The 72,089-nt window shown below is 36.4% G+C and overlaps 5 non-coding genes across 5 annotated transcripts; 2 read left to right on the forward strand and 3 right to left on the reverse strand.

Moving 5' to 3' along the window:
- Nucleotides 1-48,368: 48,368 nt before the first annotated feature.
- TRNAS-GGA (transfer RNA serine (anticodon GGA)) lies at nt 48,369-48,440 on the reverse strand. The gene has a single exon. It is a non-coding gene; the product is annotated as a tRNA-Ser (tRNA).
- Nucleotides 48,441-48,750: 310 nt separating this feature from the next.
- On the reverse strand, nt 48,751-48,822 carry TRNAS-GGA (transfer RNA serine (anticodon GGA)). Its single transcript has one exon. It is a non-coding gene; the product is annotated as a tRNA-Ser (tRNA).
- A 310-nt stretch (nt 48,823-49,132) lies between these two features.
- On the reverse strand, nt 49,133-49,204 carry TRNAS-GGA (transfer RNA serine (anticodon GGA)). The gene has a single exon. It is a non-coding gene; the product is annotated as a tRNA-Ser (tRNA).
- Nucleotides 49,205-50,012: 808 nt separating this feature from the next.
- Nucleotides 50,013-50,084, forward strand: TRNAS-GGA (transfer RNA serine (anticodon GGA)). The gene has a single exon. It is a non-coding gene; the product is annotated as a tRNA-Ser (tRNA).
- Nucleotides 50,085-50,776: 692 nt separating this feature from the next.
- On the forward strand, nt 50,777-50,848 carry TRNAS-GGA (transfer RNA serine (anticodon GGA)). Its single transcript has one exon. It is a non-coding gene; the product is annotated as a tRNA-Ser (tRNA).
- The last annotated feature ends 21,241 nt before the right edge of the window (nt 50,849-72,089 follow it).

Here is a 72,089-nt window from a genome sequence, read left to right on the forward strand (position 1 = left end):
ATGTCGTCGAACACGACTCAGTCGAGCTTGAAGTTTCTTGAGAGTTGCCACATACGCGTCAGAATTAATGGTGGTTCCGTGTGGCATGATGTCCACAAGCAAGAGTCCTTCTGAATGGAAAAACACAGTAGCCATAACTTTTCCTGCCGAAGGTGCACTTTTGAATTTATATTTCTTTGGTGAATTTGCATGATGCCACTCCATTGTCTGCCTCTGTCTCCGGTCCAGAATGGTGGAGGCATGTTTCATCTTCTGTCACAGTTCTTGCAAGTAAGTCATCTAGCACTTATCATTGGCACTTAGCATGATAACAAGTCAAACAGAAGCTACATTGAACCCATTGCGTCCCCCTTTTCTTTTGTATTATCACATCTTATTTTCAGATTTCTAAAATTCGTATTGTAATACAATTTTTAAAATAGTATAAAATGTAACGCTTAATGCTCAACAAAATTTCGCGTCAAACAGCTAAGATTTCTATCTGTAAAGCTAAGCCTATATGGCGACTACAGCTGTATCTAAAATTCCAAAAACATTTCCTAAAATTTCATTAAGATATAATAAAACATTGTACCAAATATCATATGCTTACCTTTAGTAATAACCCTGTAATGTAATTACAAACATCCACAAAATTTGTACGCCTGAGAAGTCGACGCTAACTTGCTCTCTCTACAATACAATAGTCACATAAAGTGTAGCTGTATGTTTCTGGAAACCGGACAACATATGCAATCCCTTGGCGGAAATTTGAATCTCGTAATACCATTGGTTAGTTCACGAAAGAGCAAAGAAAAACTATCACGAAATAACCACTGCCACGAAATTACCAATGTTTACCCTACGTACTGTATAAAAGTAGGACAAAGTCTGTGTGATTTTTATTCACATTTTCCATTAGATTTCTCAGGCTTCATCAGCAGCTTTCGACAGACTGTGCATGTTCGGATCCATATACATATACGAACATTGTTTTCTTTAATGAAAATAAGTAAATCCCACCACAGAACTAGCTAATTCATCTGACTACAATCTACAAAATTTTCTCAGTTCATGCACTGCCCAGATCATAATGCATACTACTGAGCAATCAGTACGCAATAAGGAGGCTAAAATCTCGTAAGAAGATCAGGAAATATTTTTACCAATGGTCATGCATTAACAAAATGAAAAGAAAAAGTAGAAATTTAAAATGCAGTACAGTATTTAGTTTTATTCAGCTTTCATTTCATCCCTAACTTCTCAACCAATTGCTTTCATAAGTGTAAATGCCAGTATTAGGCATTCACATTACTTTAAGTTTAAGTTGATCACTATGAGAAACATTTATTATCACGGAAAAGCAGCCACCATCGCAAGCCGCCGCTGTGCCCGCGGCAGCGAATAACGAGCGCAGCGGGCTTCAGAACTGTCTGAGATGACGTCACAGGGCATCGAGTTGACGACCACTGGGTTAATGCATATCTCAACTTTTAGCGCATGTAAACGCGTAATTTTATTTTTTTATGCTCGACCATACCGAAATGTAGTAATTATACACCTGGTAGCGCATGTAAACGCATAATTTTATTTTTTATGCTCGACCATACCGAAATGTAGTAATTATACACTTGGTAGCAGTCCTTTAATGCATGTCATTAAAGTGCACCTACTCATTAAAGTTCAGGTGTTTTCAGCCAATGACAACTCAGCTTACAGGTGTTCAGCCAATAACGAGTCAGCTTTGTACCGTTATAAAACCGCAAATATCGATTATTCTCGGATATGCAATCGAAAGAGAATTAGCGAAAAGTCACGGAGGCTGGAAATCCAATACTGTCGCAGAAGGTTATGTTCTGTTACTATAATAATTAGCGTTAATTATAAATACTATTCAAATAAATTCAATTTTTCATCTCGTTTTTCAATGTCGAATTCAATAATCAAGGTTATATCAAGTTTAACGGGATTACATCAAGGTCAATGACATTATTGTTCCTCGGAAAAATCAATACTTTCGCGTCTGTGCACATCTCACAATTCACGACCTAGAACAAGGTCACTTCCGATCTTGTCAGGTACAAATAAAATGTATACATCTGAATAATTTCAAGTTACAAATATGGTCGAGCATAAAAAGTCGTATGAAACTCGACTATAATGGTAATTAAGAAGCTCGTATGAAAGTTATGAAAGTCGCTTGCGCTCGTTTCATAAACATCCATACTCGCTTCTTAATTACTATCATTATAGGCTCGTTGCATAATGTACTATTATCTACCTGGTGCTTAAACCAAGATTGAGAACACGAAAAAGCGCAAAAATTGAATACAGAAGAAACACAGACATTGAAACACGTTACAGTAGTTATAGGCCTATTAATTTATTTCTTGCAATCTGACAACAAGCAGAAAGTTCACTGTTGGCGAATTATTGTTGGCAATTCCGCGGCAATCAACAAACCACTTCATAATGAAATGCACTGCTGACTGTGCAAATGTATAATATAGAGACGTTATGATTTGAGATTAAAAGAATAGATAATCAAAACAAGAAGCCCACCTTATCGTGTACTTCGGACGTGCATAAGATTTTGACAGTTGTCACGAGAACGCTGAAATATGATCGACACGAAAATTACGGGAACTGTTGACAGACTTCTTTGCGCTCACTAAAGTCGAATTTCCCCGCCTGTCAACAATAATATAGACCCGATAATCATATTTTCTGTCTTCTACTTGGCATCTATCCGCAATATGAGGAACCCGATTCACGCAAATGAAGTGGATTGACACTAGACACACACACACACACACACACACACACACACACACACACACACACTTGCGGATGTGGCAAGATCAGAATATTTCATTGTATTATGGTGACAAGTCACAGAAAATTCGATAGTGTGTAAAGTGCATTGTATTTTATAACAGCTTAGCCGCAAGAAAATGATCAATTTTGAATTAGTTTTTTTTTCTAACACAGCAGAAGCTATAACATAATCTAAATAATATAAACAAGCTTAAGCTTAAAGATAGAAAAGTTTTAATTAGGGATGATGAAATAAACATGAATCATTTTAAAAGGTACAATTATTGAAAGTGCGGCCGGGTAGCTCAGTTGGTAGAGCAGCTGGCTACGGACTGAAAGATCCGGGGTTCGATCCCAGGTGGTGACAGGATTTTTTCTCGTTGCCAAACTTTCAGAATGGCCCCAAGGTTCACTCAGCCTTCTATAAAATTGAGTACCGGGTCTTTCCCGGGGGTAAAAGGCGGTCAGAGCGTGGTACCGACCACACCACCTCATTCTAGTGCCGAGGTCATGGAAAGCATGGGGCTCTACCTCCATGCCCCCCCAAGTGCCTTCATGGCATGTTACGGGGATACCTTTTTTACCTTTTACAATTATTGAAAGTATAATATTGGCAAACAAAAATAAATGCTAGGGAGGTGATAAAAATTGTAGGATAAGCAGCTATGATTGGTTGAAACACGTCGTTCTGTACCGTTTTATTGGTAAAAAGTAATATGACGTAGTGAAAGCGTAGTAGTCAATGAACATACCCTCTCAACTTTAGCTTCGGAATATGTATTGTCTTTTTCGTGTTAAATAACACTGTACCTGGTTAACATGTTTCGGTCTGTTTTTGACCTTCTTCAGAACTGGTTGTTGCTGGTCTTGGCACCTTTTGTTTTGTTTCCTGTGGGGTGTGTTTGTGTAGTGTAATGTGGAGTGAAAGAGTGTGTATGTTCTGAAATTGAGTTGTGTGTTGAGAATTTCATTTGGATGTGTTTTTGTGTATCTGTATATTTCGTATTGTTCTAGTGTGTTTAGTTTCTGACGTTTTGGTTGGATGTGTAGAATTTTCATGTCTGTGTTGATGACTCTGTAGTTGTGGTTAGCATTTGTGATGTGTTCTGCATATGTTGAAGTGTTTTGTAATTTTGTTATGGCTGTGATGTGTTCTTTGTATCGTGTTTGAAATGATCTGCCTGTCAGTCCTATGTAGATGTTATTGCAGGTGTTACATTTGAGTTTGCATACGCCTGTGTGGTTGTATTTGTTTGTGTCAATAACATACCGAAACATGTTAACCAGGTACAGTAATATTTAACACGAGAAAGACATATAATACATATTTCGAAGTGATATAGTGTTAAAAGCTCTGTAATCAAGATGTAAATAAAGTCAATTTTAGCATTATGGCTTGGAATACAGAAGTCAGTTTTGACAGCTCAGAACAACAATCAATAGTTGGTGAAGCCTCAAAATATTTACACAAAAATCATTTGATGAAATCTCTTTTTAATTTTGTTAGAAGTATCAGTATTATGAGATTTGCAATTTGTGTTCAGTGCACATGAACTATGTCGCGCGATTTTTGAATTGAAGCTTTTGATGAAATCCTGAAAAAAGAGAGGAAGATTTTCAGATTTTCCCAAAAATCCGTCTGGACACTTCAATTTACTTAAAAAAGGAGGACGTATCCAGGAAAAATAAGACATATGGTTACCCTTGTAATGTATTTTCATGTCAAAATCGTGGAAAATTGTTTTTCTTTGGGAAACACAGAAATGATAGGGCCTATATTCTTTTCAAGACTTACATGAAGAACGACATGAATTCCGTAATGTAAATTCAAAATAATTTTATGAAGGAATTGGAAAGTGATGAAAAAGACATAAAATATCAGCGTGTTGATGTGAAAGCGAATACTTCCCTTTCACGGAAGCACATGCTCCGTATGTTTAATTACCGCCCATAACAGCAATAACTTGTTATAATAATTGCTCGTCCAAAATTAGCGTCCTCTAAACTATGAGAACGCTACCTGCTATCATATTTATAATGTATGACTTGTGCCATTTATAACCTCACATCCGATTTTAACTCTCTTTTGTTTCTACGGCTATAAATTTTCCGATTCGTCGCATTGTTTTGTAACGAACTCATCAATTATGCTAATTTCAATACCGGGAGGGCTCAGTAAATGCCACGAGGAAATATGTTGACCGAAATAATCTGTGTTAATTATGCAGTGTATCGAGTCAAGTGTGATAGTGTCACGTACAGTCATGCGCAGTCAATCCGACAGCTTCCTTTGTTCTTGACTAACAGCGCAGTCGCCGTCACTTGCAGCGATTATGTTGATATAATAATTATAATATAATTATAATAACAAAGACAAATATTTGGATATCAACTCTTTGCTTCAGACTGGTTTTGAAATAAACGCCATCTGTGTATTTATTAATATTTTACATAACTTTCATCTATACCGTAATCACTACTGTGAGCTCAAATAGTCATCGTATCATCATCATCATCATCATCATCATCATGTATGTGTCTAACGCCTACCCACTTCACTTTGCGTGATTCGGGTTCCGCATAATGTGAATAGATGGCAGGACTGTGACCCATTTTCAAATTGCACACTACTTCGGCGGGCCACTTTTTGCATAATGTGTACCTGTGAAGAGTTATGCCATGTACTAGGGTGAGTGTAGAGTAGGAATGCATGAGGATGATGAAATTCTTAAAATATAAGGTTTGACGTGTTCGAGCGTTTTTCGAAAAAAATTCCGTAGACTATAAATGCAAAGACAATATGCGGAACTTATGAAACACTATGTACGGACTTTCTTTATTTACACTTTACCTTAGGAGCTACTGTACTTTGTTTGTTCAATTCTGTCTCTTATAAACTGGAATTTTTTCTTGTTTCCACGACAATTGTGTGTAATGTTTTGAGCAATGTAGGCCTATATTTAAGAAATGTAGAAACCTTAACTTAAGGAAAATATCGCCATGTTTCATAAGCTTTACATTTATATTTTCTGGACCGCTTTCCGACACTTTGCATAGGGTCTTTCTTAAATGCATCTTCTAATTCATCAATTGTTAGTGGATCAACATAATGTTCTGCTAATGGTTGTGTTTATTGCACATTTTTATTAAGCCACAATGGTTGAAAATTCTTGATCCATTGTTCTTCTTTTATTATTTTGTGATAAAAGCGACCTTTTTTTTTCAGATTTATTTAAATGTTTAATTATCTTGAGCCGATCTCTCACTAATATATCAAGTTCTAGATATAAAATTTGTCTGTGCTAACTTTGTTTCTGGCTTTGCCTTAATTTGTTTAGTTTCTTCTTCGTTGGCAGTTTTCTTTAGATTTTACTAATAGTACTAAAGTTCCACTGTAACAACTACTGATAATTTTACTACGAACGTATTTTTACGTGGGATTTAATCGAATAATCGAGTCGATTACAATTAATCGGTTGTAGTTGATATTAATTATTTATTTTGTTAATACAAACTCATACTAAAAATTCTGACATTTCTCTCTCGGAAATTGCTTACTTAAAAGCACAATAGTACTGTTATTTTCTAACTGTAAACCAGGTAGCGTAGGGGAAGTCTTTGCACAAGCACTTCAGAAAGAGATGGAGATATGAGAACAGTGACCTAGTCTACATCTATTGAAAGTTGAAACACAATGCGAAACCCTTATTAAGTTTCATGATTTTCCAAGAAAACTTTCACCTTGTCAGCTCATCATCCTAGCATAAGAAATACATAATTCGTCTCCCTCATCCCTTATAAAATAACCATGTCTATATTGTTTGGAAGTGAGAGCGTAACTACCTTCTTCTCTTTCTAAAATATGGTAATTCGATTACAATAGAGGCCAGTCTTCTATTTCGAACGCTGTACTTTTGCAGTTGCAGTTTCTGTACTGAGTTGTGTGTTTAGTCTGACAAAGAAAAAATCAGTTTTCTGTGGTTTGTGAGAAGTGTAAACTCCATTATGTCATATGAGAATTTGAGAGGTAAACTCGGTGAAACGTTTGGATTTAAATTGAACGATTGTGGAGAAGTGGTTGACAAAAAAAGTTTTTTTCGTGTTTAGTGATGCAGGAAATATTGTTACTAAACGTTGTTTAAAATCATGGATGAATCAGTATTAACTAGGTGAGTCTTCATACTTTTTTGTTATTTATGTTTGTCTCAAAAATTCCCAGAGAAATTGACACAATAAATTATAAGCTTCATAATAAATATGTTAGTAAGTAATTAAAATAGTTGTTTTGTAATACAACGATATAATATATACAGATATACAACATTTAATTGTTATGCTTATCACCGAACACAAGTAATATTTAACAATAATTGTGTATTACAGTATATTAAAACTTTTTTCAACTCGATTAACCTATCGATTAATCGATTAAATTCAAATAGTTAATCGATTAAATATTTTTATCGATCAACAGCACTAACTTTACCTTTTATTAATAATCGCTATTACTACTACTAACGCTTCTATAGTAACAACTGCTACCAATCCCATTTTTACTTTCATTAGTACTGCCACTAAACCAACAGCTACTAATACTACTGCTGACAGAGCTAATGTAACTGCAACACACACTAATATTTTTTAACTATCATTAACGATTATATAGGAACTACTAATAACACCTCCTTTATTATTACTATCAGTAGTAGAACTTTGTTCAAGGACGATTTAACTGCAGAGATTAGCCTATTCAGCAATGAAATTCAATTTGGGCGATTAATAGCTGACAAATTTTCGCTGGAGCCTTGTTAAGGGACATTGTTCTCTTACGAACATTACTTCTTCCTAAATAAAACTAAATTAAGGATTTCATTGTCCTTTAAAATCCATAGCCCTCGGCCGGGTTTGAACCGCGAATCTGGTAGTAACAGTAAAAGTATTAATGTTGCTGTAAAATAGTTATTAGTATAGTTGACCCTTGAACAGCGCTCAATAAATATATTGGACAATTTTTTGAAGATTTGCGACAATGAAAAAAATTCGCATACGAATCGTATAAGCCGTAAATATCGAGTTAGAAAGGCCTGTGTCATGAACGTATAAATACATGTACATGTCTGTTGTTTAGCCAACTGTCCGAAGAGAGGTCTGAACCTCACAAGTGATACCAAGAGGGCATCACTTATGAGACAACTAGGCGAGGAGAATTAGTGTATTTTGTCATTTAATACCATAAAGTATACACACGTCTTTACACACAAATACAAACGTGAATATTGTCATGACTGCCGTTCGTAGTCAGGTCGTTTGGTAAAACAGCACTCGATCGCTGACAAGAAGACTGGAGATGATGGTGTTCAGTGGTATGGAAAATCATAAGTAGACTAGCTCTGTTAATTTAACAATGGTTTATTGATATTATGATGAACAGAGCGCGGGTCCACACCTGTGGAGTACCGGTTAGCTTGTCTGACTGCGAAAGCAGGTGGCCCGGCTTCGAATCCCGGTCGGGGCAATTTACCTGATTGAGGTTATTTTCTGGGGGGGGGGCTTCCCTCAACTCAATATAAGAAAATGCTGCGCAACTATCGGTGCTGGACCTCGGACTCATTTTACCGGAATTATCACCTTCATTTCATTCAGACGCTAAATAACCCGAGATGTTGATACAGCGTCGTAAAATAACCTACTAAAAACAGTACGGATTTTGATGACCTAAAAACCCTAAAAATTACGTATAAAGTGACCCAAAAATGTTAGAAAGTAATCTAAAATGCTGAAAAAAGACCTAAAAATAAACAATTCTATACATAAGAAGCAAAAATCCTATATTAAATTAACACCTCTCCTCTCCATTGCAATAGATGACAGTGGACATACAAAGATTCTGGAATGTGAACGACTGGTGGTATCGGCGAGAACATTGTTATACACTGATATTTCCATATAAAGGTATAAAATTTCCCATACGAATACAAATTTTCCCACAACTTACAGTGTGAACAACAGTTAATAATTAATTATGCTGTAATTGTATACCAATTTAATGTTTAACTACAATAAAAGAGAAGCATAAAAATATCATCTTGCTTTCAGTTTTTTTGAAAGCAGACTGGATGACAAAAGCTTCTCAACCGAATAATCATCAAACCTCCTCCATATCTAGCATAGTGTATCCAGATGGCGGAGACTAAAATGGACGTTGGCGACTTCAAAGGAGCTGCAGTTCAATTTCTTTGTTTGGAAGGTAGAGCGTAGCCGTACAATAACAACTCAGCCGAGAGTTTCATATCCTATTCTGTTTCGCTTCTTCCTTTCGACATCACTTACTATCGAGAAAATCCTTTCAAATTCCTAATTTGAATAGAGTAGTGTCCGTACTAATTTTGCGAGTTTTTCTATATTGTGAAATTTTAGTTCGTAATTGAAGCCTTTAGCTTAAATTACTAAAAAATCATCTACAATTTAAAAAAAATGACCAAAAAATGCCCCCAAAATTAAAGAAATTACCTAAAAGATTAAAACGGCGAAATGACAAAGAATTACGTAAAAACTCTACATTTTTGTAACCAGCAGCTCGTATCCAGGATTTATATAGGATGGGCGTTGCAAAGGATGTAAAGAAATAAAGATGACATGTCATCAAAACCGCGTCCTGATCATGAATAATAACAACTGATTCTAGTGATAGGGAAAATGGGTGAAAGTTGAGATATGCCTTGCAGGTTTTTTGTGTCGAATGTTAGGAGAGTTATCGAAACACGGGATGAAATGTGCAGGAGTACCAGGGCTTATGGCAAGAAGGGATAGGCTAACTCTAACTTACATGTTAATGTTCCGTGCAAAGAAAGTCGGATTTATGATTAGGACTTATCTGATAAAGCTGCTATTCCCCTCCCTAGCCTTGAAGGAAAGATTTTTAACACCATCCCCGAAGTCAAATTCCTGGTTCTTCAGGTTGGGGGTTGTTCATAGGACTAACTTCCCTGCAACGAGATCCACCGTGGAGAAAACTCTAATTAGAAACCAAATATCAACATAAGTTTTGCAACCTGGTTTACAAACGAGAAAACGAAACCAAGGATGACGCATGAATGGATTCCAGCAAGAAAAAGAAAAAGAGGAAGACCACAGACAACATGGAAGAAAGGTATTCAGGAAGCGATGGAGAGTAGGATCACAGTCCAGTATATACAGTCACGAAGCTTGAGTTGATGAGAGTACTAGGAACAATAGACTGTGCCGATACTATTTCGCATTGTCTGTGATGAGGCGATAGTAGCGATCCTAGTGGTTAGCAACCATCTATGGATGCATATTCCCTACGTATTGAGCTTCGTGACTGTATATACTAGACTGTGGTAGGACCTTAAGAGAAGAACAATGTTTGGACCTAGCAGAATGGCTATTGATACAATTGATTTTATATTTCTCTGTTTGTATTATGTTTGTATTTGGTTGTCAAAAGATGTTGATATATTGTAGGTCTACACTGACTGAAAATAATAACTTTTGGACAACTAGAACCCCTTTTCTGGATCGGTTTCATCGGTGCTTTGTGTCACACCTGTAGAATAACGGTTAGCGCGACTGGCCGCGAAATCCGGTCGGGGCAAGTTACCTGGTTGAATTTTCCCTCAACCCAAAGTGAGCAAATGCTGGGTAACTTTCGGTGCTGGACCCCGGACTCATTTCACCGGCATTATCACCTTCACTCATTCAGATGCTAAATAACCTAAGATGTTGATAAAGCGTCGTAAATTAACCTATATTCGATGCTTTGTCCCCAAAGTCAGAAAATACTTTATCAGCTACCTAGGAATTACCCTTTAAAGTTATTTTGTTATTGGGCAATACTTTGCCTACTGAAAACCCCATGAGATCTAGAGGATAAAATAATAATAATAATAATAATAATAATAATAATAATAATAATGACTTTCTCATACATAATTCCAAACTGTTCCGAAGTTCAACATTGTCTGCCATGAAGTGAAACACTGAATTGAAAGACACCCAGATTGTGCCCAGATTATTGCGGACAAAGCATATGGTGTTCACAGTTTTGCTGTAACATGGATCTATATATCTGATTGTCTTTACAATCGATCATCAGATGCGTGTAGCTTGAAATGAAAGACAAAACCTATGCATCGCAACTGCTTCGCCTCCGGGTTCTGTAATATCTATTTCGAGGAGAGACATGAAAAACTCAAGAGAGAGCAGCGATCAACTTCGATCTCATAGAGGCGATTGACATTATGTGTCGCACCAGAGCCATCTTCAGTTATATAGATGGCTCTGGTCGCACAGATAACGAAGCATATAGTCTTTAACTAGGCCTACTACATTCTTAGAGACATGATTATGTTTTTGATTCATTAATATACTCGTACTTCATTGTTTAATAGAACAGCAGCTAAGAAAGTACTGACTTTAGGCACTGGATTTGAGAGGTATTCCTTTCTTCAGTATTGACCAACAGGTCCTCTCACGACACTCTTACGCAACAAACCCATAGGTTCCGAATTCGATTCCGGGAAAAAAGATAAGGGATTTCTTTTCTTTTCTTAAATTTCTTAGTGAACCATCGGGCCCCAAACTATAGGGAAATTGTGAACAATATGCTAATGGCTTATCATGAAATGGGGTGCAACATGTAATTAAAGATTCATATTCTCCACTCTCATTTGGACTTTTTCTAAAAACTGTGGCGCAGTTTCTCATGTACATGGCTAGCGTTTTCACTATACAGTTTCAGCATTTGAAAGATGATACCAGAGTAAATGGAATACATCCATACTAACTGACTATTTCTGGTCAGTGATGAGAGCTGCCCTCTAGGTTCACTACAGCAGACGTCTAAAATTACCAGAGTTAGGGTAAAATAAATTAATTCTCATAATTATTGTTGTTTAGTCAACTGTCCGAAGACAGGTTTGTACCTCATTAGTAACACCAATAAGTCATTACTCATGAGGCATCTAGGCCAGGAGAAAATGGGGTAGGGTGGCCAGTTCCTTTCCTCCTCCATTGCATATATCGCCAATTAGCTACGTATTACACTAACCAGACTTCAGATGCATACAAACAATTGAAGCGTCCACTGCAAGAATGATGGATGTCACTTTCTTGTCGAAAATGAACCAAGACTGTCAAGGCATAGCTTAAGACATATAGAATGTACATACTGAGTTATATGGCATTAACACTGATAGTCATTGTCCAGTAATGATCGGAAAATCACAGTTAAGCTTTCAGCGCTGAGCATTTCAAACTTTCAATTGCTTCTCCTGCAAAATGTATTCAAAATGACATCCATCATTCTTGCAGTGGACTCTTCAATTGTTCTTCCTCTTACACATACCGTCAAGTGAGATGTACTGCCTGATAATAGATAGGCCTATACATATCAACCAGAACCTCAATCAGAGGTAAATTCTCATAATAAGGTTTAAAATTACGAAAAAATAAGACTAATATGACAATTTTTTGCCATTTTCATGTTCAGCATAGAAAAATACATTAATTTCATCGTAACGAAAAGAAAGTTAAGATTTGTATTTCAGTGTTCATAGAGAGACTCTAGGCTTAATGATTAATCTGCCACTGATGTTTTTTTTTTGTTTTAGTGGGTTATTTTACGACGCTTTAACAACATCTTAGATTATTTAGCGTCTGAATGAAATGAAGGTGATAATGCCGGTGAAATGAGTCCGGGGTCCAGCTCCGAAAGTTACCCAGCATTTGCTCATACTGGGTTGAGGACAAACCCCGGAAAAAAACCTCAACCAGGTAACTTTCCTTGACTGGAGATCGAACCCAGGCCACTTGGTTTCGCGGCCAGACGCGCTAATCGTTACTCCACAGGTGTGGACCCCACGGTTGGTAATAATAATAATAATAATAATAATAATAATAATAATAATAATAATAATAGACATAAAGTTAATGCACTTTCTCTAGCAAACACTAGGCTACAACTCGTTTTTTCTCCATTTTTAGACAATTTCTTCACAAAAGTACTGCCGTGTGATTAATATCACTACGTCATAATGCGAAAATCACTTCCATTAAGCTCTTCACAAAAGTATCTGGGGACAAATACAGCAACAAAGGCCGAAAACATTGTGGCGTTCAAGTGGCACGTAATGAGATACACAGAGCCAGGTTTTATTTCGTTTGAGCGCCGCTTGTTGCATGCGCGGCGCTGTACACAGTAATTCGATGACATTATGTTAAGTCATACAGATATACGGTAATATAAGCTTTAGCGTACTGATCTGTTTGTACTGTTATCCAATTGCCCGTTGTGTGTATAATACAACGATCTCGTATGCACTGCAGTAAATCTGCTGTAATTATCACTTTCCGATCCCCCTGACACCTGCTGCTATCTCCTATTACTAACTCTAGAACTAAGATACAGGCTTACCGGTTCTGATTCATTTACAGACGCTTTGCAGAATTAACTTACGTAATATCATTAATATTATTTTTATACTTTAAAAGTGTAAATGTACTAGGTCTAAGAAGTATTTAAAAAAGCTTGTCGATAGCGTGTAAAATGTTTTTTTTATGATGGGCGAATTACTCGTAATAAATCAACTTCCGTGTTCTGAAAATTCACCTATTTTTACAGGGTCCTACATTTAGTTCTGATGAGTTTCAACAAGCTGTTTAAGATTTAAAAATTAAAAAATAACACAGTATGTAGCTGGAATAAAATAATTTTTTGAAAATTACATATTTCAAGTGATCCCCTTGGTATCTTATGACTTGTTGGAATCTAAACGAAAGTTGTTCATGACACTTCGCAATAAACCTGGGATTTCGTTGATTTCTTGCACTTCAGCCTGTATCCTGTTCTTCAGATCCTGGATAGAGTGTGGTTTGGTTTGAAACACTCTTGCTTTGAGGTGACCGTATGGTGTGCTGTTTCTGATGCAGTCATAATTTAAGGGTTTAGAGCCATAGTGGGCCAGCGCCATTTATTAAAAACGGAGAAAGTAAGGGTTAAAGTTAAGTGAATGCCATAGTTTAATGAAGATTGACATGTCATTTAGTTTCAATGTGTATACTTTATATTACTTGTTATATGTTTCCATTGAATTATGATAATAACTTCATTTTAACCGTTGTTTTCTACGGTTTCAGTAAATGGCGCTTGGCCCACTATGGCTCTGAACCCTTCAATTGGTCCCTATTTTTTCGAAGATGAAAATGAGAGAGATGTTACAGTGAATGGTATCGACAGACGTTACATACATTTAGAGGCGCACTAAACGGGGATGGCATGTGGTTTCAACAAGATGGGGCTACGGCCCATACTGCCAGAGACACACTGCGATTGTTGAGAAATTTCTTCTCGGTTTGGAGATATGAGTTGGCCAGCTCGATCCCCAGATCTAACAGCTCCTGACTTCTTTCTCTGGGGACACACTCTATCGGTAGCAATCTTTTCCGAAGAATGTTATGTTGTGCAAATATTGTGTCTAAATCTTGCGAATTAAGTATCTGGTGAGTGATGATGTAGATTGCAGAACGCTTTAGACTGCCCAACTTCAAGATAAGTGGAATGAGATCTCTACCATTGGTTCAATAGCAATTATCCTTCTCTCTCTCTCTCTATCTCTCTCGCTCTCTCTCTACCGGCAATGTTTACATCTCCTGTTAGACATTATGGAACGAAGTAGCCCTATAGTATAGTCATTGATGAGAATTCTATAACTCCCCTAAAAGTCAACGTAGGTCTACGGCAAGGATATGGCCTATCCCCGGTTTTGTTTAAGTTATATTTAATAAAATAATAGTAAAATGGAAAAGAATAAATGTAAATAATGTCAAGTTCGAAAATAACACATTCTGAATATATTATTTACAAATGACAGAGTCCTTATAACGGCAAATGAGAGCCATTTACAAGAAAATGTCACAAAATTAAATGCAGTCCTGAAAAGAAATAACATGAAAATATCAACCAATAACATTAATGCAATGGATATGGAAGGTTAATTTATAAAAGGGTTGAAAGTGATACCGGTAATAGATATCCAGATTATTGAACAAAAAGATGATATTAAATACCTTGGATGTAATATACCGCTGTACAAAATTAATATAAACCCAGGAAATAATATACAAAAATGTAATGCAATAAGTAGACCAATTAAGAGATATTTAGGAAATATGAGAAAATAATTAAACTTGAGATTATACAACATACAGTTGTTTCCAAACCGGCATTACAAAATGGTAGCGAAATCTCGGTAGCTAAAAGGAGAATTCAAACTGCAGAAATGAGATTTCTTAGGTCTTTACTGGGGGTAATATTGAGAGAGAGAGACAGACAGACAGAAAGAGAGAAATGAAGATATTTGAGCTGAAATACAAGTGAAAGAATGAATACTAGAGATACAACGGTATCAAGAATATGACATGATCATATAGAAAGAATGCTTCCTGAACGCCTACCTCGGTAAGTATATTATTATAATCCAATTGGAAAACGGGATATAAGCCGTCCTCATGCAAGATGGAGGCAGCAGTTTCAATTTCCTTAGTCTGCGAACGGGTCGAGAGACTAAGTCCTTGATATGGTAGAAGAAGAAAGTTTCAGAGTGCTGTATCAGACATGACTTGCTCAGATATAAGAAATTTAACTGAAGAGGAAGATATTGATGAGAAATGGATTAATATTGAATAATACATTATTAAAGCAGCCAATGAAGCCATAGCGAAAGAATTAAAATGCAGAATTAAAAGAAGGAACTGGGATAACGAAATAGTAACACCTGACAAAGAAAAGAAAAAATAATACAATATTACATTATAAACAGCCAGTGGAGGGGCAAACGAAATCTAGACACAAAAAGGGATTATGCTAAAACCCTAATAAACAAGTCCACCAGAAATATTTTTATTGGTTATTTTACGACACTTTATCAACTGCTAAGGTTATCTAGCGTCTGAAAGTGATGAGGGTGATGATGCTAGTGAAATGAGTCCAGGGCTCAGCGCCGAAAAAGTTACACAGCTTTTCCTCTTAATAGGATGAGGGGAAAACCCCGGAAAAACCTTAACCAGGTAACTTGCCTTACCAGAATTTAAGCCCCGGTCCGCTCGTTTCAAGCCCGCTAACCTTTACTCCACAGTTGTGGGCCACCAGAAATTTTGGAACCAATTTATTTCTAATATTAGTATTGAGCATGATGCTTCATGCCAGACAAAAAATTGGTAATAAAATCATGAAACATTTAAATTCCAAAGAAGTAGATACTGCAAGAATGAATAATCACAATAACTCTCTCATTATAAAAAATCATGGTATGATGCTATGATAGTGATATCGAAGAGGAATATGAAAATTCAAATATGGATGTAATTGATATTACTGAATTAGAAGAAGCATTACAAAAATAGGAGAAATAGGAATGTTCCAGGACTGGATGACATATATTTACAGTAGCTTAAACATGGTAGATCACATCTAAAATAAAATTAATATTCCGAAATCTTCTGAATATGTGTTGTGAAAATGCAAAGTATCGTACTTAAGTATGGACGGAGGCTCAAATAATATTCCTTTTTTGAAAGGAAAATAGAAGCTTCCCTGAAAATTATAGAGGAATAGGAAGTTATACTCGTACGAGTATTAAATAATCCTTATAAAATCTATACAAAAATTATAAATAAAAGACTGATTACTATTGTAGATAGACTTATACCAGAAGAAGAAAATGGATCCGCCAAGAAGGATCTTGTACAGATAATATGTTGACAATCAAATAGTAGATAAAATAATAGAATTTAATTTGGATACATAAACAGAAATTTTGCTTGAAGCAAGTAAAGCTATAGGTTTGGAAGTAAATCCCGAAAAGACAAAGTATATGATTATGTACAAGATCTCATCATAACAATTTACTCATTATACCCTACCACAAGACATCTTTATATTCTTCATCCTATACAGTTTCAGCTGCTAGAAATTGGAACTCGCTTCCGAGTAATATAAGGGGTTGTTGGACAATAACTTCATTTAGGTCAAAATTACATAAATTCTTACTTAGATGAATTGCTGATTAATATGTGTTACTTATAATGAAACTAACATCTGTCCATTCTTATTATTATTATCATTAATTTCTCTAAATAGATTTACAAAACCTCTAATGGCAATTACATTAATATTCTCATTATAGAAATAGAAATATATGTATTCTCCCTGTAACATAGTCCTAGTAATGTTATATTAAATTAAATTTTCATCATTTTACTAGCTATTTCAAGTATTAAATTAATTATAATTCATTGAATTAAATTAGCTCATAAATTAAGTTACTACTTTACCTTATAGATTTATCTAAATTTAAATAAATGTGTAGTGAAGAATATTGCTGGAGAACCTTTTAAGTGTAGAGTAAATATTTGTAATTTAAATTTATGTATTGTATTGATTAAGGCTGGTTGAGTGGAAGAGAAGGCCTTATGGCCTTAACTCTGCCAGCGAAAATAAAACATTATTATTATTATTATTATTATTATTATTATTATTATTATTATTATTATTATTATTATGTCCCGTGACCAGAATATTGTACGAAATTGAAATATACAAATTGGAAATTTATCCTTCGGAGAGTTGGACAAATTCAAATACCTTGGAGCAACTGTAACAAGTATAAGTGACAGTCGGGAGGAAATTAAACGCAAAATAAATATGGGAAATCCTGTTATTTTTCGGTCGAGAAACTTTTGTCATTTATTCTGCTGTTAAATCTGAAAGTTAGAATTTATAAAAACAGTTATATTACCAGTTGTTCTGTATGGTTGTGAAACTTGGACTCTCACTTTTAGAGAGAACAGAGATTAAGGGTTTTTGAGAATAAGATTCTTAGGAAAATATTTGGGACTAAGAGAAATTGAGGTTACAGGAGAATGGAGAAAGTTACACAACGCAGAACTGCACTCTTTGTATTCTTCACCTGACATAATTAGGAACATTAAATCCTGACGTTTGAGATGAGCAGGGCATGTAGCACGTATGGGCGAATTCAGAAATGTATATAGAGTGTTAGTTGGGAGGCCGGAGGGAAAAAGACCTTTGAGGAGGCCGAGACGTACTGTAGATGGGAGGATAATATTAAAATGTATTTGAGGGAGGTGGGATATGATGATAGAGATTGGATTAATCTTGCACAGGATACGGACCGATGGCGAGCTTATGTGAGGGCGGCAATACACCTCCAGGTTCCTTAAAAGCCATAAGTACAGTAGCGTGCAAATTAATCCGAACAACGTAATTACTTATGCAAAAACACTCAAACGGGATAAAAAAAGGATCTAAGACATACCTCAGTAATCAATGTGGCCTCCCTTGTTCCTAATAACAGTTCTGAGACGATTTGGCATGGATTCCACTAATTTCCCACAAATATTCTTCATTTCTTCATTGCGAAACCATACACCAATGAGGGCAGAAATCATCTTCTCCTTTGTAGAATAATCCATTTTTTGCATTCTTCTTTTGCAAATTGACCACAAGTTCTCAATGGGGTTGATGTCGGATGAGTTGCCTGGCCAGGGGAGTACCTGAATATTCTTCTTGTTGAAGAATTCTGTAGTTTTTCGAGACTTATGGCATGGTGCCAGGTCTTGTTGGAACACACCTCTGCCATCCGGAAATGATTTTTGCAGCTGGGGTACGATTGTGGTTTCCAATAAGTGAATATATTTGTCAAAATTCATCATTCCCTTGATCCTATTAATGCTCCAGGCCCTTCATGTATAAAACAACCCCAAAACATTACTTTAGGGGGGTATTTGGGTGCTTGTTGGAGATGAGCTGCTGTTACTTTTTCGGATCCATTCCGTACGTAAGAAACACGGTGGCCGTGGACCTCGAAAAGAGACTCATCGGAAAAAAGTACATTCTTTCAGTCATTCACTGTCCAGTGTTGATGTAATTTTGCCCACATTAAGCGTTTTTTGCACATAACAGGGGTTAGCAGTTGCTTCTTAATAGGCTTACGAGCCCTTCGTCCAGCTTCCAAAAGCCTACGCCGCACTGTTGTGACGTGAATATTCGCCCCAGTGGTAGCCATTAACTCGCGGGTTAAGTCGACAGCAGTTAGTCTAGGATTTAATTTACTTTTCGTGACAATTAAACGATCATCTGCAGGTGAAGTCTTCCTTTTCCGGCCACAGTTTCCTTTTTTCTGGGGTGTGATGGATCCAGTCTCGCTGTATCGTTTTATGATCGAATTAACAGTAGCCAAATCGATATGACATTCTGCAGCAATTTGCCTCTGTGTCATAGAAGAATGCTCTGCTAATTTTATAATTTTAGACCGTTTTCGTGGAGTTGTATCCATTTGTGAAGATGGCATAATGTACACAGGATTGCAGTATTAAGTCTTCAACACAACTGAAATGCTTGTAAGTACAAAACGACAGGCAAAATGTCACATATTATAAAAAAAAAATAATGACAGACCTTCAACAATGGAATTACACGTACTACAGATGTCAATTAAAGCGGTATGAGCAGCTGTGAGGCCAACAATGACAGAAAATGTAAAAATATGTCGTGTTCGGATTAATTTGCACGCTACTGTAAGTAATCGTGATGTGAGAGTAAAAACTTTCTATCTGCATTTTCAATAACTTTTCAAGGAGGAGGATTGAAATTTGAATTAAAGATACTTGTCGTTTTAAATGCAATCCTTCTGAACATTTTCCATGTTCTTTCATTAAGGGAGGACAGTCTGTGATAATATTTTCAAAATCAAGGGTCTACTATATCCCCTTTGCTGAGATGATCATTTTTCAGATAGAACCTTTTTACGCCGAAAAAATGTTTTGAAGCGACTAATTGTCAGATAGAACCTATGACTGTTATAATTTAAGAAGAGAAAATGAGGACAATAGTGAAAGCTAAGATGAATTACGACATCAGAAGTCTTAAATGTAATTATTAACAACATTTTGAAGGTGAATGAAAAATGAATACTTAGAACTAAGTATTGGTATTATGGCGTCAGATGAATTGAAGCAGGGGCCATACAACGCTGTATGAAAAGTGAGATTTCAATGTAAAAACGCATTAACTTTGCCTTCTATTTGTTTTTTGACATAAATAAGTCTTTAAAATCAGACCGAGATATTATGGGGTACCATGACGGAAACGGCGATGTAACGATGTAATGTTTGCAGGGTGATCCATTCCGACACCATAAGTTCGTGACTAATAACACTATTAACAATGAATGACGCGATTGAAATAAATATGGTCTCGTTCGGTCGGGTATACTACTACGATGCAAAGATGAACTTGGTGGGGGTTCACGAAGACTGGCGGGCAAAACCACTATAATTTGACCTAAACAATGATACTATAATATTATCATAGAGCAAGGAGTTCCATAGCGATGATAGTAGTGGTGCTGCTGAATGTTAATGATACTGGTGTTCACCACTGAGGAGTAACTGTTAACGTTTCTGACAGCGAAACGAATGGATCTTTGTTCAAACCCTGGTTGGGACAAGTTACCTGGTTGAGCTCTGTAAAGATTATTAATTTTTTGGCATTATAGAATTATCTGTTATGGTTATCATCAACAAATAATACCAAGTTGAGGTTTCTCTGGTTTTTTTCTCAACCCTTTAAGAGGAAATGCTGTGTAACTTTCGACGTAGGACCCTGAACTTATTTTGCTGGCATTCTCACTAGAGAGCGAAATTTAGGAAAAAACCTATTTTTTTCCTTGATACATAAAGGCTTGAGATTTAATATTTACATTTTTTTATGGAAATATAGGTATAAATAAAGGGTTTTATAGTGTCTAAAAATGCCTATTTTTAAGTTTTGTATTTTTCGTAACTGTTTACTGTTTATCTTAACATCCTGTACCGTTTACATTTCAAGACGGATAACAACAATTTCTTCCTAGCAGTGAACAACACAACAGAGAAGTACCTCCTGGCCACTCCTTCTCATTCTTACAATCTCTCAATCCTAAAATTCCAACTTTCAGTCGGCCTGGGTAACGTAGTCGGTATAGCGCTGGCCTTTTGTGCTCAAGGTTGCGGGTTCTATCCCGGCCAAGGTCAATGGCATTTAAGTGTGCTTAAATACTTAAATGCGACAGGCTGTCAGTAGATTATTATTATTATTATTATTATTATTATTATTATTATTATTATTATTATTATATCTTCCTCTGTCTGTCAGCAATTTAACACAAACTCGCTGGGTTGTACCCGAATAAGCATTCTCTTACATTCCATGACAGATAACAACCCCTTCCTTTTTTCTCACCGTTTGTACGTAAGTACAGCAGTGAGCGACACAATAGCCACAATAGGTGCTGGTCATCTACTGTGAAGCAAACTATAGAAATGTGATTGGTGAATGAAAAACACTCTTAGTGACATTCTTTAACAAAAAAACCTATTTCTTATTTTATAGAGCCTAAATAAAAGAGTTTAAGAGCCTATTTAAGGCGCCTAAAATGCCACTTTTTAGGGCCTAAAATTCCGCTCTCTAATTATCACTTTATCTCCAGATGCTAGATAACCACAGCAGTTGATAAAGCGTCGTAAATATACCAAATAAAAATGATGGTAGTAGTGGTTAGTGGTGATGTTCCACGAAGAGTTTTTAAATTTAATATAATATATCACGTACTTTTCCGAATGTTCGATTAGGCGAATGAGTAAAACCATGAAAATGGCAAGTTTCGGTTAACAGAAATCACGGATAGATTTTCAAATGGAAACGTTTGGATTGTGATGCTCAGACGACTGACTTGTAGATGATCAGTATCCGTGTAAAAAGAACGGCGTAGTTTTATCTTCGAATTAAATGCAGCACGTTCCCTCGTCCGTCCGTAATTCGAAGCTGAAATTGGATATGAAGGCAATATTGCTTTCAGGACGTGAGAGAACAGTTCGGTTGCAGGTGTAGTCGGAACTTATCACAAACTCTGAGAAATATTTCGCCTCTAGGGGCCACAATAGCTGCTCTACTTTTCAAATCAATCTTATATTTCCAAACAATATCCCATTTCCAGGAACCCAACTTTATAAAGATTTCTTTTCACCTCCTACACTTCTTTCCATTTTGTTTTTTTATATCACTGCCTCTTTTGAGAACTTGCTTGTACCGTGCAGTTTACACAGCCTTTCAACGGAGGCGTGTCGAGATTACAAGAATCTTGCCTTAAATCAACTTCTACGCTCTGTATATGGGGAGCTGCTTTTAATCCCAAGTCTTGCTTGATATCTTGCTAAACTTCCCCGCAAACCAATCTGTTGGGGAAAGTTTTTTTCCCCTCCCTTAGTGCCATGTTTTACATTAGGTTTAATGCAGCAATTTACGGCTGTTTATAAGTTTCGGTGAAGAGGATGTGCTCCTACAGCCAACATTCAGGTCGAGGATGAAAAATAGCAGTCAGTTCCGCTCTTATCATAAAAGAAGAAACCACCCTCCAGTGCTTTTTCTCTCTTAACATCCAATAAACTAACAAGATTTGAAAAGAATTTATTGCTACAAAAGAAAATAAAAGAGAGCGGGTAATATGTCTGCCGTTTTCTATTTCATAACTTCTCCTCCAACTGTTTTCAGTCAATTATATTTTTTTCTTTACTCTATTTACCCTCCCTTTATTCGTTTTATTAATGCATTTATTCTTATCTAACTCTTCGTGTCCAAGTCGCTTCCTCTTCGTCCGTTCCTTGTTATCATTATCATCGTCATACCACTTCTCCATTCCATTCCCTCTTTATCTCAATCTTCTCCAATTTTCTCTTCTATTTTTAACGGGGTTTTCCTGCCTCCCTCGTAATAACTCTTTCTCTTTCTTACGACCATATTCCCTTGCTAAGAGAGGGAAACTAATTTGTACCCATATTTCATGAGTGCTCCGCATAAGCCTGCTGTAACCCACAGCAGATGTGGTCCCTGCCAGGGTTGCGCGGCAGTTGCCATGTGAACTTGCTAAGAACATTATACTTTACATCAGACTCCCTCGGGATTTATTTGCTCGACAGTCAGGTGTCACGCTTATGAGCTCGGTGACAGCTGACATGCAGTTCTGCGATATTCGTTTTATTTTTAGCTACTTTGGGAACAATGAATAAAACTGAAATATTACTGGAATAAAAAAACACGTTTATGAGTGGCAAACCTGAAAAAAAAATTAGTATTATTATATTTTCAATTTTCTAACTGTTCAATTTGGAAACATGTTGCAGAATAGGGGAGACTGTTGTATCTTTAGCATAATGTACCTTTGAACATTTTTTTTTTTTTGCTACCTAGAGGACTCAACCTGAAGTAGATTGTAGAGAAAGCCGCTAAGTAGCTCTGGTCGTAGTTTCAGTTTGATTTATTGCAAAGTGTGAGTTCTGTGGACAAAATATTTTTTTTAGTACCAAACGTAAACATTTCGTTCATTGATTTATGTTTCCTAACACAAAACCAGATTGTATTTGCTACTATCAATCAAGTACAGTGTGTTCCCTATCAACTGGTGAGTAATAGCATATTTTAATTTCCTTGATTTATTCGAATATCTAGTTTTGGGAGCCGTATTTGTTTAAACGTGCACTCTCTTGTACCTTTGAACACAAAACATCTTGTACCATGGAACATGTTCAAAGGTACACAATACTATCGGTATTTGTTTTTCTTTTATTTTAAGATCATGTCACTAAGTAAGTCTGGAGTTAAGAGGCCCGCAATTGATCCGGGTGCCTTGAAGAAAGCTGTTGAATCAGTTATTGCTCCTGCAGGAAATAAAATCTAAATCAGAGAAGCTTGCTCTGGTTTATGATTGCAAATATGTTTTAAATATGATTGTCAGTTCTTACAGCTATATTCCCACCTGTATTTCATGTGCTCCAACTTATAAGAGTGTATGTTTCAAAGTACATGAACCTGTTGTACCTTTCAACATATTACATATCCTTTTATTTTATTTTTTCCTTCCTTAATAGATCTGTAAAACAGGAAAATACATACAGGAAGTTATAAAGGAATCTTCAATAATTATTTCAAACATTTTTTTATTTAAAAAATTTCATTTCCCAAAATTAAAAAAAAAAATAAAGTGTGAAAAGTGTTTAAAGATACAACAGTCTCCCTGCTCTGTCGAAATTAAGCACAGTTTTCTCTAAGCTACAATAGATGTTATTCTTTATTCTTCACAAATTGGCTATATATAATTACATTTTTACTATGTCAATATTTTTAAAAGTTTCAAATTTGTTTGTTTTTTGCGAAGTCCAAATGATCAAGTCATCAACAAAAAGTGCTGTTTAGCACTAGATTTTTCCAATGTTGTTGTGGTAGGTCATTAATGTATATACTAAACAATACTGTGCTTAATACAGCACTTTGCGTTAAGCCAAGACATGTTTGCTTATATTTGGAAGTTGCCTATAGACTGTAGAGCAATATCTTTGAGTAATGAACTCGGATATCCATCTTAACATATTGCCTTCAATGCCCAATTGCTGAAGTTTCATGATGAGTTTGTATCTCCAAACTTTATCATATGCTGATTTAAGGTCAACAAATACAGCTAGTGTATCCTTTTCCTTGTTAAATCCATCCTCAATATCTTGACTTAATAAAATTGTTTGTTCATGTGTTGAATGGTTTCTCCTGAATCCTGCTTGCTGTGGTGATAGAAGGTTATTTGTTTCTAAAAACCATTTCAACCTATTAGGTATCATTGTCTCCATTACTTTTGCCATATAGCTAGTTAATGATTTAGATCCGTAAGAATCAATTTTGTCCGCAGGATTACCGGGTTTCAGTATTGGGATAATTTTATTCTTTTTCCAATTTGCAGGAACTGAAGTTTTCCAGACATAGTTATAGAAATTAAGGAGTGAACTCTTAGCTTTAAAGCCTAAGTTCTTGAGAAATTCAGGATGAATATTATCTGGCCTGGAGATTTGTCGTTATCGGTTTTACGAAGAGCTATTTCCAACTCTGAGAGATTGAAATCATTGTGAAAAATATCATCTATATTTTTAGCATTAAAGTTCTGGGCTTGTTTATTTTTAATTTGATACTTCATGATCTTCTGTAATTTCCTGTATTGTTTTGGGATTTTTGATGCAGAAAAATGAGTATTAAACTTTGAGGTAATTTTATAATCATCTGTTATATATATATATATATATATATATATATATATATATATATATATATATATATATATAATTTTAGTAGGTTATTTTACGATGCTTTATCAACATCTTAGATTATTTAGCATCTGAATGAGATGAAGATGATAATACTGGTCCAGCACCAATAGTTACCCAGCATTTGCTTGTAATGGGTTGAGGGAAAACCTCGCAAAAACCTCAACCAGGTAACTTGCCCCGACTGGGAATCGAACACGGGCCACGTGGTTTCGCGGCCAGACGCGCTAACCGTTACTCCACAGGCTTGGACTCTGTTATATATAATAGTCCATGTTTTATTGGTTGTTTGCGGATAGATTCTCTTTGTGTGGTGGATACAGATTTATAAACTTTGCTACTATCTTGTTTATAATCTAAATTTTATACAAGTTTATTAAATGAAATTATTTTAGCATTTACTACGCTTTTCTTAAACTTTGCAGCTTTATTTTTGCAAGCAAGTAGGCTTTCTTTATTCTTACTAATTTCAGCTGTTTTCCTGGCTTGTTCTCTTTCATCTTTTAGTTTTCGTAACTATCAGTCCAAAATGTTTTATATTTTTTTAACTTTCCCTCTAGGGATGTACTTGTCTGTTTGAATAGGGATTTTACGTAGTTAATTTTAGTAATGCTATCTGACGACTGTGAATCAATTTTAATCTCATTTAACAACTTATATTCCATGTAATATAATATAATTTTTATTTAGTATTCAGTCTAAATGACATATCATGGATTAAAAAAACATCAACAACACTTACAAATGTAAATATTCATTGAATGTTATATATTACAGAATGGATTCCACCAACGAATGGATTATCCTATCAGTGAGATCTGTGTTCGCACTCCAAGTATACAACTAACAGAAAATCATTGATATTGGCCTATTATGAGGTTTAATAGGAACCATATGATTTTACTACGTTATTTTAATAATCAAAATATTATGAATTAAGAAATATATGATTAATAACATTTTTAGTCACAATCAATTTTATTACAAATGTAATTATAGTTTAATATTTGCACTTTTATTCGAATTTTAGGTTGTTTGCTTACCATAGAGATAACCAGTTAAACTGTTATTTAATGATGTACACAAGATTTGCAAATATGTTACATGTAAATGGTTTGATATATATTTTACAACCATCATATGACAATTTTGTGTAAGATATTGTTGAGTCAAATGCCTGAAGATGCCCGAGGGCGAAAACGTTAAGCACGTTAGTTATATATAAGATTCAATGAATATTTACATTTGTAAGTGCTGTTGATGTTTTTTAATCCATGATATGTCATTTAGACTGAATACTAAATAAAAATTATATTATATTACATTGTACGAGGCGCATCCAGAAAGTAAGTTTCCCTATTTTTTTTTAAAGAACACACACTGTCAGGAAAACATTTATTGGCAACAGGTACAGCAATGTTTCAGCTATTTTTCAACATAGCCACCATCAGAATTGAGACACTTGTCGTATCGTGGGATCAACTTTTGTATCCCTCTGTCGTAGAACTCTTCCGCCTGTGAATGGAACCAGCGTGTGACAGACGTCTTCAGCTCTTCGTCGTTGCCAAAACGCTCACCAGAGGACAGGAATTTCTTGAGGTGCAAGAAAGCGTGAAAATCGCTGGGAGCAAGATCAGGACTGTAGGGTGGATGATCAAACAACTCCCAGTCAAATTCCGTCAAAATAGCTGCTGTGCGCCGAGCCGTATGTGGACGAGCATTGTCATGGAGGAGCACAATACCAGCGGTAAGCATTCCACGCCTCTTGTTTTGAATGGCATGTCGCAATTTTCTCAGTGTTTCACAGTAACGGTCAGCGTTCACTGTTTCAGCTCTTGGAAGGAAGTCAATGAGCAGAATCCCTTCCTGTCTCAGAACACCGTGCACATCACTTTCCGTACCGACAGCGTCTGTTTGAATTTCGTCCTGACCGGAGATCCACTATGCCGCCAATGCATTAACTGCTGCTTGGTTTCCGGGGTGAAGTGCGAAATCCAAGTCTCATCGCCCGTGACGATCCTGTCGAGGAACTCGTCGCCGTCATCGTGATACCATTGCAGAAATGTCAGTGCTGCTCCTAAACGTTGCATTTTGTGTTCGGTTGTCAGGCTTTTCGGCACCCACTTTTTTGAACAGCAGGTGCTTAGTGACAATCTCATGCAACAAGGATCGCGATATCTGCGGAAAATGGCTTCTCAGCTCCGTAATCGTGAAGCGACGGTTCTCCATGATGCACTGCCGCACCAGCTCAACACGATCATCATTGATGAGGGACGGTCGCCCATTGCGCTCTTCATCATGGACACTTTGAGACGACCTTCGGAAAACTGCCTACACCAACGACGCACCATCTGCTTACTCATGATGTTCGGCCCATAGACCTGACAGAGCTGCCGATGAATTTCAATTGGCGCAATGCTTTGTGCATTAAAGAACTTTATAACCGACCGAACCTCGCAGGTGGCGGAGGAAGGAATAAGAGCTTCCATTTCGGACAACTGCTGCCACGCTACTGGCACCAGGCGGGACCTGTCCGGCTGGCATATGATTGATACGTCATAGATCTGTTACGCATGCCCAATTGACACGGCTAATTACGTTTACTTTCAAGAGGAAAAAATCGGGAAACTTACTTTCTGGATGCGCCTCGTATATCGACTATCGGAAAATTACTATTACCATGCTTACTAAGATAACTTATAGCTATTCCAGTTCATTTTGATATCCACAGATATTCATCTTGCACAGCGAAGTGGTGTGCAACTTGAAAATGGGTCACATTCTTGCCATCTATCCATCTATCCGCAATATGTGGAACCCGAATCACTCAAGTAAAGTGAGTAGGCACAGTGTCCTGCAATGTTCGAACATGAGAGAGACAACCAGTACATTACAAAATTCGTCTTATTTCATACGGAAAATCTAATCGCAAGATCTGTGCTAAAATCATTAAGCAGTTAGAACATGAAGGGGTGGGAGTGGTAGACAGCGAATATTTTTATAACGAGGTCGAACAAATACGACAGGCCTTCTCCTGCAGAGTGAACATCGGCGATTATCGAACTTTGCCATACTCGACAAACTTGAACTGAACATAGTACCTGTAATGCACGACGCTAGTAGGCACTGAATACACACACATTTTCGCAAAATATGATACGTATTTCGTATTTCTGTATATATTATGTCTTCATAGATTCTATTATTTGCACCCTAACATATTCCAATTATTAGAAGCTATCAGTGAGGTACAAACTACATCTTGCGTAAAAATGAATAATGTGAATGTGAGAAACATCAGACGAAGCAAAAAAACAGTCGACAAGGAGGAATTAATAATTCACAAAATGACCCAACTTAGATAAGACGAAATAAGCAGGTTACAGTAGGCCTATGTAAAAGCTATATCATACAAATTTTTGCCGTAAATGTTCAACTGTTCAAAGTCTCACATTTTTAACCACACCTACTAAGTCGTACTGCACTTGGTGACCAGTCCTCAGTCTGGGTAAGTGAGAAGGAAAATGTGCGAGACCGAACTCGGATATTTCAATATTCAAACTGGTACGCAGTTCGGATGTCCGATAAGTAGTGTGCGTATGCAACAAGGAATATATTTTCGTGTTTGATTCGCACCTGGTATAAACTGGACACACTCTATAATTTGCTGTTTGATTACTCTGACAGTTACCACATTTTGGGCTGAAATTTTGTCCTTTAAATGGGCAGTTAGCTATGAGATGATCTTTTCCACATTTCATGCAACGAAGCCAATGGTGTGGCTCAGTCGGTTAAGGCGCTTGCCTGCCTGTCTGAAGTTGCGCTCGGGCGCGGGTTCGATCCCCGCTTGGGCTTATTACCTGGTTGTGTTTTTCCGAGGTTTTCCCCAACCGTAAGGTGAATGCCAGGTAATCTATGGCGAATCCTCGGCCTCATCTCGCCAAATACCATCTCGCTATCGCCAGTCTCATCGACGCTAAATAACCTCGCAGTTGATACAGCGTCGTTAAATAGCCAACAAAAAATTTAACGCATTGAGGGTCGCGTTGACATCCTGAGAAAACGTGCCCAAATGATTGGCATCTATGGCACCGTCTTAAAATAGCTTGAGTATTACAAAATTTTGAATGTTATTTAGTTGAAATATTTCCTGTGATTTAAGATTGTTTCCTAAGATTACGAAACAAATTTGTAACTTGTGAGATTCATAGTCTGAGTGTTTGTTTTGTACCCATTATTGAATGTTTGACTAATTAATTTAACAATTTTAGTTCTTCAGAAATTTCATCTTCTGCAATATTGGGTGGAGGTTTCGTGATAAGTACTCTTTAGTCGAGATATATGAGTAGTATTCATATTTATTTTGTTTAACTATTTCTATAAGTTTACTGAAATCTTTTTCATTATCACATAGATATTTAATTCCTTCATTACTGTGTCATATTGTTAGATTGCCTTGAAGCCGTGCTTGAAAGCTTTGATTATCTGCAAAGAAGTTTGGCAGTTTTGTTGTCAATACGATTGGTAGTGGTTTCTTTGATTTTTGATAAGATACATTTGATGTTACTGACGCAACAGAGCTGACTATTGGTAATAGTCGTATTTTCAGTGTTTGCTCTACTTTTAGTAATTGTTTGTGAATCCATAGAAACCACAGTGGATATTATTTGAAATTGATTACTTGTAGTTACAATTGAATTATTTAGTTTAGATTGTGCATTGTAAATTTCCATTAACATTTTTGGTGGTTTGCACTCACCTTCATCTGTTTGTTTGCTTACCTTTAATTGTGTGACTGTTTGGTTCATTATTTTTTTTATCTAGATCACTTACATATTGCAATGGTTCTTGAGAAATTTCCATATTTTCGTTTGTAATAAGTTCCACTGGTTGTTTATTTATAATGTTGTTTTCATTGTTTATCGAAGTGTCCATGCCGAGGAAAACCTTCAAGCACTCGCACATAAATAACACTATTATTATCAAAAATAGTTTTCTGTTGAATTTTATAAATAAGCAGCTAAAATAGTACACAATAAGTTTACTTAAAACAAACTAGGAAGATCACTTCACTCGCAATCTGAATTTAATCAGCAATTACACAGAAGATCACAAATCGAACCATTTGTGTCTACCGCCATGACTGATTCCTGAAATCGTAGCACACGTACGCTTCGGCATGTGCAACATCTAACGGAGACTTATTGAACTTTGTGTTACGCTAAAAATGTTAGATTTTCTCATCAGTTGTACCTCAAACAAAGACAAATTCGAGTCAACCTAGTGTATCTCATACTTATAGGGTACAGTTGCTTATTTCAGTGATACCCCTAATCCCTTGATACGTTTTAAAAATTGAATGTCAGTCAAAGCTTTGCCGTTCGACCATAGCGCCAGACATCTTTCTCGAAAAAGTGCATCTTTCGCCTACTTTTGAGACATCGGTGAACTTCCTAGCAAGATACCCAATTCTGTAACATTCAGTGAAAAAAACGTATCACGGAATTAGGAGTATCACAGAATTTATTAGGCTACTTTACCCTACTTCATTGCATTCGCCCGTTTAGTTTCGTAATAGTAGCTCAAGGAAATAAATCATAAAAAGGAATTTAATTCGCAATGTTACAAAAAAAAACTGAATCGCAATGAAACGCGTGAGTGTTATCTTCGTGAAATTATATTTTTGCTTTTGTTTCTTTAGGCGAATCGTTGATCTCAGGTAATAGTTTAATGGGAGAAAAAATATTTGTCAAATTTTATTAACATTTAATACACTCATTATATAAAAAAGGAGCAACCGAAACAAAAACGTGCTTGTTTCATAGTACTGTGATAATAACAATTCAGTATGCAGTAAAAGTGACGATGTATATAAATCCAATCTTCTTCACTGCGTTTCAGTACCATAGAAATATCTGTGGAATGATGGCTACCATATGTGCCGGATACATAATGTACATTGCTTCCACGTCGGTTTCAACGGTTTCTAGAGTAAGGGAGTGGGCACGCATGAAACTTTGTTATTGTACGACCTGTACCGCCATAAAACAGCTCGTTCGTCACTAGCTGACTTTCCAGAAACTGTTGGCGCAGGAACTTTTGGAAGGAGTGTTTTGCTTTTGCGTGTCGTTGCCAGGGCGATGTATCTTTTGCGGGTGTTAAAAATAGAAACAAAGGCAGGAAAGGAAAATATTTGAAGAAGAGTTGAGGAAATCGAATTAAATTATAGTGAAAAGAGAATTTATATATTTTTTGTAGTCATTGTTATTCTACAGTTAAGTTATTTGCAGTATATCGCTTAACGTTACTATAATAATGTCTATGCCCCAATCGGATTAAAATTGTGCGTATCAGATTTCACATTACAATCGCCACGGTGGTCTAGTGGCTAGAGCGCTGGACTTGTAATCCTTTGGACACGGGTTGGGCAAGCCCATAGTCCAGGTAGCACAGGGGTTTCCTCCGGGACCTCCGGTTTCCCTGTGGTATCCCAACAAATCTCCATAATTATCTCATCGCGGGTGTAGCGTGGACCGGCCTCCTGTGGCGCACCCTGGGCAACGACTCTGTCGGTAAATTGGTCTACATAACCGGCCTCGTATGGGTGAATGACGTCAGTCAAGTGCCCGCCATTAGTTAAAAAAATCACATTACATTCACGTTTTAAATTTTGTTGCGATCTTTTTTTATTTATGAAACACTTAACCGAAACAAAACTAACTCGTGAATAGCATGAGATAGAAAAGTAGTATATTTTTATTCATATTTATAGTTCTGTTTAGAAATTAATACTTAAAAATGACTTTAGGTTCATTGCCGATCTCAGATAAACTCGCCATCGCTCCTTATCCTGAGCAAGATTAATCTCGTCCCTACTATCATATCCCACTTTCCTCAAATTCATTTTAATATTATCCTCCTATCTACGTCTCGGCCTCCTCAAAGATCTTTTTACCTCATGTCTTCCAACTAACACTGTAAATACATTTCTGGATTCATCTATACATGCTACATGCCCTGCCCATCTCAAACGTCTCGATTTAATGTTCTTGATTATGTTAGGTGAAGATACAATGCGTGCAGTTCTGCGTAGTGTAAAGCCGGGTCATAAGTGGGAATCGAACCTGCGCCCGAGCGTAACCTCGGATCGGCAGGCAAGCGCCTTGGCCGACTGAACTACGCAGTGGCTTGTTATTTTTCCTCCTTGAATCATTTTGTTGTGTTTGGTGTTTTACAGACTCAAGTATGCATGCCTAAATATAGTTTGTTATTTTTTAATGCTTGTATGATTTCTTATTGGTTATTTTACGACGTTTTATCAATTGCTAAGGTTATCTAGCGTCTGAATAAGATGAACGTGATAATGCCAGCGAAATGAGTACAGGGTCCAGCGCCGAAAGTTAATGGGTCGAGGGAAACTCCGGAAAACACCTCAACCAGGTAACGACCCATTCAGGATTTGAACCCGGGCCAGCTCGTTTCACGGTCAGGCATGCTAACCGTTACTTCACAGCGGTGAATGCTTGTTACCTTTTGGATACTTAGGCCCATATGTGATGTGATATAAGGTACCACAGAAAAGCGTTTAATTAGTTCTTCATTTATATTCGTAATTTCTGTAGAATAAAAATGTGTTCTGAAAGAAAAGCCAGGCTGTATTTCCGTCATTGAAAGTGTCCCTTCCGTTAGGTCCTGGTTGATCAATAGTAAGCGCATTTCTGATCGAAACGTCTCTATTATACCTTTATTCCTTTGATGTGGTACTCCCTCATCTTCAGCTTTTCTTGCTCGCGACTTTAATTTTCAATCTATATACATGACGAAGTGAAGAAGGCGACTAGAAGCATTTGAAATGTGAATATGGAGAAGAATGGAGTGTGTGAAATGGACAGGCATATTAAGAAACCAAGCTGTATTGGAAAGAGTGAGAGAAGATAGAATAGGCCTAATGCTGAAACTGATCAGGAAGAGAAAAAAATGGGCTGGGTCACTGGCTGAGAATAAACTGCCTACTGAAGGTTGCACTGTAAGAAATGGTGAACGGGAGAAAATGTCGGGGCTGAAGAAGATATCAAATAATAGACGACATTAAGATAAATGGATCATATGCATTGACGAAGAGGAAGGCAGAAAATAGGAAAGACTGCACAATGCTGGGTTTGCAGTGAAAGACCTGCGTTTGGGCAGAACACTATGAATGAATGAATGTGAAATATGAAAAGTCTGAAATTCTCTAATGGCAACGGCCTCTTACAGTAGTATAGGGTGAGCTAAAGGTATACTACACTTGGGGAGCTCGTTCAAGAGAGCGTACACTATACACTTACAAGATAAACACATAAACTAGACAAACTAAACACACAAAGAAATTGTACGAACTAAATACAAAAACTATGCAAACTACAGTATACACATAAATTAAATACAAACTCAACACACAAACAAACTATACAAACCAAATAACTTACATGAATTATACAGACTATACAAACTAAACACATAAATTGTACAAATACACAATGATACATAGTTTACAAAGTGTTCGTAATGGTTTCTTCCAGTCTTTCCCATGCTTGCCTGCCCGCGCCTCGCTCTCCTCGTCCACTGCGCTCCAGTCTCTCCGGAAAGCATCTTCTCCTTGGACGACTTCTGCTCCTTTTTCCAATGCGCGGGTCCCACATGGTCGAGGCATAGGTCCACCTGCTGCAGTCCATCCTACTCATGTGTCCGCCCCATTTCCATTTGAGACGCTACGCCAGCATTACTGCATCCTGCATACCACTTCTTCTTATGTCGGTGTCTTGCAGTCTCAGCGGTAGAACTTTCCTTTCCGTTTTTCTCTGTCACACACGAAGCAGGTTCTTCTGTTGCTTTGTCAGGGACCAAGGATCTGAATGAGCATGCACCAGTTTCCTTTACCCTACAACGAACTCTGGTTATTATTAGAGATATATGAAACCAACAAGTTTCTTTTTTGCTTCCTTTTCGAGATAAAAATTATTTGATATAAAACATTTCATCGCGTGTTTTGGGAAAGCTATTGATTTAATTCCCAATATGCTCAGTCATTGTAAGAGAGCAGTGTATTATGATAATAAATGATTGAAATAATTTTAGTTTTGTCCTTTAGATGTGCAGAAATTTGATCCGAACAAATGTAACATTGTAAAATTCCTTTGCAGAACGAAAAGTTACATTTGTTCAGATCAAATTTCTGCACACTGAAAGGACAAAACTAAAATTCTTTGAATCGTTTATTATCATGGTACACTGCTCTCTTTACATCTCATTATACAGGGTGTTTCAAAAATACGTGGCATAATTTCAGGTATGTATTTCCCACATGTAGACAATCAAAATAGTTCATTACAACATGTGTCTGGAAATGCTTCATTTCCGAGTTATGGCCCTCACAACATTGAAATTCACCGGAACGTTTTTATTTCCGCAGGTAGTTGTCATTACAGAAGATGTTCAAAATGTCCACCTCCTGCTTGAATACAGACCTCACATCGATGTCTCATTGACCTGCGAACATGATCCCAAACTCCAGGAGTATTGCGTATGTCCTCAGAACATGTCACAATTCGATTCCGAAGGGATTCCAAATCAGGCACCGGAGACGAATAAACCAATGATTTTAAATGGCCCCACAAGTAGAAATCGAGAGGGTTCAGATCAGGTGAGCGTGGAGGCCAAGCAATTGGGCCACCTCTACCTATCCATCGATCAGGAAACCTTCGATCCAAGTACCGGCGAGCCGTACGACTGAAATGTGCAGGAGCGCCATCATGCAAGAAGTGAATGTGTTGACGATTGATCAGTGGAGTGTCTTCTAAAACATGAGGTATGGTATTTTCCAGGAAGTTTGTGTACGCCTGCCCCGTAAGTCTGTTTACAAGTACATGGGGTCCAACTAATCGATCACCAATGATACCGGCCCACATGTTGAGGGAGAACCGCACCTGGTGATGAGATGGAACAGTTGCACGTGGGTTTTCATACGCCCATACATGCTGATTGTGGAAATTTGTTATGCCATCTCGTGTGAACTGTGCTTCATCTGTAAATAATACTAAGGCAGGAAGGTTCGGATTTACACCACACTGCTGCAAGAACCACTGACAGAACCTAACTCGTGCAGGGTAATCTGCTGGTGACAGGGCCTGTACACGTTGGAAATGATAAGGATACAATTGATACTCTTTCAACAGTCTCCAGACAGTCGTATGAGGAACATTGACTTGCAACGCTACCCTTCGTGTGCTGATAGAAGGAGTCATGTTCACAGCCTCCAGAATCTCCTCCTGTACTTCTGGAGTTGTAGATCTTGGTCGTCCCCTTCCCAAACCAGGAGAGTTAAATTTTCCATACTCGCACAGACGGTAATGGAGACGTACAAATGTCTTCCGATCTGGACATTGTCGCTGTGGGTACCTCTCCTGGTACAAACGACGAGCCAGCGTAGCATTGCCGTCCGCTTTACCGTACATGAAGTGTATCTCTGCCAGCTCTTGATTTGAATACATGTCGCACAGTCTAACGCCTACACAACACTGAATGTAACCTTCGCCTCGGAATGAACTGTCAGAGTGCCCTCTTAATGTCTCCTTTGACGGCAACGACCTGCGGAAAGAAAAACGTTCCGGTGAGTTTTAATGTTGTGAAGGCCATAACTCGGAAATAAAGCATTTCCGGACACATGTTGTAATGAACTATTTTGATTGTCTACATGTGGGAAATACATACCTGAAATGATGCCCCGTATTTTTCAAACACTCTGTATATGTGTCAGAGGAAGAACAATTGTTTGTATGCATCTTAAGTCTGATTAATGTAATATGTATCTAGTTAGTGATATATGCAATGGAGGGAGAAAGGAACTGGTCATCCTACTTCATTATATCCTGGCCTAGTTACCCCATAAGTAATGTCTTGTTGATATCACTGTTTTCGGACAGTTGACTAAACAATAACTGCTCTCTTATACTGACTGAGCATATTGGGAATTAAATCAATAGCTTTCCCAAAACATGCTCTGAAATATTCAATATAAAAACACTTTTATCTCGAAAAGGAAGCAAAAACGAGCAAAATTGTATTAAACTTTTTGTTTGAAGTATCTCAAAAAATAACCTCCTGAAGTTAATGGTATTACTACGGTTCACTCTGTATATTCATACATATGTTATATTCATTATTAATGAATAAATGGAAATACAGTTCAGTTACTCTTTGCCGCACTGTGTATATACTTCAAATGAAAGATCATACCTCTATTATATTAGAAACCGCAACAGTATTGAAATAAAAACAACCCTCACAATTCACAGCGAAGATACGACTCAAGGGACTGTGTTTTATATGAACTAAGTCAAACAGACGCAAGTTCTGCTTTTTTGTGTTTTTTATTTTATTTTAGTTACGAATTCCATAGCTGAGTTAACAGTAAAATGTGTAAAGATATAAAGTACCGCCTAAAGCTGAAGTCAGTTTTTTTGTGCATTTTTCTGCTGGAATTAATTTAGTCCTCTGTGAGTTGGCCTCCTGGGAAGGATGGTACTTTATAAAGGGTCTACTGGTTTGCCGACTATACTTTGTCGGAGACGTGGATGCTCGTTAATTAGAGAGAACTATTAGAAATGAGAATACTCCGAGAAATCATGCTTAAATATCTTATGTATTCATCACGAACTCCACTTACACTTCCAGAATTTGAATTCAGGTCTTCAATATTCGATATTCTAGCGAGAAAGTGCATCTATTGCAGTTAATTTGTACATTATGAACAGACAGAGAGACAGCCACTATGGAAGGAAGTAAAGAAATATGAAAGGAGATTAAAGTAGTTGTAGAATATAGGATAAACAAACAAACCTGTTCAGTGATTTTGAATACAGTAGTAATATACAATATTAAAAGAAAAATATAAAATACAGTATAACTCCGATTATCCGTTACCCTATCAACCGATTGACGTTTTATCGGACTGGTTCTGTCTCTCTCTCTTTTATAGGACAAAATATGAAGTCCTATACAGTTACTTGTTGGAGGGGGTGTTTTTCCCAACTTGTAAAATAGTCGCTACCTGCTTTCAAGGAAATAACCCCAAGAACTTCCACACAACTTTAAAATCCGTGTACAATTCAGTCCTTGTTGTACTGTTGGAGTAAACGTTCTGTATAACATATGTAAAACATCTTCCATGGGTGTCGAAAGAAAACGTGTTGTGCTAAGTATAAAGAAGAGCAAGTAATTGAGAGATTTGGGAAAACAGAAACTTTATCTCATATCGAATCAGAATACGAGATTGGCGTTACAACTGTGCGCGATTACATAAAAAAGGTAAATTGTATAAAGTACGAGTGTGTAAATCTACAACACGACACCTCTATTCCTATCTTTCGGCAGAAAACCATCACAAGGAGTTCCCTTAGCCCTTAAAACCCGCCACTGATAACCAGACTTAAATTAGTGAACTTTTGATCCAATAACTAGTACGGTGAACACAACACCACGGAAGAAATTACGAAATTATAGGCCTAAATATTATGCAATTTATGAAAATCTGTTATGGTACGGATTATCCGATTTTTTCGATTAACCGTTCAGTTCATCCCCTTCATTACCACGGATAATAGAGGTTCAACTGTAAAACGAACACAAATACATTGTGTTAAAATGCGGCATTACAAGATTTAAAAAAAGTGACACAGCAAAATAAAAATTGTTGAAACTGAAATTCAAAACTGTTTCGTAATATGAAAGTGAAATTTGAGCATAAAGCAAATTGTATAAGACTTCAGCGTTGAGATTTCTCACATTTTTGTTGAACGTTTATTAAGATACGAATTAAAAAATAATAAAAAACACTATTGTAACTCAAAGAGTGAAGATCGCAGTCTAAGACTGCCAAGGAAATGAGATTGTCAAAGGGGAGGATGCTGCTGGACATTCACTGTGGCAGGAAAGCTTGTATACTGATGTTCAAAGATATCCGATTCCTTCTAATCGATAGTGATTGATAATTTGTTCGCTGTTTTATTAGTTATTACTTGTACGAATAGAAGGTGCAGATAACAGTCAGTGTTGCCAACAGTGTATATAATAAATATGCTAAAACAACCTTGAAAAAACGCTGAACCGCTAAGATAACAGTAGAAAACGATACAATTAATTATATTCAGGAATCTGCCCCTGAGCACGAGTTCTACTCTTTCAGGGGCGAGCTAAAGTTTTTCTGTTAATATTATATTTTATGTTACAATTATTAGCAAAATAAATAAATAAATACTTAAGTAAGTAAATAAATAAACAAATAAATAAATAAATAAGTTAAATAAATACTTAAGTAATTAAATAAATAAAAAATAAATAAATACATAAATAAATAAATAAAATATAGAACTATTTTTTGAACTACTAAATGCCTATACCCGCGTTATAGAATTCAAAGTTTCATCTCACTGTGCTGATTATAAAAAATACTAGGTATAGCTGCTCAGGGGTCGTCAGCACAGAGCACACGGGGGCTAGTCTCTCTTACCCGCGGAAAACGCAGTGCACTAAGGTGCACTCCGTAGCTGCTAGCGGGTATGCTCTCTATCTCTCCCTGTTGCACGACAGTGCACACGGGACAGACCGCGTACACTTTGCACATTTCAGCGAGTGCTGACGACCACTGGTATAGCTGAAAACTGCTGATTTTGTCAACTATGATAATAACATCTTCATTTTGAGTTTTCAAATAATGATATTTAAAAAAGAAATGGAAACGTCGAACTGACTTAAATTACGACAAAGAATGTTTTATAAACATGCGAGAATGTTGGAAAAAATAAAAATGTTTACAACAAAGCCTACGTCATGAAGGAGTTTTGATTAGTTCCCGCCAGGTGTCAACAAAGTATGTCTTGTAGGTTGACATTTAATACGTTTTAATTCTAAACTTGTCTTCTTAAATAAAGGATGGGCAATTTTCTCTAGGTTCAATACAAGAAAAGATAAGTAACATATTTCAAGGGCAATATGGTCCATTTATTTCGTTCAATTTATTTATCGTGATCTAATAGATAACTGAACTGGAAGGTGGGAGGGATGTTATGGCTGCCAAGTTGGTTTATGTTTAAGCTAAGTAATGAGATAAGACGCATAGTCTTTTCATACGGATAATTGCCATTACAATTATTACAAGAGCTACCGGCGTAGCTCAGTCGGCTTAGGCGCTTGTCTGCTGATCCGGAGTTGCGCTCGGGCGTGGGTTCGATTTCTGCTTGGGTTGATTATCTGATAAGGGAAATGTCAGGTAATCCTTGGCGAATCCTCTGCCTTATCTCGCCAAATAGCAACTAGTTAGTACCATTCTCGTCGATGCTAAATAACTTAGTAGTTGATGCAGCGTCGTTAAATATCAACTAAAAAATGTTATGATATGGGTAGCCTTATTTAACGTTATGAAAAATAAAGAATGGTATTATTTGACAATTAACCCTGCGTTACTCATGTTATAAATATTTTCACCATTGCTCAGGTGGGGTTTCACAAACCCCATTTTAAATAACTAATATATTTTTCCGCAAGTTTCAGAAATCAGATAAACGCAATTAAATATACTATTCTTAGTTCACTTAAAGAATTTCTTAAGGGAACTCTTCTGGATGTGATTGAAAGGTATACAGATGCACAGAGTACACACTAGCTCCATCTCTTAGATTTTCGTTGAAATATACACCGGGGTTTACCACACCCCACCTGAGTAATGCAGGGTTAAGTAAATAAACTATTCTTCATAATAAAACATAAGAACAATTGTGGAAGACATGCTTATAGCTTTAAAAACTTAGGTTGCAATATGAGTGTAAAGGTGTATTTCTTATTCTCGCACTTAGAATAGGTTCCCAGAAAATCTAGGTAGTTTAAGTGAAGAGCAAGGTGAAAGATTTCACCAAGATACATAAAGGAAATGGAAAAGAGGTATAAAGGAAAATGAACTAAGAGGGCAGCTATACGAGGCAGTCTAAACAACAGAAATTCAATGCACGAACAAAAGGTAAACATTTGTATTGTTAGCATAATTATTTCATTATATATTTTGTTACTGTTAGTTGCATATTATATTGTGTTGGTAACACATTTTAAAATTTAAAAATTACGTCTAATTCTCATAATTTTATTACATTTTTCACACAATTTTAGCCATTTGTGAAAAATTCTGATGTGATGGAGAAAAAATGAGGACATTTTCGGATTCAGCACCCAAATTTTCTTTTAGGAGACCCATTAGTTTGAAATCATCAGGCAAAAGTTTAAAAATGCAGACTGGTGTTATCTTTATTCATGCTTCAAGGATTGGACCATGTATTTTTTTCGTCCTCACTCTCGTGAATATTTACATCGATGCTAGAGATTAAGAATAATAATAAGAATTCGTTGCCTATGTGGTCACCATGACGCAAAAAGGAAATCGATGTGGGAAAGAAAAAAGGCACGCTCGGTCCACATAGAAGAAAGTTAAATCATCACTTCGTGCTACGAATTGAACCCGATTATTCTTCTAGCGGTACATACAAATTAAAGTTATGGGTCAAAATCAGACTTGCAAATGTACGGTCTTTTGATGCTATGTAATTTGAGTAATACTACCGACAAGCCATGTCCGAATATACCTGGTGCATTTTGGGAGGGTTCACAGGCCGCGGCTTGGGAGTCATTGCATTAATCAATTGGACACTCATGTTCACGCAGTAATAACAAGTGTTCTGCCTCATGTAACATGGACTTGCCATTGTTTGTGTATCATAACATTGGATGAAGATTCAACGCTACAGTGGCATATATGCTGGTGATGAACAAAATGACGTCTGCATTGCTGGTCTTTAGCCAGAATTCACTTATATTTTATTTGTTGTAGGCCTAATGTTATTTCTTTATTGAGCCTTAATGAGTTTTTAATTTCAAAATACGATAGTGAACGAGAATCCTCTTGAGGTAGTCTCACCAAAGATGATGGCACCCTTACCGCGCTAGCTCCAGATCACATTGACCCGGTGTGTAGTATCTGGACAAAGGATCCCTTGCACAGGGCCACATGTGAAGACCTCACTGGACATTAAATGTGCGGAGGAGGCCCCTTCATTCTGGGAGAATAAGGAGACCCATCAACAGAGTAACAAGAAGGAAGTTCTCAACGGTCCCATATGAGAGTTTTATTTTTATTTTATTGGGTTATTTTACTACGCTGTATCAACATATAGGTTATTTAGCGTCTGAATGATATGAAGGTGATAATGCCAGTGAAATGAGTCCGGGGTCAAGCACCGAAAGTTACCCAGCATTTGCTCGTATTGGGTTGAGGGAAAACCCCGGAAAAACCTCAACCAGGTAACTTGCCGCGACCGGGTTTCGAACCCGGGCCACCTGGTTTCGCAGCCAGACGCGCTGACCGTTACTCCACAGGTGTGGACCATATGAGAGTGGAAGAGGCAACCCTCCACTTGGGATTAATACAATTTTTGGAGGCTAGAGGATATATTTGATTACTAAATGTCATCATCATCATCGTCATCATCATCATCATCATCATCATCATCATATTCTTCACGGCTTAAGCCCCCTACAAGCAAACATTCTGATGGGTCATATAAAAAAAGTTACATTTTTTCTTCCACCATGTTAATAATGTCAAAAGAAGTGCTTATATCAATTTTTGCCACTCAGAAAGTGATTTTCCCTGGGGCCGTTTACAGAAAAAAACACAATTGAATGGAAAGATTTATTGAAACAGATAGGCCTGTAACAATTTTTGCGCTACTTTTCAACGTATCCCGCTCTGGAATTGAGACATTTGTCATACCATGGGATCAATTTTTGTATTCTTGTGTCGTAGAAGCCAGCCGCCTGGGACCGGAACCGTCTGCGCCTCTCTGTCGATCCCATGATATGACAAATATCTCAATTCCGGTGGGGAATATGTTGAAAAATAGCTGTGTGTGTTCCAATAAATTTGTCCACTGAAATTGTATTTTCTTTCTGTTAACGGCCCCAGGCGAACTTATTTTTTACGGTCCTCGTAATTGCGTTCGAGTGGCCAAAATTTGTATAAGCATGGCGAAAGAAAAAAAAACTTTTTTATCTACCCCCATTAGAATGTTTGCTTGTTAGGCATAATATGTCTGTTCCGGTTTCAGAGCCCTCCGCAAGCTGACCTGAAATGTACACGTTGTAAGCTAAGTGGGTATGGAGTACAAAATGGACTCCACCAGCTTGCCGAGGGTTAAGGGGAAACATCTCGCCATCTTTTAATTGGGCGTCCTATTCTCCTCTTTCCATTACTAAATGTCTCATAGAAAACTACCGGAACGAGTCTTAACGGTTTAACCTGTGAATTCTTGATGGTATTTTTACTTGATTATTTAACGACGCTGTATCAACTACGTTATTAGCATCGATGGACTCTGTGATAGCAAGATGGTATTTGGCGAGATGAGTCCGAGAATTCGCCATGGATTACTTGATATTCGCCCTATGATTGGAGAAAACAAAACCCAACCAGATAATCAGCCTAAGCGGGAATCGAACCCATGACAGAGCGCAACTCCAGGTCAGCAGGCAAACGCCCTATCGCCTGAGCTACACCGGTGGTTGATGACAATGAATTTCAATCTATTTACGTGTCTACACAATAAGCAGCCATTGTGGCTTACGCAATATTATTGTCAAATATAATATGCGTTCAAAATTTACACATGCTAGGCTTATTCAGCTCCTTTGTCGTGTCGAAAATGAAGTTATTGTTGATATAAGATTTTAAGCTTCTACGATGACAAGAAAACTGGAACGCTGTTACATTATATTATAGTATACTCACCATTCAACGAGTTGTTGCAATTTTATAGCATAATAACATATTTAATATTTGTTTTTCGTGACTCACTAACCAGATGAAAGTTTTCAAAGTGGGTCCAAGATCCAGATAGTTTGATGATCTAGAGCAGTGGTCGTCAGCACTCGCAGAAATGGGTAGAGTGCAAGCGGTGCAAGGAATTATGCTCCGTCGTGCAGAAGGGATAGCGTGGCAGCATACCCGCCCGCTGCCGCGGTTGCACGCTGGTGCTGTAAGAGAGCTGCGGATAAGAGACTCTGACCCGAGAGTGCAGTGTGCTGACGACTTCTGATCTTTTTTTTAAGTAGGTTATTTTACGACGCTTATCAATATCTTAGGTTATATAGCATCTGAATGGGATGAAGGTGATAATGCCGGTGAAATGAGTCCGGGGTTCAGCACCGAAAGTTACCCAGCATTTGCTCATATTGGGGTTGAGGGAAAACCCCGGAAAAACCTCTACCAGGTAACTTGCCCCAACCTGGAATCGAACCCGGGCCACCTGGTTTCGCTGCCAGACGCGCTAACCGTTACTCAACAGGTGTGGACACCTCTGATCTAGCGTCAAAACGATGTTAATTAAATATTTTATGTATTTATTTTTTATTTAGCGTCAAAATACATGGCTGTGCTTCCCAAGTGATTATCCATAATAAATTTACTCGTGAATGAACTTACTGTATTTTCCTGAGCAATATTAATTCTATATTTTTATATTTTAAGCTTTCTTTTCTTTCTTTTATATTTATTTGAGTTCGTGGCACAATACCACGTTTTCGTTATGATAAGTTGATATATTTAGCTTGGACGTCTGATGATGATTGTTGACGTAAACATTCAGAGCGCTTCTCCAGAAAAGACGAGGTAATATCACATCTTTGCTCATGAACATTAAGCAAAATTACGACCTGGATATGGAGGATTTGATAAAAAGTCGCTTTTATTATCATGTCGCGAATCACAACACTGGGCAAAAAATTTTGACTTTCCGATCATTGCATGAACTTTGAGATGTGACATAATATATTTCAGGCGTGCAGAATCCAAATCTACAGTAGGTTGTTTTGTATCATATCAGGATTTTTGGCAAATTGATTATTAATATAATACTCAGTGGCCAAATTTATCAATTTCGTGAGATATGTTTTCTTTATTTTGTCTTGTTTTAACCTGCAAAATAATTATGCATTCACTACCCTAGGTAACTGAAGATGTAATATAGCCACAATAATTTCTGGTCTCTTATCCACGTCATGCGATTAAAATAAAAATTAATACAATTAAGAAATTGAAAAATTACACAACCCTCACCAACATATTTAGGAATCATTCCATCAAAATATTTTCTGAGAACATGTGCCATGGCATTAAAAAACTTAAAAAACCAACACAATTTGTGGTCAAAAGCGTGCACAAAATAAAAAAATGGATAAATACTACAGTATATTTGCTCACAGATACAGAACAAAATATCATACATGTGACGTCATAGGCATGTGGGAAGCTGAAGGCAGGGGTCACTTGTAAAAATGTATATAATACATACAATATTGCATATTGATGACGAATATGCACAGTTCACCTTCACACAACAGTGGGGACAGAGACATCCTGTTCCTGTTGTGAAGAAGGACACTCTTCAGACTATGTTTCGAAGCGCCAATAAAAAGTCTCCATTCATTAGGATTGTAATTTGGCAGTCCTAGCATAAGCATAAATTCATGGTAGTTGTGCAAAATACAAGCTGATTTTAACGATGGGTGAAGGTCGTACAATGTTATCAAACGTAAGGTTATAGAATAAAGTACATTGTATTCAAAGGAATAAACTTAAACCTAAACGTGCATGCGTAGTACAAGGGAGGAAATAGGTAATTTTGCATGTAATGCTAAAAATGTGATTTCTGAGAAAATCTGATGTAATAGGAATTTCCTGTGCTCGGATCTGATTGCAGCGGCTCGATTTCATCCTAGAACTATTAAAACACTTCCTGCAATGAAATCAGTGTTGTATTTTTAAAATATCGTTGAAAGACATTCATGAGTGAAATCATATACTGCACGCACGAACAAGAGGGCTGAGTACAGTTTACTACGTTACATTGAACAGGACATTTTTTTTAAATATCAAAGAGTACGATATCGGAATTCAGTTGTCTATAAATTACACGATGTAGTACATATCCGTAACAAATCCACACTCATTCCTAAATTTATATTTTATATGTACAAGAATTCGGTATTTAAAAGTGATACTACTGTTCTCCAACCAGGAGATAAACCGTGAAAGGAATGTGCTTACTATTGCGTCATCTATTGGAGCGAAGTAGATAGATAATATTAGAGTTATAACGCCAGTTTAAAAATCATGTGCTCTCCTCCATATGTTATTTCCTGTATGGAGGAATTAAAAGACCAAGAGATTAACAGTGATCTAATTTTGTAACTAGGGTAGTATAAAAATGTGTTATGGTTTGTGCTTTTTGAGAGAGAGCCAATAGAGATATGAGTAACCACGTGTGTGACCTTGTGACATCTTATGACATCAACATTCATTTACAGCATCACCCCGCTTCCCTTCATTCCCTGGAGATTTTCTCGTGGTTGGAGTACAGTATGCATTAAATAATGATAATGCGGTGCGGTATTAAGTGTATTGCTGTAATGAGAAGAAAGTACTGTCTCGGAAATGTAGTATGTCTTCAGCATCTCTCATTTCGTACCGTCCAAGATAGGCTGTCAACAAGCAAAACGTCTGTTTCGTGGAAACCGATTTTTGCAGCTGCTCTTTGGTATGAATTAATGAATAGGTGCCTATATTTTTATTTTCTCATTATATGAAGGACAATGAGAAAATAAAAATATAGGCATCTATTCATTAATTCATGCCAAAGAGCAGCTCTTTCACTGCAATTCCAGCATTCTCCAATCTTGCCCTATGCTTAGTCTCCGCATATGATCCATGTATCTTAATGTTGTCTATTATCTGATAATAATTCTGTCCCGAAAATTTCTTCTGTTCACCATTGTTTTCAATGCATCCTTCACTACACAGTTTCTTCTTAGCCAGTGATCCAGCCATATTCTTACTATATTTAAATACTGTAGTTTGAATATTAGACAAACAAGAAAGGACCGTATGGGACTTTGGACAGTAGTTGCTCTCGATCCTTGAGGCACAACAGACAATACCTGCCCGAAATTACCTAAAAATTAATAATTTTAATATTTCAGTAATCCAGACATCGTAATAGTTGGAACATTGTACATGATGCAGCGTCTGTCAAGTGAGAGTTTAAATGTCTGGCCCGGAAATAGATTATGTTTCGGTCGGGGGTTTAAGTGTCCAACTGCCGCAATACTGTAGATGTGGTGTTGGAGAGAGAGCATCTCAGTGGTCCGTTCAAAGTTTAAATGTCCAACCAACGCGGCAGATGTCGTGTTGGTGAAAGAGCACCTCGGCGGTCCAGTCTGGGGGTTAAACTATAAAACGTCTTTGAGTCGGGGATTAAGTGTCCAGCCGGCGCGGTGGATGTCTAAGGTGGAGCTTGCTTACAGCTATGGTTCTTTCGTTGCAGCTAGCAACCTAGAACGATATTTCCCGCTACGTTAAACATTTATCATACCGTAGTTCCTACGATATTCAATCAGTAGCGCTGTATTTTTTAATTGATAGTTCAATGTCTAAGGAAAGCATAGAAAAAATTCGAAATCAATATTTTTTTTTAAAGTGAGAAAAACTGCTAGTACTTAGTAGTAGTATTGAGTGGCTAGTGGCGCATTAGGGACGACCCTTCAGCACGTCGGCTCGACAGTGACCTATTGTGCACTCCGAATTATGGGATAAATGAGAATGAGCTATATTAGCCGACCGGTCGCATGAGACCCCTCAACCGTTCACCCAATGGTCACCCTGCACCCCCGCCTTAAGTTCATTCTGCCAAGATGACCAAGCAGCACATAATTCTTTCCGAAAACCCTTCTAAGGTGTCGAAGTGCCCTCGGAAGTGCTCTTAAGGGATGAAACTTGGAAGAGATATTGCGAAACGCTTGGAACCCAGAAACGGTTTCGAAGAGGACGCCCTTCGTACAAGCGGACGAAGACATGCGTCTTGACCTGAATATGCCTATGGCATGAGATGAAGATGAATGATATGATATGAAATGTAAAGTCTTTTTCTACAAGGAACAGTAAGGGAAATGGATCGTAACAATGAAAATTCTAACCCTGCATTTGCTTAAGCAGTTGTGGAAAACCACGGAAAACCTACATTCAAGGTTGGTCGGCACGGGGCTTTGAGCCACGGACCTCCCGAATACGAGCCTATGCGGAAAGCATGAGCCAGCTCGCTCGGTTAAAAAATATTAACTTCGGAGTGATTTATTCGAAATATACTTTTACACATTCAAAACTTGATAAGCGGCAAACTTTTTTTATTTTCCACGTTAAATGGGAGTGTACGATGTTGAATGGACGAAATGCACAGATGACGAGATATCACAGAGGTCTCATTGTCGGATTCCAAGAGATAATGCCAAATGGCCACACTGTTTTTTTTTTCATCGAAAAGCTCTTGCATCAAAATCGTTACATAGACCAACCACTATGAAGCTTTTTTTTTAATTAATTTCAGCCCTTACTTATGTATATTTTGGTGCTGAACGCGAAGATAAGCATAAAAGTGTAGGACGTACCGTTTGTTCACAATTTTGATTTTACCGCTAAATGTGGGTCATGTCGATGAGGACATTAGAATAATGAAGAGAAGATATCAAGGACGTTGCAACGTATCTATGATTGGTGACTATTGCTGGTCACTGCATCGAGAAAATTCTGTGTCGTCTCATAAGAGGAAAAGTAACATACGACATTTTACAAAGAAGTGAAAGAGAAAATATTAGTGTGGGAGCAATGATCCTAAATACATTCTAGAGAGTTGGTGTGTATAATTATTATATTACTGCTCAACATACATGCATAATAATAATTACAGCAGAATAATTTTCTTTCAATAATCTTTTACTTGAGTATGTATTTAATCAGAGATTGCAAAAAAACTGTACGTGATAGAGGAAAAAAAAAAAAGAAAACATTTTTGGATTCAGCACACTCAGAAACATAAAAATCAGCTGAATTCACAAAAAAAAGTTTTTAAAAGTCAATTTTGAAAGGCCTGTGTTATCATCTTAAATGAATTGACTTTTAAAATCTGTCATTAAACTGGTAAATTCCATGAAAAGAAATGTTTCAAATTCATACTTTAAAATTTGTCAAAATATGGGTTCATTCTAAAATTTGTTAAAATATGGGTTCATTCTATGAAAATAATCTTTATGACACGGAAGTAAAACAGCTTTCGTAACGTGTTGAAAAAGTATTTATTTTGATGTACCGAAGTACATATGATATTTCCATGCAGATATTCTGCTTTCTCAGATGATGAGAGAGAGATGGAACGGAGAAAAATTCTCTCCGGCGCCGGGATTTGAACCCGGGTTTTCAGCTCTCCGTGCTGATGCTTTAACCACTAAGCCACGCCGGATACAATCCCGACACCGTTGAGAATCGTCTCAGATTAAGCTCCATCTCTTGGGTTCCCTCTAGTGGCCGCCCTCTGCACTACGTCATAGATATCTATGCACGCAGGACCGAAGTCCAAACATGTGTAGAGGTGCACTCAGATGAGTGACTGGTTGGCCGGGGTCCGACGGTATGGGCGCCGTCTTTAAATCACAAAGTGATTTATTACGCATATCATATTTATTTTGATGTACCGAAGTACATATGATATTTCCATGCAGATATTCTGCTTTCTCAGATGATGAGAGAGAGATGGAACGGAGAAAAATTCTCTCCGGCGCCGGGATTTGAACCCGGGTTTTCAGCTCTCCGTGCTGATGCTTTAACCACTAAGCCACGCCGGATACAATCCCGACACCGTTGAGAATCGTCTCAGATTAAGCTCCATCTCTTGGGTTCCCTCTAGTGGCCGCCCTCTGCACTACGTCATAGATGTCTATGCACGCAGGACCGAAGTCCAAACATGTGTAGAGGTGCACTCAGATGAGTGACTGGTTGGCCGGGGTCCGACGGTATGGGCGCCGTCTTTAAATCACAAAGTGATTTATTACGCATATCATATTTATTTTGATGTACCGAAGTACATATGATATTTCCATGCAGATATTCTGCTTTCTCAGATGATGAGAGAGAGATGGAACGGAGAAAAATTCTCTCCGGCGCCGGGATTTGAACCCGGGTTTTCAGCTCTCCGTGCTGATGCTTTAACCACTAAGCCACGCCGGATACAATCCCGACACCGTTGAGAATCGTCTCAGATTAAGCTCCATCTCTTGGGTTCCCTCTAGTGGCCGCCCTCTGCACTACGTCATAGATGTCTATGCACGCAGGACCGAAGTCCAAACATGTGTAGAGGTGCACTCAGATGAGTGACTGGTTGGCCGGGGTCCGACGGTATGGGCGCCGTCTTTAAATCACAAAGTGATTTATTACGCATATCATATTTATTTTGATGTACCGAAGTACATATAATAATAATAATAATAATGTTTTATTTTCGCTGGCAGAGTTAAGGCCATAAGGCCTTCTCTTCCACTCAACCAGCCTTAATCAATACAATACATAAATTTAAATTACAAATATTTTCACTACACTTAAAAGGTTCTCCAGCAATAATCTTCACTACACATTTATTTAAATTTAGATAAATCTATAAGGTAAAGTAGTAACCGGCATCAGCACGGAGAGCTGAAAACCCGGGTTCAAATCCCGGCGCCGGAGAGAATTTTTCTCCGTTCCATCTCTCTCTCATCATCATCTGAGAAAGCAGAATATCTGCATGGAAATATCATATGTACTTCGGTACATCAAAATAAATATGATATGCGTAATAAATCACTTTGTGATTTAAAGACGGCGCCCATACCGTCGGACCCCGGCCAACCAGTCACTCATCTGAGTGCACCTCTACACATGTTTGGACTTCGGTCCTGCGTGCATAGACATCTATGACGTAGTGCAGAGGGCGGCCACTAGAGGGAACCCAAGAGATGGAGCTTAATCTGAGACGATTCTCAACGGTGTCGGGATTGTATCCGGCGTGGCTTAGTGGTTAAAGCATCAGCACGGAGAGCTGAAAACCCGGGTTCAAATCCCGGCGCCGGAGAGAATTTTTCTCCGTTCCATCTCTCTCTCATCATCTGAGAAAGCAGAATATCTGCATGGAAATATCATATATACTTCGGTACATCAAAATAAATATGATATGCGTAATAAATCACTTTGTGATTTAAAGACGGCGCCCATACCGTCGGACCCCGGCCAACCAGTCACTCATCTGAGTGCACCTCTACACATGTTTGGACTTCGGTCCTGCGTGCATAGACATCTATGACGTAGTGCAGAGGGCGGCCACTAGAGGGAACCCAAGAGATGGAGCTTAATCTGAGACGATTCTCAACGGTGTCGGGATTGTATCCGGCGTGGCTTAGTGGTTAAAGCATCAGCACGGAGAGCTGAAAACCCGGATTCAAATCCCGGCGCCGGAGAGAATTTTTCTCCGTTCCATCTCTCTCTCATCATCTGAGAAAGCAGAATATCTGCATGGAAATATCATATGTACTTCGGTACATCAAAATAAATATGATATGCGTAATAAATCACTTTGTGATTTAAAGACGGCGCCCATACCGTCGGACCCCGGCCAACCAGTCACTCATCTGAGTGCACCTCTACACATGTTTGGACTTCGGTCCTGCGTGCATAGACATCTATGACGTAGTGCAGAGGGCGGCCACTAGAGGGAACCCAAGAGATGGAGCTTAATCTGAGACGATTCTCAACGGTGTCGGGATTGTATCCGGCGTGGCTTAGTGGTTAAAGCATCAGCACGGAGAGCTGAAAACCCGGGTTCAAATCCCGGCGCCGGAGAGAATTTTTCTCCGTTCCATCTCTCTCTCATCACGTGTTGAAAAAGGTTTTCCAGACAAGAGCGAAACTTTTAATGTACAAGACGAAAAATCGGAATATATAAACCTATTTTCCAATTCTCATTGGCTTCTTAGACTGGCCTTCCTTGCTGATATTTTCGAACACTTGAACACATAAATAGTAATTTACAAAGACAAGGTGTTAATATAATAACAGCTAGAGAAAAAATCATCAGATTTATAAAGAAACTTGATATCTGGTCGATATCACTTGAGTCCACACCTGTGGAGTAACGGTCAGCGCGTCTGGCTGCGAAACCAGGTGGCCCGGGTTCGAATCCCGGTTGGGGCAAGTTACCTGGTTGAGGTTTTTTCCAGGGTTTTCCCTCAACCCAATACGAGCAAATGCTGGGTAACTTTCGGTGCTGGACCCCGGACTCATTTCACCGGCATTATCACCTTCATTTCATTCAGACGCTAAATAACCTATATGTTGATAAAGCGTCGTAAAATAACCCAATAAAAAAAATATCACTTGAAAAAATTAATTTGATTCATTCCAATGTATTAAAAAACTCATGAAAAATTTAGCTACCTATGATACGTCAAATACTGAGTTTGTTTTGGGGACGTGCAGTTAAATTTTCATTATTTGAAACAACAGATTTTTTAATATTTTCTGGAAGAAACTCAAACAATTATACCTACTACAATCACAGAGGGATACTGAATCTGTTTTTAGACAGTTGTGTTCAACTGACTGAAATTTCAAAATATATAAAGGAAAAGCTCATTGAAATATGTACACACCTACTGATGGACTGTTAAAACTTTAATTTTTTTTCGCAGATCATAGAATGGTTTTGGATCAAAAGAATGCAAGACTACCTCGAGCTTGTAAAAGAAGCTCTTACATTTTTTATAATATTTGTAACCTCGTATTTATGGAAAATAAATTTCTCGCCTATGATTGTCATCAAAATAAAAGCGAGAAATCTTCTTCAACTTGAAAATGATATCATTATATGTGTATTGAATACAGAGTCCAGATTTGAGAAGCTACTTTCTGAAAAATAGGCACATTTATTGCATTAATTATTTTTGTTTAAAAACTACAGAAACATTTTTTATTGTTACACATTGTTTATCTTTATGTTTCTAAATAAGAAATAAATGTTTGCTAATAAGACATTTTTTGTTTTATTTTGTAAATAAATTCGCGACCCCTCAGCTCTTTACATGACCACCCAGAGTGTCACCCACGCTTTGGGAACCACTGGCGTAGAGTGTTACAGAAATGATAACGGTCATTTTTCCTGAATTGGTGCCCACTAAAATGTTCAACGTTAAAAATAAATGCTCCAATATTGTTAATATTTACAATGCAAAAATTGTCTCGAACTTGATAATGTAGCAGTTTGCATTTTGTACAACCCTGTTACAAGAGTAATAGATGGGCAAGGTGTACAGCAGAGTCGCACATTGTTTTAAAGTCTTGAAGTTATATGAGAACTCCACGAAATTGTTTTTCTGTGGTATTATAGAGGCGTGGGATTGCTTTAACTGAAACACTATAAAAGCTTCGGGCAAAGAAAATGGCAAAATTTAGGTCACAAACGGCAAGGAATTTATTACATACTGAAGCTTGTTGCGAAATTGAAACTACTCATTTATTTAATATTTCTGCTTGAAAATGAGATCTGAATTATTTTGTTAAAGAATTGAAGTAAGATAATGGTTTGTCACTCATGATAGTCATGATCAGAACTGCGATTCCTTTAATCAAAACATTGAAAATAGGTTAGTGGTGTCTAGACCGTAGCTGCAGTCTGACGTATAGAGTTATGAGCGTACACTCGCAATGAGAATACGATATGAAAGGAAGTCGTCCCGTGAAGGTTTGTTTTCCTTACTCGGGTACGTGAACATTTAATTTGTTACGAGCACAAGCGTTAGTCAGAACGTAGTCTTACGTTGTTCAGAAATATGCCGAAAACACAACATGCAACAAATATTGGTAAACAAATTTGGCTATAAGTACTTTTGTGTGAAAGGGTGTAATATATTTTGTAAAGTTGTAATGTGGAAATAAGAGCGAACAAAAAATACATTTCGTTCAATCACATTGTAATTCAAGAAGGCATAGTGAACATATGAAAATTCATGTTAAAAATAATAGGAAGAACTCCCGTACACCTCACGGAGTACAAATATCCAACAAGATTTTTCACCCGATTGCACCCCTTTTTCTTTTGATACAATCAGAATGTATATTGTAATATATTGTCATAAAGATAAATGACCCATATACTGGTATTTGTTATCATAGAAGTATATTTTATTTATGTAAGTCAAACTGTAATTACTAGTTTTTGTTATTCATAGAAGCGTATTGTATTTATGCATTCATTTATTACTTTTCAAAGTTATATGAAATTTACTGTGTCAAAATCCAGTGCAAAAAATTAGTACACATGGAAACTTTGTTTCATTGACCTGCTAGATTTTTCATCCGATTGTATCTATATACACGGGAGCATTGGTTCCGAATTGGATCGTAAAGGTATTCTCTGTCTCTTTCTTTCCTCTACAAACAGTCGCTGCATCGTTTACAGCACCGCGCAGGTTAAAGGAATCTCAGCACTGGTCATGATACTTGTAGTTTGTTGCCAATACACGGTATTGTAATAGATCGTAATCGAAGATCAGAAAAGTATTTCAGCTAAAAAAACATTCAGTTTTGAAGGAAGGGAGAGAGGGAAGAAGCAAGCAAGTAATGATTATTATTCGAAAGTAATTGCTTTAGATTGTCAATTGTTATAAAGTAGTGAAGAAAGGAGGAAAGGAAAGAAGCAAAGAAATTACATAAAGTAAATAAACGGAGCCAGAGAGACGAAAGGAGGGAAGATGTACACAGAAAGGAAAGCGATGTAAAAGGGATGAGAATAAAATGATATGAATATGCAGACAAAGAGGAAATAAGAAAAAAGAAAGAAAAATAGAATTAAAAAGTGGAAAAAATAGAGAACAAAAGACTAAAAAGAAAGGGAAGAAAAACACAGAAGACATAACTGACAAGTGTGAAAATAAAGCTGAATGTTCAGTATAACAATGCCTTCATTCAAAATGTTATATGAGAAAGTCTTTTCCATATGTAAAATTTACCCTTCTTTACTCTCTATGCCACATACTCATAGTCATTCTCTCATCATAGTACAATTGCACCGTCCGTCTCTGATGTTTTTTCATAAGGTGAATATCCTGTTGAACATGTTCATTGTGTTAAGAAATCAACATGAGAAAAATAATACATTTTGATTGACATTCTACACCCAACTACACTATAACTCTGTATAAGAGAATGAATTATTCTTTATAAATTCCACTTCTAGAAATATAAATATCTTCCCAAGCACTGCGATGATCCAGAGTCATTGAATCTTGAAGTTCTTTAGATCGTAGCATCACTCGAATGTGAGATCCAGTAAAAATCCGAACTTTACTCTTGATTTGGTTGACTTCAGGAATATTTGTCTGACGAACTTTAGAGTTACTGTCGAAACATATCTTAAACTGTTTAACGAGTCCAAGTTTGATATAGAATGGTGGAAGACATGTTGTGAAAAATGTCAATATAATTATATGGATGGTGTATGAATGATGCCACTATATTGAAGTCTTCTAGCTGTATACTAAAATATTAGACCCAGAGTCCGTGGATACCCAGAGTAGCGCTATCAGCTAGTCGGCTGTCATTGTTATTCCATTTAAACACGCTTGGAATATGAACATTTAAATTAAAACTCAATTTAAGCCAATGTCCGTGGCCCTTAAAATGAAAAATATTTGATTCTGATTTAGGGTAAATTCATTTTCTGTACGGCAAATAGCGTGCTCTGGAATGAAAATGACTAATTTGTCGGTAAATTCGGCGCAAAGGATTGCGGTACTCTGCTTAGACCCAAGGTCTTTAGATGTCACTGTCGAACACTTATTGACTGTCATCTGCTGCTTATCGTTCTGAACAACTGGGAATACCAGAAAAAGCGGTTAATTTAAAATAAATGAACAATTCATGTACTGTAGAAAAGTATCAACATTTGGAAGAAAGTAATTGTACACCTATATTCATGTTTACCATGTTCGTTTTATTCAAGAAACACTAAGAAAACAACATAAACAATTTTTTGTTATAATTGTTATTCATTCATTCATAGTTTTCTGAACAAGGACAGGTCTTTCACTGCAAATCCAGGATTTTCAAATCTTTTCTATTTTCTACTTTCCTCTTAGTCTCCACATATGATACAAATATCTTAATGTCGTTAATCATCTTTCTTCTTCTGCTCCGAACTTTTCTCTCTTTCACCATTCCTTCCAGTGCATCCTTCTGTAGTCACTTTCTTCTTAGCCAGTGACCCAATCAATTCCTTTTTCTCTTCCCGATCAATTTCAGCATCATTCTTTCTTCACCCACTGTTTCCAACACTGCTTCATTTCTTATTTTGTCTATCCATTTCACACGCTCCATTTTTCTCTATATTCACATTTCAAATGCGTCTAGTCGCTTCTTTTCACTTCGTCGTAATGTCCATGTTTCTATCCCTATACAATGCACTTCCTTATTTGTTTTTCCAAAGATCCGGAGAAGATGCTCCTTTTTCTATTAAAAACTTCCTTTGCCATTGCTATCCTACTTTTGACATCTGTCAGCAGCTTATGTTACTAGGCTTACTTATAGTACACCCCAAGTATTTGAAGCTGTCCACTTGCTTTACTGCCTCATTTAGAATTTGCACGTTAACCATCTTAGTTTTTCTTTCATAATCATGGTCTTCGCCTTGTTTGCATTTATCTTCATCCCATACTGTTCGCAGCTGTCATTTAGGTCCAGTAAAATATCCCTTAGTATCGTCTTCTCTTTTACTAACTACTTTATTCTTCTTCTTCCTACTATCACTCCTCCCATATCCTGAAAACAGACCTTCACAAAATCATCTAAGTAGGTGCTGAACAGTGTAGGTGATCAAGGGAATTCTTTTCGTACTCCTTTCACTGTAGTGTTATTAAGAAAATGATTTAAGGAAAAGTGGAAGATCGATGGAAAAAAAGAAAAAGAATAAGAGAAACAGGGAGGAATGAAATAACAAAACAAGAAACAAATGAATAGGTTAAGGTAAAATCAATAAATATGGAGTAAATGAAGCAAATCGGTACAAAAAAAGAAAGAATTAAAAGGTAAAAAATAAAATTAATAAAATTAATTATTGAAGGTAAATTTTTGTAAAGAGACGACGGATATACTGGTATAGATGGAAGAAAGTTTGAAATTTTCTGAAAGGAAAGTATGAAATAATGGAATAGAGAGAGGGAGATCATAGAATGGAAGAAAGAAGAGAAAGTTATTAATTTATGAGTGACGTAGTATCAGAACATGGAAACCTGTCTTGTAGCATTAGATACCTCAAAGTGTTAACCTTTGTAATTTATGAAAAGCGCAAGTTTGGGGACTGCCGCGCCGTGACGGGGCGGGTTCTCACAGGTGTGCGGCTGCTTCGTATAGCCACTCTCGCGTTGACATGTTGATGGAGCGGCAACTCTCGGCTGTTTCAATGAGAAGCTTGATGGATCGGCCTGTGATCTTTATCTTGACATGCCATGTTTCTCATACCCGCCAGGTGCAGTGCTGGCGATGATTACTTCGACCAGCTACCAAAGGTCTTTGTCTAATATTTTCCACTAGTTCCAACCATGTTACAATGAAAGTTTGAGCTTCTAACTGACTTGCAATGCCTCTAATTTTTTTCACTTAGGATAATGTTCTTGTTGCAAACGTTTGTTCTTAATAGAGAAGAAAGCAAAGCCCATATAGTAGTGTATGTGGCTGCATATTTAATGGGCACGAGTTTTATCCCCAGTGAGAATAAAAGGAGCTTTATCTCCTTCCCATAGGAACTGAAAGCCCGTACTTTCTATACAAACCGAATTCTAATATTTTTTCTCACTAACATAATTTACACTGTCTAATCAGATTTCATATCTAGAAGCTAGGTTGGATTCATTCTCAGGGACTCGAAGACATTTTTTTTACAGATATTTTCATTTTGAAAAGTCTTACTGCCTCGAACGCCAGTCTCAGCTGAACAACCGACCCGATCACATCATGTTAATAACCAACACAGCACCGAAACCAGCTGACTGATCTTCGAGACGTGACAGCCAAATTTGTACCATATTTAACCTACCTCAGCTGTATTTTAAATATTTATTTAACATTTTAATACTTATTACTATTTTAATTCTCATGCCAAGCTACCATGTGTAACTACTAGAATATGTAAACGCAATATTTAACAGTAAGACTTTTAACACTATATTTACTAACTCAGTTCACTAATTAGATATTTCATATTTTTCAATGTTGTGGGTTGGGAGTAGTATCAGGGGTACTATAACTGTAAGAGTATTGTAGAAATAAATATATGGAAAAGGTAATAAAATGGGAAATTTAGGAGTTAAGCGAAGAGAAAGAGATCAATACGTAAATAAACAGAGGATAGAAAAAAATAAGTGATGTGTTGTAAAATAGAGAAAAGGGAAAAGTCACCAATTAATGTCGAAGAAAATAGCTGGAAAATAATGATTAAGAGTAGGTAGATTTGAGAGTAGAGAAGGAAATAAATAAATAATGCAAATTATTAACGAAGAAATATGCAATATTTAATAGATAAGCGAGAAATGGAAGGGAGACAGTCTAGGTATGAGAGAGAATAGATGAGGATAGAGAGGGAAGTACATGTAGCAATTAATTTAAAACCGAACATTGGAAAGTAATCAAGAAATACTCGGCAAATGAATATGTTAATAGAAAAGGGTTGTATGTATTAAAGGAATGGTGGATCGGAAAGCAGAAATGTAAAGGTCCACCATAACTGTGAATTGTAAAGTTGACTGACAAATATCATATCATATCAAAACTCAGTTCACTAAAAGGGCAAATTAGAACTTCCATTATTTCAACCCCAAATATTTAATTCGTATAGATTCACTTTAAAATTTAACACAGATGTAACACATTTATAAAGGCATTCCGCCATAGTTCCGTTCATATGCTATTATAAAACCATTTCCTCACCACCAACGCCGCCGTCGTCGTCGTGATCCTCTTCCACAAGGATTAATTATCTTAATATGCGTTCTGCTCGAAAGAAAGTTAAAAATTATTCTCTCCGACTCTTAGTTGGTCCTTCCTCTTAAACATACCTCTTAATAAAATAATAATTACAGATATCTTCCGCACTCCATTCCCTCCACATAGTTGTCATGCTCATAAAGGAGTAATGAACATGACGCTAGGCAAACGAACCAAATCCGATCTTGTGATGGCATGAATGAAGCTGTTTACACATACGGAAATGACCTTGGCAGTAATACGGAAGTTGAGATGTTATCGAGCAAACAGGTGCGCCCAGCACTGGATCTCATTAGAACACGCTTGCAGCAAAAGCGAGCTAAGTACATAGGCGTTTCATAGGCAAGCAAATACAGAATTACCGCACTTCAAAACACAAGAATTTTACTTTATACAGGGGCATCATTTTATTTTTACTAACATTTCTAATATTAACCTGGCTACCTTTGGGTTTACGGTTGAGAACCGGAAACACCATTCGCTACCCTCTTCCGCGACTGGAGTTCGATGATACTGGCGAAAAATACAAACAAATAACTTTTTACTAGGTATAGGAGGGAAGAAAAGTAGTAAACTAGGAAATATCGCGATTTTGAGTTTGATAAATTTCATTAGGTTTTGTTTAATCAAAATATAGTACTGTATTAACAATAAGTGTTTTTACTCACGAACTGAGCTATCTATTCGGGCGTATTCATTATGAAGTGTATATTATACTGTCTACAATACATTAGCGTACAATGTAGAGAATGAAATTAAATTGAAAAATAATCATAATATGGATATTTAAACACATTTTTGAAAATGGTGGGCGTTAATGTTGATACAGGCTTCAGTTCTTTTGTGCATATTATCGCACTATAGACTATTGTACCTAATTCCAATTACCAGTTTCGTCCTTCGTACTAGTAACTCATGTTGAAATAACTCTGTACCTACTCTATAAAAGAATACCTTATGTATTGTAAATTCAATCTTCACTTCTGCCCGATCCGAATAGATAAAATACTCAGACATGCCATCTACCGTCCGCCCAAGTGGTTTTGTCGCAGGGTCGTAGAAAGGGGGAAATCACGGACAGTTAACTACTTAACGAGGCCATTTTATTTATGTTATTTTAAACAGTTGTATAATATTTCGTAGACGTCCAATTCCTAACAGAAATTAATGTTTTCAGAAAAGAGCTAAGACAACCCAGCCACTAGCCTTTACAGAGGGGAGAGCAGAAGCGAGTGGGGGAAACCGGAATGCGACGTAGGCAAACGGACGACACTACCTGTGCGAAAATATGATTCAATATTGAAAGCTCTTTCGTCACTGGAAAACGCGACCATATTTCTGGAACGTACTATACTGACTCAGTACTGTTTACTATGACCGTGGAGGAAGGTTGAAAGTTTATTAGTAGAGGGGGTGGGAGTGAAGTACATTAAAAAACTCAGGTACAATAAAATTTGAAGTAAAAATAAAATGATGTCCCTGTATCATTTTAGTAAAAGAAGACAAGTTGATGCCAATAATTTCACATAAGTGAAGGATTTGAGGAAAATGTAACATACTCGTATATGTAATAAAATCGATTCATTGTGTGCTTCAGAAAACATATTGATTTTAAAAAAAAAAAGGATCAACAAAATTCAATAGCGATTGCATAAAATAATTCAAAAAACCAAGACTATTAATTGATATTTATTATGTATTCATTTATTAATTCTTGTGGAGTTAAGGCCTTCGGACCTTGTCTTCAACTCTACCAGAAATATCGCCCCTCCCTCTGGTAAACTAGCAAAAGTGACAAATTAGCGATTCTGAACTTAAGGTATATAATACTATTTATGTAAAATATACCATCCGGCAAACCAAAACTACTCTCGAACATATTGGTAAATTTAGTTTTTAACACATAAAACCAACCATGTAAGAATAATTATGGTTTTTACATTAGCAATCAATATTTATTTTAGCTCTCCCAAAAAATTAACAATTTGCACTTTCGCTAGTGTGCCAGAGGAGAGACGAATATATACACATACAATATTTTAAGAAAGCAGCGAAGAAACTAATTAATAACGTTTATGGGTTTCAAGCCTTCCTTTAAGCAAGTTTTATTGAACCAAATTTTTTTATTTAAAAGTTCTATTTTAAGACGCACGTCATAGTAAAAATTAACCAGTTTTTCATCACTAGCTTCTTTCATATTTAATGATAAAAGACACATGTTAGGTCAATAATACAGTGTTCATTGATCTTACGAAATACATTAAAGGTGATATGTTACAGTTGTATGAACACTAATAAGTACAATAAGTACAACAAAGGAGACAGTCTCCTTTAAGCCAGGCAAGAACACGGTTCGAACAACTGAACCACATCGTCGTTGTAATTATAATAACGTTTAATTACACAAAACAAGAACGTTTACAATTACAGTAACACAAAAAATACAAGAACATTAAAAAGGCTAAATTACATTTCTATACTATTAAACAAAACTTACGATGAAAATTAACGTTATTAATCTAAATAACTAAACGGAAAAGGACAACTGCATAAACTTATTAATAATAAATTTAGACAAGTATGCTTTTGTAACTTAATTTTGAATTTCAGTAATGTCCGGCAATTCCTGATGTCATTAGATACAGAATTCGAGATAATGATACTGTATATCATGGCAAGATACTTAGGGCGACCGAAAATGAGATGAGTTGGCAACGTCATTTCGTTTCGGGGCGAGTTATTTTTATCAAAGTCATTACAGAGTACAGAGAGAAGAAGAACAACAACAATTGGCTGTGGAATCTTGGCTCTAAAGGGTTTGACGTCAATACGTCTTCTATTAAAATTACTTTTTAGACAATCGTATAGAGTTTATAAATTCCCTTTTTTGTGTGTGTTTTTCTCCTAACTTATTTTTCAGTTTATAACATGCATTTTGCAATTGGAAATTTCACTTCAGTTTGAGCTATAATATAGGTTTATAATAGATAGGTTATGCATTATAATAATATATGCTAAACATCTGACTGCGTGCCTTCACTGTTGAATTAAGTGATAACTTCCCAATCACCGGTCTTACTTCAAATCTCAAATCAGCTTGAAAAACTTGAATATTTTTACTCATATGTATTTTATAAACAGCATGTCTGGAGCCCATGGCGGGCCTTTGTCTTCTCTATGGCTCTCCTCCAGTCAATTCTATCCGCCGACAGCTCCTTCCATCTCCGTAATCCAAATTTTCCCAAATCCCGCTCAACATAATCCCACTATATTTCCTGTAGGACACACACACACACACACACACACACACACACACACACACACACACACATATATATATATATATATCCATTTTATATGCTGTCATTTGCTCAACAAGTTCTCTCTTTGCCCCTGGTTTATATAAGAAACGAACGTTCCAAGTCCTACAATTTATACTCTTTGTCCTTTGCCATTTTCCATAAAACATCCTTTCTGAGGCCCTTTTGGTTTCCTAACATTGGTATTTTTGCGGGGTAGGTTGTCAGCCATATGTCCAACCCCCAATCTGGAGGACCAAGTATATTTGATTTTGGAGACCCGACTTCTAGGAGGTTGCCGTCATCTTGGCTTAGAAGTGCCTCCTGTCCCTTCGCAGTAAGTTACCTGACTGGACGCTGAGTGCTGCCGATGACCTTCTAGAGCAGCCATTTTCAACATTGTGCCGGAAATGATTCGCAGGTGTGCCGCTAGAAAATGAAAATAGTGAAGGTTATCGTACCAAAAATTGGAAAAAATAAAAGTCACAAGAATATTAAAAAAAGTGAACCCACAAAAGTCAACATTCAGCGAACGCAGCCGGTCATAACTCCCTTTGCTCCTACTTATTATGGTCGTTGGTCAGAGGTAGCTAGCAAATCGAGGTGCGAATGTTTATTTAAATACATATAGGCCTAGTATTAGTAGAAACAGTGTGTGTTCGATATAGTCTAAGTGAACTGGAAATCTAGAACGGAGTGATAAAGTGTCAATTTTGAATGAATTAGAGGAGTGTAATAGGAAGTTAAGTAAAACGATAGAGATAATGAAAATAGATGAGAAGTATGGCCGGGGAGACGAGCTAGGATAGTGAAGTGTAATTATGTAGAAAATTTGCGAGATCTGAAAATTAAATGTACACAAGAAACAGACATAGTAACGAACATATTGGACAATGGTGTAGTATGTTTTAGTAACAAGTATTATTAGAAACAGTGTGTGTTCAATAAGTGTACTGAAAATCAAGAACAGAGTCGTAAAAGTGTCAATTTTGAATGATCTAAATGGGGTCGAAAGTTAAATTATTATAAGAGCGTCTACAAAAGGTATATCTGTAATGAATGTAATTGTGGCACCACCGGATACAAAAATTGTGAGGTCCACATTACATGGATGTAAATGTTGACATCAAATATATATCATATATATTTAAATAGATATTTTTTGTTCTCTTTAATAATTTTATTATAGTTTCCATGATTTTCATATGTAGCTAAACTATAAAATCATTATTATTTTTTTCTCGCTGTTATACTCGCTTTAACATCTCTGGTCATATAGCGAGTTAATCTTCTGTGTGAAATCCGAAGGCCTGTGTACTATTGTTGACACTGGTTCTATTGTTGTGAACTATATGGCGACTGTATATGTATTACTGATTTGTTATGAATATAATTTCGGTGATAATGAGGCCGGTGATATTCAGGGATGTTGTGGCCCGAATTTCTTGGCATTTTGACTTTTGGTTGAGGGAAAACGCTGAAAGACCTCAACCAGGAAATTCAATCCAACCGGGAATCGAACCCGGGCCCTCTGCGTAAAAAACCAGCATGCTGACCCCTACACCACAGAGGTGGTCAAAATCATCATTATTATTATTATTATTATTATTATTATTATTATTATTAAGTTTTTTCATAATTATTTTGTAATAAAACAGATTTATTTTTATTTCAAATTTATTACAATTTACATTTGTATTGAATACATATGAATAGATACCCGAAATGAGCATATGTTCGTGCTCGGGTACAGTCCAGTAGTCTACATAAATTTTACAGGGTTCAAATAATAATGCTGATGATATAAATAATACTAACAATAATAATAATAATAATAATAATAATAATAATAGAATAATCGTGACAGAAATGATACAAAGATTGTAATGCAAAATAATTCATTAATAATAATAATAATAATAATAATAATAATAATAATAATAATAGTGATAAAACAAAAATATTTACAATAATAAAATAAATACTAAGACGGATAAAATGAAATATAAAACCACTAGCGAGAGTTACACAAGTTAAATAAGCATATAATAACCGGAAAAAATGACTAACTCGAAAATCAACAGAAACGTTCGTTGTATCGCAGACGACAGCAACCGCCGTATTGACATTGTGTTGTGCATTAATGGTAGTAGGAGGGAGCTGAAAGTCTACGTAACTGCCGTTCTCTTCGAATCTTCTCCTACAATCATGGGAAGTTAATGCTGTAAAAACAAAATGTCTACGAGTCAAACTGTTCATTATTACCAGGATAAATGCAAATAATACTGAAATATATTAATCGAGTTTCAGTTATAGATCTCTCCTTTTGTGCAAGAGGTATCATATCAAAATATTTTATGAATGGCGGGGAAAATATAAATTTCAAGAACTTTCTAGTGACAAGATATAGTGACAAGTACAATCAAGTGTATCTGTGGCGATGCTAAGGAATCATTTATTGGAGATATACACTGTTATTAATTAAGAAAATGATCTATTTATATTTATTATAATGTTTTATCTTATAGGTTACATGCATCAGATAAATACAATAAAAATTAGTACCATATAATGCTAGTAACACTAAAAAAAAAAAAAAAATAAAATTGATCAAATATCATACAAACATTTTCACTATATTTTTAAACTTAAGAATGTGTAAATTGCTTAGGTCTGGATTATTTTTCAATGCTGAATTTTATAGTCTTGGTCCATAATTCCTACTGTGCCTTAATCCAGCTGTAGTGTGGCATTTAGGTTCTGCCAAAAGAGTTGGGACATTTTTTCTAGTGTTATGTACAGTATATGTTTTTCGGTTATAAAATTCATTCGATTTTTGTGAAAATAAGTTAGTAATGTATGTTTATATATTTGCTCAATTTTTAGTACTTGGAATTCAGAATAAATAAATTGTGTCGGATAATCAAGTAGTTTATGCAGACAAATTTTGATGATACGTTTTTGTAGTAATATTAATGGAGTTAAGATAGTCTTTGTCATTCCACCCCATCCTATTATTCCGTATTGAATGACTGATTGAAACAAGGCTAGATAAACAACACGGAGAACATAGATAGGCATATATGCACGAAGGGTTACGAAGTTGTGAATTGTTTTCCGTAACCTATTACATAAATATGTTACATGTTTATTCCATCTTAAATGTTGATCAATGACAACACTTAAGTATTTTACTTGCGTGGATTCTGTCAAGGAAGAGCAATTACAATCAATCAAGTTTATGTTACTACAATTGTGTATTTTTTAATTTGTATCCTTATCGAGTTTGATTTTTCTCAGACTAGAAGCCGTTAATGTAAAAGGAACTGCAGTTGTTTTTGAAATGTTCAATGAGAGCAAATTTTCATCTAACCATTTCTTAATTATATTTATACCTCTATTAGCATTTAGGTAGGCATCATTCCAATTCGATCCACTAAAAATTACGGCTGTATCATCGGCATATACAAATATATCTCCAGATGTGTTTCCTATATCAATATTGATGTATATTAAAATAGTAGTGGGCCTAAAACTGTACCTTGTGGCACACCTATATTTATATTACGAATTTCACTGTGTTGGTCGTTAAATTTCGTTAATTGGGATCTGTTGCTTAAGTATGACTTAAATAAATTTAAAGCGATTCCTTTAATACCGTAGGCATGAAGTTTAGAAGTGAGTATATTATGGTCTACAGTATCGAAGGCTTTTTGAATATCTAGAAAAACTTCTAAACATTTTTTACGCGAGTCTAATTGTTTGATAATCCTTGATGTCACGTTCATAATAGCGTCGTCCGTGCTCATGTTAGTACGGAAGCCAAACTGCTTTTGACTTAATAGACTGTTTTTTTCTAAGAAATTAATTAGCCTGCTTTTTATACATTTTTCTAATAGTTTAGAGAGACTTGGCAAGAGTGAGATGGGTCTGTAGTTACTGAGATTGTTTCTGTCACCAGATTTGTATATAGCACATTTAAGATCAGTTGGAAATACACCTTGTGATAAACACATATTAAAGACATGGGTTAGTGGTTTCGATATAGGTTCAATAATCATTTTGAATGTTCTAGTAGTGATACCATCAACACCCGGAGCCACATTATTTTTTAAAGTTTGAGCAATAGTTATAATTTCTTTATCACTTACGGGAAACATGAACATTGATGATGATGATGATGATGATGATGATGATGACGATGACGATGATGAATAAGAAAAGGAAGAAGAGAGTCTTGTGTTTTTGTTTATTATGGATGCTATATTGTGTCCTATGTTTGTAAAATGAGCATTAAATTCGTTTGCAATATCATAATGATTCTTAATAATTGAGCCATCTTTATTTACTATTTCCATAATACTGCAGCTTTTATTTGTTGAAACGTTAGTAGCTTCGTTAATAGTCTGCCAAAATCTTTTGGTGTCATTCCTATTGTTGACAAATTTCTCTGAGTAGTAACTAACTTTCATATTTCTTATAACGCAAGTTAAGATATTTCTGTACCTTTTATATTTTTTTGATAAATCTTCATTCAAAGGTTCACGTTTTACTTTTTTGGCTAGTCTGTCTCTTGTGTGTATTGATTTAACAATACCTGAAGTGATCGAGGGTTTTATTTTTTTTATATTTACTGGGTACATTATTACAAGTATGAAAGGTATATTTAGTTATTAGATCGCGGAGTATTTTGTAAAAATTTTGAAAACTAACTTCAGCGTTTTGACAATCAAAAACAGTTTCCCAGGTCTCTGAGCTAATATTTGCGACTATGTCTTTGTAATTAATATGTTGCTTGCAATTATTATGTGAATTTATGATGGGATCCTTAATAATATATTTAGTACTGATAGTGACTAGTATTAACATACTTTTAATATGATATAAGCCTAAATCTGTACTGTAAATATTTTCTAATAAAATAGATTTTGACGTAGATTAAAGTATAATATAGGCCTAAGTATAAATCTAAGTACATATTTTCTGTCCCTTTTTTTTTCAAAACTTGTCCTCGTTTTTTAAGCTTTGTGTTCTCTTTTTTATCTATGTGAATCTGGTCACCCTAGACTGGGTTACTCATTGTCAGCTTAATAAGATCTACCACATATAGTTGAAGAGGTGAGACTGTGTGATCTCTCTTGACGAGATCATGTTAGACGCATCACTGTTCCTTGCGCCCTTAGTAAAGTATTGTAAATGTTAAAAAACATAATATACCCTCTTGAAGCTCTTCCTTTCCTGGTCATTTTACATATAGGGTTCAGCATCATAAGCATTTAGTTTTTGAGTTATCACAAGTTGAAATAAGTTTACACTTTTTCGTTCCCTGATTCCGTCACTCGGATTTCTGTAGTGACCCTTTGATATAGACGTACTCATATGGCTATCTTTCAATTCTAAAATATGCTAGTCATGACACATTAGTAAAATTGTGTTACGCAACAGAAATTACTAAGATTACTCGTATGTCATCCATATGTTGGTAAATTGTCACTTGTCACTAGTATTTTTATGCAATAGGCCCAATTCACTGCGGGCTAAAGCAAGGAGATGCACTATCACCTTTACTTTTTAACTTCGCTCTAGAATATGCCATTAGGAAAGTTCAGGATAACACAGAGGGTTTGGAATTGAACGGGTTACATCAGCTTCTTGTCTATGCGGATGATGTTAATATGTTAGGAGAAAATCCACGAACGATTAGAGAAAACATGGAAATTTTACTTGAAGCAAGTAGAGCAATAGGTTTGGAAGTAAATCCTGAAAAGACAAAGTATATGATTAAGTCTCGTGACCAGAATATTGTACGAAATGGAAATATAAAAATTGGAAATTTATACTTCGAAGAGGTGGAAAAATTCAGGTATTTTGGAACAACAGTAACAAATATAAATGATACTCGGGAGGAAATTAAATGCAGAATAAATATGAGAAATGCGTGTTATTATTCGGTTGAGAAGCTTTTGTCATCTAGTCTACTGTAAAAAAATCTGAACGTTAGAATTTATAAAGTAGCTATATTACCGGTTGTTCTGTATGGTTGTGAAACATGGATTCTCACTTTGAGAGAGAAACAGAGATTAAGGATGTTTGAAAATAAGGTTCTTAGGAAAATATTTGGGGCTAAGAGGGATGAAGTTACAGGAGAATGGAGAAAGTTACACAACACAGAACTGCACGCATTGTGTTCTTCACCTGACATAATTAGGAACATTAAATCCAGACGTTTGAGATGGGCAGGGCATATGGCACGAATGGGCGAATCCAGAAATGCTTATAGAGTGTTAGTTGGAAGGCCGGAGGGAAAAATGACCTTTGGGGGGGCCGAGACGTAGATGGGAGGATAATATTAAAATGGATATGAGGGAGATGGGATATGATGATAGAGACTGGCTTAATCTTGCACAGGATAGGGACCGATGGCGGGCTTATATGAGGGCGGAAATGAACCTCCGTGTTCCTTAAAAGCCATTTGTAAGTAAGGCCCCAGTATGATATGATTTTTCACAAGTAATTTTCGAACATTGTATTTTCAGTTCATATAAATAAAGATGCTCAATAATTAAAAATAACCGCGTTGTCTATTTTCCAAAAATACATTTCTTTTTGAGTCACTTTATATATGTCGTGCATTGTGTAATAGGCCTATGCACGGAGGAAAGACTGAGAAAATCTTGAAAATAATATGAATTTTATGACAATGTAGCTCATGTGGATCACTAACACATTAGGCTTAATAATATTACTAATCAAAGGTTCAACTGGGATTATGATTGTAATCTCTTTAAAAATTGAATATTTCTTCGAGAATAACAGTATCATAAAACTGCAAAACAAAAAATTATTTTTTACAATGAAAGTTAACAAAGTGTTGAATTAGAGATGCTGTATTACGATAGCAGAATAATGGTAATTATTCATGCAAATTTGATCGACTACCACTACTGTAAGAAAATGTTATCCCTTTAAACACACTGGTCATAATGCTTCGGGAAATCGCTTGGATATGTAATGTTGGTAGTAATTGTAATTTAGAAAGCAAATTGTTGGATATCAATCAGTGCGATTGTGCAGGTGAAGCTAACGGTCAGTACGTGTCAAACAGTCGCTTGGCTTATCGCTTCACGTGTCCTGGCAACATCCGTCCAACAACGCCCTATTGTTGGCAGGATTAGTGTGCCTTTGCATAACTGTCAGGGCTGCACAAAGTTAGGTATCCTATATAATAAATCAGTGTATTTGAATTAATACATATAGGATACTATGTAAGTGTTTCTTATTTCAACATAATGTCGAATTGTTTAAGCAGCAACATCGAAAAATAATGGGTAGTCTGGACATTATACAAGGTGGGCCAGTCAAACGGAAAGATTTCAAGGCGCACAAAAAGAATGAAAAGTTACTATTATATCAATTTAATGAGTAGAAATGACAAATACATGAATAACCATTAGGTATGCAACAAGAAAAAAAAATATATCTTAACAATTACGTCAGTCAGTGACCTCCAATGAAGCGCACACATTCTTCGAGTCTGGCCACGAACTGCTGCATAATCCCTCTCAGCATATTGACAAGTATCGCAGCGACCTCTTCTCGTATACGTTGTTTCAGGGCTGGAATTGTTCTGGGTGGATTGTACCTAAACACTTTCGTTTTGTGGTGTCCCCATAGGAAGAAATCACATACTGTTAAATCAGGTGACCTAGGCGGCCAAGCAATATCCCCTTTCTGAGAAATGACGCGATCCAGGAACAAATCATTCACAGCATCCATCGAAATTCTTGCGGTGTGGCTTGTTGCTCTGTCCTGTTGAAACAGTGTGTTTTCATTCACTGGAGTTGTGGTGTAAAAAAGTTCTGTATCATTTCAACATATCGCACTGAATTAACAGTCACTGCATTTCCGATCTCATTCTCAAAAAGAATGGGCCTCGCAACATACCGTTACCTTTTGGGCATGGAGAGGTTTCTCATGACCATTGAAATCAATTAATTGCAGTTTGCAGTAACGATGAGCACCAAGTAACAAAAAATGGTAGAGACAAACAACTTGGTTACTAGGAACGCGGAGATAGTGACGTCAGCGCCTAAAGAGTAATAAATTGTAAAGTAAGTAGGTAGAGAAGAGACGGTTATATTCATTCTCACCCTCTCCTTATGAACAGTATACTCCCATCAAATCTTTTCCTTTGAGTAGTCTACCTTGTACCTTAGATATAGACCTAGTGATTTATTATTACTATTACTATTATTATTATTATTATTATTATTATTATTATTATTATTATTATTATTATTATTATTATTATTATTATTGGATTTGTTAAAATGACTGAGGCGAAATAAGAGATGAGATTTATAAAAGACAGGAGCGAAATTACTTTTATGCTCGACCATGCCGAAATGTAGTAATTATACACCTGGTAGCAGCCCTTTAATGGACCTCATTAAAGTACACCTATTCATTAAAGTTCAGGTGTTTCACCAATCAGAAAACACCATTGTAGCAATATGAAAGCGCAAGTATCGATTTTTCTCGGATATGCAATCGAAAGACAACTAGCGAAACGTCACGGAGGCTGGAAATCCAATACTGTCGCAGAAGGTTATGTTCTGTTACTATAATAATTAGCGTTAATTGTAAATAATATCCAAATAAATTCAATTTGTCATCTCGTTTTTCGATGTCTAAATCAATTTCAAGATTATATCAAGATTAATGTTTATTTTACTCTCTAGATCATATCAAGGTCAATGACATTTGTTCCTCGGAAAAAAATCAATAATTTCGCGTCTGCGCACATCTCACAATTTACGAGATATTGCACAAGGTCAGTTACGCTCCCCAGTCAGATAAGAATAACATGAATACTTATGAATAATTTCAAGTTAGAAATATGGTCGAGCATAAAAAGTCGTATGAAACTTGCCTATAATGGTAATTAAGACGCTCGTATGAAAATTATGAAACTCGTTTGCGCTCGTTTCATAAACATACTCGCGTCTTAATTACTACCATTATAGGCTCGTTACATAATGTACTATTCAAGAATTTCTGTCGGGGCAGAATAAGAATAACATGGTCGTATTTATTTTAATAAATTTTATTTAAAGCCAACAATTAATTAGTACAGTATAATGATGCGCAAAAATGACTCAAATTAAATAAAGAATGAACGAATTCCAACTGGAAGAAGGAAGACGAAAAGGAATTACACGAAATGTAAAGATTTCAAGGATGAAGCGATAGAAAGAATAAGGATGAATATTGAAACGACAGAGATACATGAAACGGCGCAGTAGAAAAGAAAATAGTCACAGCATTACGCAACGCATTACGATCCAGTAGCTGAGAATATAGATAGGTCGTAACCTCCCAGCTTTTCCAAATAAATTTGAAGAACAGTAAACTTTCCAAATTTCACCGAAGAAAGTTTGTGGATTCACAGGTTACATTTGCTGGTCCCACTGCTTTGTTTTGTCTGCCTAGTGTAAAAGAACGTGATTATCCTCTTCCAAAATTGTTCGTCTGAATGATTCTGAAGTAGCCGACGGCAGTTTATATTCCGTCGATCAATGTATGCATTCTTCACTTCGTATGGATCTCATTGACTCGGTTACTCATGAACTCAAGCTTTCACAAGTGACGAAAAATATTTTATGCTCGACCATGCCGAAATGTAGTAATTATACACCTGGTAGTAGCCCTTTAATGCACCTCATTAAAGTACACCTATTCCTTATGGTTCAGTTGTTCAGCCAATGAGAAATCACCATTGTACCTTATAAAACCGCAAGTATCGATTATTTTCGGAAATGCAATCGAAAGACAATTAGCGAAACGTCGCGGAGGCTGGAAATCAAATACTGTCGCAGAAAGTTATGTTCTGTTACTATAATAATTAGCGTTAATTGTAAATAATATTCAAATAAATTCAATTTGCCATCTCGTTTTTCAATTCTAAATCAATTTCCAGGTTATATCAAGATTAATGTTCATGTTATTCTCTAAATTATATCAAGGTCAATGACATTCGTTCCTCGGAAAAAATCAATACTTTCGCGTCTGCGCACATCTCACAATTTAGAAGGTCAGTTCCGTCTTCACTTAGATAACCATAACATGAATACTTATGAATAATTTCAAGTTAGAAATATGGTCGAGCATAAAAAGTCGTATGAAACTTGCCTATAATGGTAATTAAGACGCTCGTTTTATAAACAAACATACTCGCGTCTTAATTACTACCATTATAGGCTCATTGCATAATGTACTCTTGTTGTAATATGTCCAGTATTGTTAAAATAAGGCGCTTGATAATGGCTCTTTTTCAAATGCCGTGTGCAGAGTCTACTTCCCACAATGAAGACAGAGGTGTGTCAATCCATATTAATTTTAACGTCGCGGACTCAAATTGAGTGAGAACTATGCTTTCTTTTTTTTTTTGTTTTGTTTGTTTTTTTTTTTTTCCAATAAAGATTTAATTTCGACTCTCCGAAAGAATTCGGATAACAGATGAGATAAACTCAGGCTCAACTGTTTAGATACGTACACTAAGACCGAATTTTACGATCGCCAGTTATAACTTTACGGCTATTTTCACTGGGACTTTACCAACAGTTATTTTACACTATCCGGTTAAAAGCCATGTCTCAGTAAAATATCACCTAACTGGAAATTATCTTCACCGTAGCATATCTCCCAGTAAAATCCTAACTGGATAATATTTTGAGGTTATGTTGTGACGA

The sequence above is a fragment of the Periplaneta americana genome, chromosome 5 (genome assembly GCF_040183065.1).
Source record: "Periplaneta americana isolate PAMFEO1 chromosome 5, P.americana_PAMFEO1_priV1, whole genome shotgun sequence".
In the NCBI taxonomy this organism is placed as follows: Eukaryota; Metazoa; Arthropoda; class Insecta; order Blattodea; family Blattidae; genus Periplaneta; species Periplaneta americana.